Here is a 72,089-nt window from a genome sequence, read left to right as displayed (position 1 = left end):
TTCTAATTTTGTTGAGGTCTAATATATTAAATTTTCCTTTCACAGATCACAGTTTTGGTGTCAAGTATAAAAAGTTGAAGATTTTGTCCTATGTTATCTTTTTTCTCAAAGTTTTATGGTTTTACTTTTCACATTTCAATCTGTGATTTATTTGTATCTCTTTCTAAAGGTAAGTCATTCGAATTGATATTGAGTGAAGCCCAGCCCACCACTGGTCCTGCGAGTAGAACGTATTGGGTGTCATCCTACAATGTCTTCTTCCTCTTACCGCCTGGTTCTCTGACATATAGGACTGACGTGATGTCGGAAGACCTGTAGCTCCTAGGAACATTTTCAAGATGACTAAGCTCAGAAATAGTTCACCGTCTCCGAGAGTCAGGTGATTCTTTGATTCTTTTTAAATTGCAGTTTTAGCACACCAAAAGCAAACGCTGAGCTAAAGTGGGTAGCCCACCAGTGCATCCCATTTGGATGCAATACCTAAACCGCCCCCAGCCACTGCCTCACTCTAACTCAGGAGCTCTGCCTGAAAGCAGAGGAGCAGCTTCAGGCTGAGGACCAGATTCCTCAAATATGCCGTCCTCGCTACAATAACCACCTTTTAAAACTTGAGTTAATTGACAACCGGAGTCTTCTGCACGGAAGCTAAGGAAATGGAGCGCCAGCCTTTCCTCTCCTCTGAGCTCTGCTCCCCGTTGCATCCGAAATCGGAGGGAGCAGGAAGCAGAGTGTGGTGAGTCAGGGTTTGCGGGGAGGGGGAAGCAAAGTCTTCCTGGTCCTTTCCTAGGAGAGTCTTGTGCTCTCTGGTCCTGGCAGTTTTAAAACTTAGTCTTTGGGCTTCCCTGGTGGCGCAGTGGTTGAGAGTCCGCCTGCCGATGCAGGGGACACGGGTTCGAGCCCCGGTCCGGGAGGATCCCACATGCCGCGGAGCAACTGGGCCCGTGAGCCACAACTACTGAGCCCGCGCGTCCGGAGCCTGTGCTCCGCAACAAGAGAGGGCGCGACAGTGAGAGGCCCGCGCACCGCGATGAAGAGTGGCCCCCGCTCGCCGCAACTCGAGAAAGCCCTCGCACAGAGACGGAGACCCAACGCAGCCAAAAATAAATAAATAAAAATTACAAAAACAAAAAAAACTTAGTCTTTATTTTGTGAGGCATTTCTGTTGATTCTCTGGAGATTCTTATTACTGGGGACCCTTAATCTGTAGTTCTTTCAACCCAGGAGAATGCTTTCCTTTTGGTTTAATCTGTAGAACAGACTAGAGTTAATTTTTTGTTGGCCAGCATACCTTATCTAGAGAAACCTTTCGATTATCACAGTTAATCTTGTCTCCTTAAGGGAGATAGAGCAGTTGCCGATGTGATCACCTGTGGCAGATACGAACTTATTAGAAACAGTCTCCCTCCGGTGGAAAGGGTGACTGAGGAGAGGGAATCGCTATGAGAGAGCTGGGACGGGGCATCCCTGCTTTTTCTGGAGTGCTTGTAACAGTTATCTACTGCCAGGTGCTAAGCTACCCCAAACTCAGGCAATTGGGGCACAGCTCACTGGAGTCCCCTCTGGGTCGTTCCCAGTCTGGCTCTTCTTGGCAAGGCTCGCTCGCACGTCTGGGGCCTCAAGCTGGGAAGGCTGAGACAGCTGGGCCTCTCTCCCTGTGGTGTTTCATGGTCCAGCAAGCCAGCCTGGGCTTGTCCACGTGGTGGCAAGATTGCTCCTAGCGGCAGGAGAATCATCAGCAAGGCACCTTGACACTGGGCTTGGAGCACACACGAGGCATTTCCAGGGCGTTCTGTTCTGCAAAGCAAGTCACGAGCGTCCCAAATTTAAGAGGAGGAGAAACAGGCTCCGCCTCTTGGTGAGTGGAGTTACAAATAATATGTGGCTACATTTAGTAATTGACCACAGTGCTTTAAGACGTAAATGCCTTTTCCTCGATTTCCTAAGAGAACAAGCCACGTAACAGAAGACAGAGGGCCAGCCACAGCCAAACCAGTCGATATGAGAGGTCACCAACGTCACCTCTTTGACCACTTACAACCAAGAATGCCCAGATAATGACACTGCTGCTTTGGACGAGGAGGGTGAGAATAGAAAGATGGGCGATTAAATGCCACTTATATCTTTTCTTTTCGGTTCACTATATCAAATAATAAATAGGCCTTTTGTTTCCTTTCATAAGTACGGTATTCTAAAACTGTTTTCATCTGCGCTCCGGAGAAGTGAAATAAGCTTTCTGTAAACCCAAGCTGTTACCAAGGACATTTTTTTGTGATAAAGTTTAAGTCCAGGTTCAACTACACATAGTGAATGCCAGGTGCTGTAATGCTTCACAGCTGGGTGACACTCCAAGTGGGTAGAGGGGGCGTATGTAGCATGATCACCGTCTCCCGTCCCTGTTTTTTGAAATTTTTGAAATTCGTTGCCACGAAATCGTTGCGCTTGAGTTTAAGAATATATTCGAGTTTTCCTTGGCCTTGCATCCACAGCAAGTGACATTTTGAAAAATGTACTGAAATGGATTAATCTAACCTTCATGTGCACCATGAAGGTTCAATGCGAAACAATCAGTATGACAGACATTTCAGCCTATTAGCCTAAGTATTTAGGGCTGTTTATTTTGAAATGTTTTCAAGGTTTCAAGAACATAAACATATCAGCTGGAAAAGATACATTTCTACCCATTTCCATCCACCCACTCATATGGAAAAGCCAGTATATTTTTATAGCTCAAAAAATCAGTTATTTTCCCAGGCAAATACACGGGGGGAATTTTCAAGGCATTTTCCAATGTTACACCTGTGGACTGGAGAACAGAATCAGGCTCTTTGTGTCTCAGGAAGGGAAAAGCATCAAGTACTGAATACCTCTTGGCTTTGGCACAAAGACACTATTTAGTATGATATGTGCTTACATTATAGATGCGAACCAGCATTTAGGCATGTAGCCAATATGTAACCACTGACATTATGGCTGAAAGAGCCATATAATGTGGTATAATGTCATGATGGAAAGTTGACCCTTTCCGCCTAGATTTTGGCACCCTGCTGACTAACTATTGCCTATGCTAACTTCTCTGGGTAGATGACAGAATTGTGCAAATTGTTAAAAAAAAAATGCAGCAAGGGCAAGCTTTACTCTTTCGGCTACTACATAGTAACACTTGGTAGGGATTTTAGAAGAGAACTGTTCAAATAGCTACACTGTTATGTGCTGAGTTCATAAAGTGTTTGAACATACCTCGTGTCGACCACTGTTTCTCCGACCTCTTTTGGGCTGTCTCATACTCTCCAGGATGAACAGAATGCTTTCAACACTGCAGATGCTGAACTACCTTTATCCATTTTCCTTTAAGTAGCATGATATTCTTTAGGTGAGCAATTCTTATTTTCCCAGGAAGTTTTTTGTGAGTAGTGAATAGAAAGTCACTTACTCTTTTTTTTTCTTTTCTTTTTCCCCTTTTCCTTCTTTTTTTCTTTTCCTTCTTTCTTTGTTTTTTTTCTTTGTAAAGTATCAAGGTGCAAAGGGAAAAAACATGGGCTTTGCCGTCAGATGCAATAATCCACCATGGCCACTTTCTAGCTAGTTAGTTACAAACCTCCTTGAACCTCAGTTTCAAGGTCCGCATAATCAGGGCAATAGCCCCAGCTATGCAGGTGGTTAGTGATAATGCGCAACATGGTATGGAAATTTCTGAGCAGATTGTAGGTATGATATAAATAGTCAAAATTACCATTGTACTTTGCATAGGCAGGACATGTCTGTATTTATGTCTGTGGTTCATCCTTTAGTTATGCATGTTGAAATGTTCTTTGATTATGTAAAACATTTAGATTATACATCGACCTGGTTCCCATATTCTTTTAGGCACATTTTATTACTGTTCCTGATAAGAGCTTAACCAGCAGTGTTTACATCAGTTGGGCACAAAGTGGATTCTGGGGGGACTGAGCTCTGAGGCACAGCTGGTCTGCTCCCTGGGCTGTGTCATGGGGACAGCACTGCCTTCCAGGGAGGACACTTGTACTTTTGTTCTTAAAATGATAAACTCTAGTTGATAGTATTTACCTTGACCAGCCCACACAGTAGTATATGATAAACTATGACCACTTTTTAAAGTGTTATTCCTTAAAATGTGATCTTAAATTAGTTTTAAAATGCTGTTTTTAAGAATTTAAAAGTGATACTTTAAAATATTATTATTTTAAATACCTCATATAAGTGGAATCATGCAGTATTTGTCTTTTTGTAACTGGCTTATTTCATTTAGCATAATGTCCTCAAAGTTCACTTGTATTGTCACCTGTAGCAGGGTTCCCTTCTTTTTAAGGCTGATAGTATTCCACTGTATGTATAGTGCACATTTTCTTCACCTCCTCATCCATCAGGCAATATTTAGGTTGTATCCACACGTTGATTTTTATGACTAGTGCTGCAATGAACAGGGGAGTGCTAACAATCTCTTTGGGATCCTGATTTCCATATTTGGGGGAAAAATACCCAGAAATGGGATTGCTGGATTCTATGAAAATTTTCTTTTTAATTTTTTGAGAACCCCCCCATACTCTTTCCCATGGCAGCTGCAGCATTTTACACTCCCGCCAACAGTGCACAAGGTTCCAATTTCTCCACATCTTGCCCAATACTTAACATTCAGTTTCACCAGCTCGAGCTGTGATTCCCGCCTCTCCCCCAGCGCTGCTCCAGCTCACCTCATTCCCTGCCTTTCCAGAGCTCAGACCGAAAAACAGGGAGTCATCCTTGCCTTCTCCTTGTCTCACACCCCATATCCAACCCCTCAGGAAGTCCCACTGAGTCTACCTTACACATACACCTGGGAGGTACGCACTTCTCACCACCTACCAGCCCGGTTCAAGCCGCTCTCTCGTCTCACCTGGATGGTTGCAATAACCTCCCAGAGGGCTCTGCCTGCTTCCACTCTTGCTGCCTGGAAGTTCCAGTTGGCCTCTGCCTCATTCTACCCCAAACCTGCTGATGGCTCCCATCTCGCTCAGAGTAAAAGGAAAGCCTACAGTGATCTGCACAGGCCCTGCAGGACCTGTCCTGCTTCCCCACCCTGCCAGTTCACTTACCTCCCTCTCACCTCACCTCCTGCCAGGTCCCCCTGCTCCAGCCACATTCACTCGTTTTTGCTTTTGCTCCGATATTGCAAATACGATCCCACGTGGGGCCTTCCCCCTTTCTCCTCCCTCTTTCTGTGGCCCCCTTCCCTCCTCAAAACATTTGCAAATGTCCCTTCTCACTGAGACTTCCCTCGACCACATCGTTTCAATTGCAGCCCCCAACTTTATCCTCCTTCTCTTCTTTCTTCTCCAGAGACTTATCCCCTTCTTATCAATTCTGTACTCATCTGTTTTGTTCATGGCCTGTCTCATGCAGAGCAGGAGACTAGTAAATGTACATGATTTTCTCCCCACTGCTGTATCCTTAGTGCCTAGAACTAAGACCCTCCATGAATACGTGAATGCGTGGATCAGTGAATGGAAGCATGCATTTCCACTGACTAGAGTGACAGCTCTTCCTCATGCAGACGAGGGATAAGTATGTAACTGTGCTCTTGAAAACGTTTCCAATGTTAAAAAAATTGAAGTCAGAATCTCTACAATGATTATTGCTGTAAATATTACACTATAGCTTAAAATGTAAAGTAAATATTATTTTCATCAGAAAGAAAGCTGGTTATTTGTGTGAAGGCCTTGCTCACCTACGTACTGAAGGGTAATTAACAGGGCACATCCAGTGTGTCTGTGGAGCTTGAAAGGCAAGAAGTCGGATTTTTGAGTCTATGGCTCGATGGTATGGATTTGTCACCCTTTTCCACTGCTCTCACCAAATGAAAGGGCCCAGCCGCTCCGCGGCACGTGGGATCTTCCCCGACCGGGGCACGAACCCGCGTCCCCTGCATCGGCAGGCGGACCCTCAACCACTGCGCCATCAGGGAAGCCCTGAACTGAAACATTTTTTTTACAACAATTCCTTGCATTGAAGAAGTTTTAAAATGTAGAAAGAACTGTGTCTTCATTTTTCAAAGCTCTCCATAGTGGGGAATTCTTAATTTTTATGTTAACTTGAGCTCAGAATGGAATTTCAACGATGCGGTGAGGGTTGCAGGCAATGTGTTCTGGTGGAAAGGAATTTTTGTTTGTTTGCTTTGTTTTTTTCCCCTTCTGTCTTTGCCGGTAATTGACTCCGAAGTTTCAACGAACTCCCTCCCATCACGTTTCCGTTTTCAGGCTGCGAAACAGGAAGGAGAGATATTACTGCCCTTTTATAACAATGTGGTCATGTTTTATAAACAAATGTTGGGAAAGGTAAAAATACTTTAAAATGTGAGGAAGAAATTTACAAGTTCGTGTAAAGTGCTATTATGTATTCAACATGTGAGCAGAGAGGTAGGGTTTAGGACTAATTGTGTGAACCCGGTGATTAAAGATCTCCCCAGGGAATTGCTCCACCCGGTGCAATCCTTGACCACCATGAAGGCCAGATCCGCCTCTGTACTTGCACACTCTAAAAACTTTGTTATACAAATGCAAGGTACTATATTGTTACTAAATTAGGTATTCTTTTTACTTTAGAAGAACTCCCTGCTAGTCTGATGGACCTGAAAGTTTACAAAGCACTTTCTAATATGTTAATCTGTGCTTGAGAGGATCAAGGGTTTTAATGAATCTACTGGTCTGAATTATATGTCAGCATTTTTAACTATGAAATTTGCACGTGGGTTGGATGTTGTTCTAATGCAATTGAGGCAGGAGATAGATGGCTCCAGGCTGAGCAGCTGAAGTTCATCCCCTGTGGACAGACACTCCAAAATAGCAGAAGGGAGGAGAAGCTCAGGCCTGCCCAGATAAGACATAGAAGACCACACATTTCTCCTTCTCGAGGTCAAGGAGACCTTCCCGACTGCACTTGCGCAGCAAAGCGCCTCGGAATTCAAAAGGGAGAGGGCACCACGAACCAACCTACCCATAGGCCTCTTCGCTGGAATCCATCCTGGCAGAGTCATGCACGTACACACAGGGGGGCACCCTGAGATAAACCAAATACGGACTCAGAACCAGGCAAAGCAAGATGGCCGGCCAAAGGAAACCCGGAAGAAATGCCCCATATAAGTGATTCAAACTACCACGACCACACATTTCTCCTTCCCGAGGTCAAGGAGACCTTCCCGACTGCACATGCGCAGCAAAGCGCCTCGGAATTCAAAAGGGAGAGGGCACCACCTCATGGTAGGTGATGCCAACCTACCCATAGGCCTCTTCGCTGGAATCCATCCTGGCAGAGTCATGCACGTACACACAGGGGGGCACCCTGAGATAAACCAAATACGGACTCAGAACCAGGCAAAGCAAGATGGCCGGCCAAAGGAAACCCGGAAGAAATGCCCCATATAAGTGATTCAAACTACCACGAAGGCCTGGGACTCTCTCTCTGAGCACGACCCTGTGAGTCTATTCACACGTACTGTACTCTTTTTCCTCCTAATAAACACTTTACTTGTTTCACTACTTTCTGTCTTTGTGGGAATTCTCTTCTGCAAAGCCAAAGTGCCAGGGCCTTGTCACTGACCACGGGTCTAGTAGCTAGGATTCTGTGCTCTCACTGCCCCGGCCCGACCTCAGTCTCTGGCTGGAATCAAAATCCTGCTTCAAGCCGCGGTGGGCCGAGGCCACCCGAGACGACGGTGGTATTTCCATTTCCATATTTTACACAGGAATCTACAAGATTGGGATTTGCCCAGGGTCACATAGCTGGTAGTTGACAGAAAGGAGATTCTGATGCCAAGCAGGGCCCTTGGGGCTCCCGGGCATGGAGGCCTCTTTGTCCCTCATTTCTTGCGTTGGTGCACCGAGAGCCAAGATTCTGGCAACAATTCCAAATTAGATGTCTTGACTCCTTTCCATTCTGTTGTCCCTTTTCCACTGCTCTCACCAAATGAAAAATGAACTGAAACTTTTTTTGTTGTTTTTTTTTTTTGGTACGCGGGCCTCTCACTGTCGCGGCCTCTCCCGTTGCGGAGCACAGGCTCCGGACGCGCAGGCTCCGGACGCGCAGGCTCAGCGGCCACGGCTCACGGGCCCAGCCGCTCCGCGGCACGTGGGATCTTCCCCGACCGGGGCACGAACCCGCGTCCCCTGCATCGGCTTCTGGGAAGATCCCATATGCTGTGGAGCAACTAAGCCTGTGCGCCACAACTAATGAGCCTGCGCACCACAACTAATGAGCCTGTGCACCACAACTATCGAAGCCTGTGAGCCTAGAGACCATGCTCTGCAGTAAGAGAAGCCACCGCAATGAGAAGCCTGTGCACCGCAATGAAGAGCAGCCCCTGCTCGCCGCAACTAGAGAAAGCCTGTGCCCAGCAGCGAAGACCCAATGCAGCCAAAACTAAATAAATTAATTAATTTTAAAAATAAATAAATAAAAGTAATCTCTAAAATCTTATAACTTGAAATCTTAGAGTTCTGCTGAGTTAGGTTAAATAATGGGAACTCATTAAGTATCTAGATCATTTTAAAATAAGATAAAATACTGAAACATTAAGTACTGAACACAGGTTTATCCACTTTTGTCTTCCTTTTCAGAGGAACTAAAGATATTTGTGTCCTTTAGTAAACATGTTTTGTGACACACTAAAAAATTTACTATGAGAAAGCATATGTTTCTAGAAATTATAAAAGGTATTTATAAATTTGCCAAGCCACAGAATGCTAGTATTAAAGGCAGTTTACAATTGCTTACTTCTTAATTTTTAATAGAAATTAGATTTTTAAGGGTTTAGCATTCTAATATATGTAATTAAATCCACTAGAAATAATTAGGGAAACATCTTCATATGCAAGGAAAATAGAATGTGTGTTTGTGGTAAAAGAAGGTATTAAGGCAGGAGATAGATGGGCCCCAGGCTGAGCAGCTGCAGTCTGCCCCCTGTGAGGGGACAGGAGCGAGGAGGAGCTGAGCCCCGCCCACGTAACAGATGAAGAAACCACATATTTCTCATTCTCAAGGTCAAGGAGACCTTCCCAACTACACATGCACAGAAAGGCTCCGCAGCATCCAAAAAGGGAGGGGGGAACCACCTCACAGTGGGTGATGCCAACCTACCCATAGGCCTCTTCGCTGGAATCCATCCTGGCAGAGTCATGCACGTACACACAGGGGGGCACCCTGAGATAAACCAAATACGGACTCAGAACCAGGCAAAGCAAGATGGCCGGCCAAAGGAAACCCGGAAGAAATGCCCCATATAAGTGATTCAAACTACCACGAAGGCCTGGGACTCTCTCTCTGAGCACGACCCTGTGAGTCTATTCACACGTACTGTACTCTTTTTCCTCCTAATAAACACTTTACTTGTTTCACTACTTTCTGTCTTTGTGGGAATTCTCTTCTGCAAAGCCAAAGTGCCAGGGCCTTGTCACTGACCACGGGTCTAGTAGCTAGGATTCTGTGCTCTCACTGCCCCGGCCCGACCTCAGTCTCTGGCTGGAATCAAAATCCTGCTTCAAGCCGCGGTGGGCCGAGGCCACCCGAGACCACGGTGGTATTTCCATTTCCATATTTTACACAGGAATCTACAAGATTGGGATTTGCCCAGGGTCACATAGCTGGTAGTTGACAGAAAGGAGATTCTGATGCCAAGCAGGGCCCTTGGGGCTCCCGGGCATGGAGGCCTCTTTGTCCCTCATTTCTTGCGTTGGTGCACCGAGAGCCAAGATTCTGGCAACAATTCCAAATTAGATGTCTTGACTCCTTTCCATTCTGTTGTCATTACTCACTGCCAGGATGGTCCAGGTGGCTGGCCATGGGACATTTTTACAGTTCTAGCCACCCCGATTAATAGTATTCCATTGGGCTTTTTTTTTCTCAACAGCAATTAAATATTTCAAGAAAGGAAACCCAGTGGACTTAAGGTTCACTCATGGGTGTTCTTGAAAAACCACCTCTTCAAACCCTTCAAGAGAAATGAACCCAGATTTTATTTTACAAAGGTACGAATTCCAACTCAAATGTTTTAAAAGCACCTTGTGATTGTTAACAGAAAGCATGATTATACTGTCAAGGCTCTGATAACTGTGTATCTTCAAATCCCCCATTGCTGACAGATCACAGGCACTCAATCACTGTTTCTGAAGGTACAAATGCAGTATTTCTGTATTCGTTATTGGCACAGATGTATGTGTGCAGTGCGTTCGCCTGTCTTCACGTAGGTGTGTATCTCGCCTTCCTTCCTGGAGGGCAGGACCACTGTCCTGTTCTTGTTTCCTGTTCTATCCTGCAAGCAACGCCCACTTTCGGCATCCCCAAACCTTTAGTGGAGAATATTACGCACAGCGGTTTTGGAGAGTAAAGGAGGAGGGGGCTGCGTCTCTGAGGGAAGAGGTCCACAGGCTGTTGTGGAGCCACGAGATGTGCACAAGTGAGCAGGAGAAGTAGGGAATTACATCCTTCCTTGCTCCAGAATCCTAGCACTTAGGAGAGAGCCCCTGCTGTCTCACCATATATGAGAAGGGGGTGATAGTCGTTTTATTCACTTATTAAAGGACAGGGTGACCCTACTGGGCCAGCAGACTTGACTTCATTGAGGCTACATATTGGCCGCTGCTTATTTGGGGTTATAACCCTTTCATAGGTGGCGTGACTAGTTGCGGAAACCCTCCTGCCATCGCGTTGCCTTCTACCCCAGCACTTGTCACACACCTGCCGTATGACTTGGGCCAAGGGTCAGTGGTGGACATGGTGGCTAGTTTATCGTGGTCCCCTGGGTTCAACGGGTGTCTGGCTCCACCCTTAAGGGCTGTTTTTTTTTGTTTTTTGTTTTTTAAAGGGCCAGTTTTAAATGATGACTAAACAACATCAGAGCAAAACTTCTGGGTCTCAATATTCTGACATATTTTAGAAATGGGTAGGAAATTTAAATCCTCAGTAAAGGGAATGAACAAGAAGATTCTGAACCGTGGAGGCCTGTTTTACACTGACAGCAGCAGGCTGTTTTTACCTCCCCATTCTTTTTTTCTCTCTCTCTTTCTCTCCTTTTCTCCTTCTCATTTACCGAGTAATGAGAAAAACTGACGTCCATAAAAGCTTTCCTCTATCTCATCTGATTGATCAGTATGTGTTCTCTCCTGATCAGTGAGTCTTGTGGGGTTTTGGCTGCAAAAACCCTTTTCCCATCAGTGTGTTCTAAAATGCTGCATTCTCCTGCGCTTAGGCCAGGATAGGGGTATTATTCCAGTTTACATAGGCGAAGAAGTAGCGCTGATCTCATTTCGACAGTAAACAATTGATAACTTCAGAAGTACCTCTTTAAATCAAGACTTCTCCTAATAAAACACCCTTAAAAAATTCTTTTCAATTGCAGAACGGGGAATTAGCCAGCCTCTGTACCGCTCAGGCCTATCCTGGGCTCAGCTCTGAAACATCACCTTTCTCCCCGCCAAATGCACAGAACTGGGGACGCAGGTGCACGGATGTGGCCACGGCGTTTGCTCAAAGGTGAGAAGCCATGGACCCTGCCTTCAACGCAGTGCAGAACCAGGTGACCTGGGAAGGACCTCGGATTTCCTCTCTGCTCCCGTTTCCTGCATGGAGCTCACCAGAGCAAATAGCTTTGAAACTGAGGTGCTTATGGAAGTTCCAAGTGTGATACCCCACGTGGAGTATATTTCCTTTTTTTAGAAAAGAAAGCCCAACTGCCTACCATTGGCCAGAGTGAAGAGCCCCAGCCTTTCTGATATGGCTGCACCAAATATTTCCATTTCCTGGTGGTTTAACGGTGGCGTTTTCTTTCCCTGTTTCTAGGGCTGACGAATTCCGCCGCCATCGTTGCTGCCTGCAGGATGGGGACCACAGCAGATTTCTCACAGGGGACCTTCCTCCCATTACCGTGAGTGTGGGACTGTGTTCCGTTTAAGACTTAGAGTCTGACTGTGGTCAGAAGAGAAAAGCACATTTGATTCTTGTTGGAGGGATTGTTATTAGCTTAATACTAGTTAATAGTGAAGTGTGAGCTCTTCCTAGGCTATTAATCTATAAAACCTTAAACTTGTGCTCCTTGAACTCTTTTTTTTTGGACGTATAGTCACCCTGCCACCCAGAGAATCGGAGAAATTGTCATTGTTGTTAAGGTAAAGAAGGCTTTCTTGGGTATATGCGGTATTTTTTTTTTGGCTGTGTTGGGTCTTCATTGCTGCGCGCAGGCCTTCTCTAGTTGCGGCGAGCGGGGGCTACTCTTCGTTGCGGTGTGCGGGCTTCTCATCGCAGTGGCTTCTCTCGTTGCGGAGCACGGGCTCTAGGCGCGCGGGCTCAGTAGTTGCAGCACGCGGGCTCAGTAGTTGTGGCTCACGGGGCTTAGTTGCTCCGCGGCACGTGGGATCTTCCCGGACCAGGGCTCGAACCCGTGTCCCCTGCATTGGCAGGCGGATTCTTAACCACTGCGCCACCAGGGAAGCCCTATGCAGTATTTTTTTGTTGTGGGTGTGTGTGTAAATGTAATCCTTCCTCATCTAGTGTAAAATATTTTCCACGGCATCTGTGTAAGGCCCACAGCCCTTAATTTTAAAATATTGTGGCACATTTTAGTGAAGTCTAACAATGAGATCAATTTCTTGCTGAAAATCAGAAAGGAAACCCTCCCTTTATTCCATCACCCACTGGAACGCATGGTGCACGTGGCAACGGCCAGGTCTGTTTGGTGACCCAGAATCGTGCTGGCTTTCTGAATAAGTGAACATAGACCCCAGCTTAAAATGCCTAAGCTTTTCTCAATTCAGGGGTAAAATTCTGGTCCTCTGACCAATGTCTGGCTGCCTGGGTTCAGACGCCACCCATAGACCACACGTGTGATGGGAAGTAAAATTTTTCATGACTCCAAGAGGTTGCTCTGGAGATTGAACAAGGAAAAGAACTTAAAAAAACAAAACCCATTTCCCCTTTATTTACAGAAACTAGTGTTAGAGGAACCCTGGCTGAGGGCAAACGCTCAGTTGAGGGGTCTTCCAAGTGGTGTTAAAGGGGAGAGGCCAGAAGAGTGGGCTGATAATTGCGCAGACCACCCTAATAAAATTTGGGATGCGGAAAAGCAGGTCTGGGGCTTAGTTTAGGGTCCACGTGAGAGCAAAGCTCATCTGAGGCAGAGAATCAGTTAGGATGACTTTAGTGTCAGCAACCAGCAGCCAGTGAGGAGAGAGAAAGTGCCTGAGAGAGAAGGTGGATTGAAAAGGTACCAACAAGTTGGGCCCAAAGGGATGAACTTGGCCTTCTCCATGTCAGGAGATGACACACCTTTGAGGACAGCTTTGTCAGTGGGTGTTATGGCCCCACTAATTCATCCAGTGGACACTAATTCAGCACCTACTGCATGCCAGGCTCTACGTTAGGCCCCAAGACAAGAACCTTACCTTCCTAGGACTTACCTTGTAGTGGGGAGCAGGACATTGACTAAATACGTGCACTTGGGTTGTGAGTTTTGATTAGGATCAGGGAGGAAGTGAACACGGGGAGCTTCTCTGAATTGGGGAAAAGGGTAGAACAAAGGAATCTTTCCTGAGGAAGGGATGTCTGAGCTCAGGCATGAAGAATGAATAAGAGCAACTTGCGCAAGTCACGGAAGGAGGAACTCTTCAGAGAGATGGGTGTGGGGTAGAGCGTCAGGTGCGCGGCTGGAGCACAGCAAGTGGGCAAGGAGGATGCCAGATAGGGTCCTCAGGTTGGATGGGGATGAGGTCACATGGGGCTTGTAAGTTCTGCTAAAATTCTATGATTTCAGTCTACGTGAAATGGAAACTTCCAGAAGCTTTTTAAGAAGGGAGGGGCATGATCCAGCTTGAGTTTCTAAAAGCTTCCTCTGCTCTCTAAGGAGAATGCTTGGAAGGGACAAGAATAGGATGGGGTGACAGGCGGAGATGATGCTATAAGGACGGGGGTGGGGCTGAGAAGAGAGGGTGCCGGCTTAGGCTTAGGGCTACACACGTGTTCCTGCACGTCTGCCCTCACCTTGATTTAACTTCCTGCAGCACCTCTGCTCTGGGATTGCAATAGGGAAGAACCTTTTTTATTCTGTTATGAGTTAATCACTAAAGGGATGTTGCCCATAAGCTTAAATTCCACACAATGGCCCATCTCGGACCCTTGCCTCGGAGAGATTAAGGTAAATGAGCATTCAGCTAAAATACCTGTGTTTAGCTCCCGGGAAACCTCCTGAGCAGGCCCACCTGTGAATAACTGCAGGAGGGAGAAGTTAACACCTCCCCTCCTGAGGCTGACGGGAAACAGGAAGTGCTTGGCTTTAGTCCCGCCCCTTTTAGTATAAAAGGAGCCTGAATTCTGACTCAGCAAGACAGTTCTTTGGGCCTCTAGCCCGCCATCTTGCTCTGCTGGCTTCCCGGTTAAAGTCACTCTTCTTTGGCCCAGCAACTCGCCTCTCAACTTATTAGCCTGTGGTGTGGCGAGCAGTACAAGCTTGGACTTGGTAACAAATTCTGATGAAGCCACCCAGGAGCCTTGGTGCTCGTGGCCTGCCAGCCCTGGCTGGGGAATTCTGGGGTGCGAGCCTAGCAGCTGCCGGGACCCGTCGTCCTGAGGATCTGCCCTTCAGAGTTCTCTGGAGCAGCCCCGGCCGCCCCAGCACTTGGCAGTGGAAGGAAGGAATCGACATTTGGGACCCGACGGGCTCCGGACGGTAAGGTAAGTGGCTCCGGTGTGTTCAGCCGGGAATTTTATTCCTCTCCGTCTGGGGCTTTTTCTCTGGAATAAGCCAGTTTGTTTCGTATTGGAGTGGGGTGTACCCTGTTGGAGAGAGGAAAGAGTTGTTGGACTTCTACTTTTGGATTTGTGAACTGGTTCGTTTGCTTCTCTGAAGGCTAGCACTTGTATGTGCTGTTTGTGTGTTATCTTGAATTTCTGTCTCCAAAAATGGGGAATGTTTACTACCAGCTAAAGGTTCTAAAGAATATTCCTCGCCCCCGTTCAGTAGGAAATAGCCAGGGCGGTCTTTGTCCCTTTTCCACAAGATTGTGGAATGGACGTTGACAGTGTGGGTAATTGCAATCGGGAAGAACCTCTGTATCCTGTTACCAGTTAATCACTAAAGCGATGCTGCCTGTAAGCTTAAATTCTCCATAACGGCCCATCTCTGGGACCCCTGCCTCCCAGGTAATGAGCATTCAGCTAAAATACCTGTGTTTAGCTCCCGGGAAACCTCCTGAGCAGGCCCACCTGTGAATGATTGCAGGGGGGAGAAATTAACAGCTCCCCTCCGGAGGCTGACGGGAAACAGGAAGTGCTTGGCTTTAGTCCCGCCCCTTTTAGTATAAAAGGAGCCTGAATTCTGACTCAGCAAGACAGTTCTTTGGGCCTCTAGCCCGCCATCTTGCTCTGCTGGCTTCCCGGTTAAAGTCACTCTTCTTTGGCCCAGCAACTCGCCTCTCAACTTATTAGCCTGTGGTGTGGCGAGCAGTACAAGCTTGGACTTGGTAACAAATTCTGATGAAGCCACCCAGGAGCCTTGGTGCTCGTGGCCTGCCAGCCCTGGCTGGGGAATTCTGGGGTGAGAGCCTAGCAGCTGCCGGGACCCCTCGTCCTGAGGATCTGCCCTTCAGAGTTCTCTGAAGCAGCCCCGGCCGCCCCAGCACTTGGCAGTGGAAGGAAGGAATCGACATTTGGGACCCGACGGGCTCCGGACGGTAGGGTAAGTGGCTCCGGTGTGTGCAGCCGGGAACTTTATTCCTCTCCGTCTGGGGCTTTTTCTCTGGAATAAGCCAGTTTGTTTCGCATTGGAGTGGGGTGTACCCTGTTGGCGAGAGGAAAGAGTTGTTGGACTTTTACTTTTGGATTTGTGAACTGGTTCGTTTGCTTCTCTGAAGGCTAGCACTTGTATGTGCTGTTTGTGTGTTATCTTGAATTTCTGTCTCCAAAAATGGGGAATGTTTACTACCAGCTAAAGGTTCTAAAGAATATTCCTCGCCCCCGTTCAGTAGGAAATAGCCAGGGCGGTCTTTGTCCCTTTTCCACAAGACTGTGGAATGGACGTTGACAGCGTGGGTAATTGCAATCGGGAAGAACCTCTGTAACCTGTAAGCTTAAATTCTCCATAACGGCCCATCTCTGGGACCCCTGCGTCCCAGGTGATGACCATTCAGCTAAAATACCTGTGTTTAGCTCCGAAGAAACCTCCTGAGCAGGCCCACCTGTGAATGATTGCGGGGGGAGAAATTAACAGCTCCCCTCCGGAGGCTGAAGGGAACCAGGAAGTGCTTGGTTTTAGTCCCGCCCCTTTTAGTATAAAAGGAGCCTGAATTCTGACTCAGCAAGACGGTTCTTTGGGCCTCTAGCCCGCCATCTTGCTCTGTTGGCTTCCCAGGTAAAGTCACTACTCCTTTAACAGGATCTGGAGGATGCAATATGCCAACCACCCACCTGCTGAGTAGAGGAGAGACAACAGGCCCTGGTCCATCATCTGGGTGGCCAGTGAGTAAAGAGTTTCCTTCCTTGTGCTGAGCCATTGCCCATGGGGATCACTGCCCTCTCGCCCACATTCCTTTTAGAACAGACGCACGCAGAGAATGCCTTTGGATGGTGGATCCCTTCCACTGGGCACTGCTTGAGCTGCTTCTTGGCTTATTACACCTTTTTACCCAACACCTTTCCAGGAACCACCCCCCTTTCACACCATTTTGCAGGCTAGCAGGTGTGTGTGTGGTTTCCCAGTGACCGCAGTTTGGCCCCCTCCTTCCACCAGTGTTCCCATACAGTATTGACCCAGAGAAGCCCCCCAAATTCCACAGTAAGAACTTGGAGTTCAAGGCAGGGAGAAGACAGAGCAGGACTGTGAAAATACCCTCTAATTGTAGGAGAAATGTAAATGAAAAACACCAGGAGATGCCTTTTATAGCATCTACATTATTACACTAACAGAAGTAAATTGTATTTTCATTGTGGCCGGTTGAAAACCACATCCTACACGTAGGAGGTATATAATCAGCCTAATCAGTTGCTGATCCCAGGACAATTTCATCCCAGTGTACTGGGAGAGTGCAAATAACATAGGGTTTATTCCATTCTTCTTAGTAATTTAAATGTCACTTTGTTAAATGAACTTGAAGACAGATTTGCATTACTTGAATGCAGGGTTTCCAATAATAACGTAACACTTTTTTTCTTCCGGTAGGAAGGGAATGGCTTCATATAAAAAGTAAGTGGTTACATTCAAAATATTTTCCCAAAGGAGTGTCTTTTAGTGCTATGATTTTTAAATTTTGGGAGGGTTTCTGGTGTCAACTTTAAAGTCTCTGTATATGTGCCAATGACTAAGCTATTGTCTCTCAACCTACTTGTATGTGTGTCGTTTTATGATCCCAGGGCTGGGTCTCTGCAAAGCAGACTTGAGCTTTGCCGGCTGCTTCCCTGATAGACGCTGCCAGCAGGGCGTGCTTTGGAGGCAGAAGGGCTCCCCTCCCCAGCCTGGCCTGTCTCTTCATTCAGGTAGCTAGGGTTCATCCAGGTAGTGGCAGTTGAATGTGGTTTGCCCAGCGCTCACAGAACCTGCTTTATCTCACCCAGTCAGAGATGCAGCTGGGTTCCAGCTCAGTGGAGTCTCTTCTTTAAGCTCCCACATTTACATCGTCTCAACCTCCAGTCCTGCAGTTGTTCCCTTCATGATATCTTAGTGTCCCTTTCTGCCTTTTCAGTTGCTCAATATCTAGGTAATGGTCAAATTATCTCCGTTACATAGCTGATGTGGTTTCGGTGTCCTGGCGGTGCGGCCACTGCGAGGGATTGATCTCTGCAGGGCTTCCAGATCTCAGCCTCTTTCTGAGTTCAAGGCTGCGCTGATCAGGCTCGGGGTAGCTGGGATGTAAGCACCACAGTCCCACGAGTTGGAGGTGCACTTGCCCGCGAGGGCCTCTGGTCCTGTCCAACTCCGCTTTACGCTGAACAGGCTGACAAAGTCCATGCAATAGAAGCATTGGGGGCATGATAGAAATAGAAGCCATACAAGTAGCATTTGCCAATTTTTCCAGCTGGACGCTACTGAGAATTCTTACATAGAATAAAGAGATTTATTTTCCTAAAGGGAGCTGCTAACAAAAGAAATTTAAGCTCTGGGTCTGAGGGACTGTGGCTCAAACCCCTAAGATGACTTTTAGAAGCTGTTGTGCTTCTTGTAGCCAGAGTTGCACCTTGGGACTCGGGGGGGACTACGCTCGGCTGTAAAGTCTTCTCCTTCTTCATCTGTAAACACTCTGACAGCAGAGTGCGAAGAGGCGCTTATAAAAAACTACCTGAGGAAAAGAGTCTGAGAAAGAATGGATAGGTGTATACGTATAACTGAATCACTTTGCTGCGTACCTGAAACTAACACGACATTGTAAATCCACTAGACTTCAGTATAAAATAAAAAATTTAAAAATATAATCAGTGACAACTTCTTAAATAAGCGATTAGTCTAAATAAAGAGATGTGGGTTAAAACAACAACAACAGCAACAAAAAACACCTGACCCGCAGCACGGAGGTGGGGTCAGAAAGCCATGGTTTCTGTTTCTGGCTCTACTATTTATAAGCTGGGTGATCATGGGCCAGGCGTGTCCCAGCTTCCTCATCTCAAGGCACACAAAGGTGACTCCTGCCCCGGATGGCGGTTTTGAGTATTATACGAGATCACATTTGTAAAGAGGTGGGCCAGGGCTTGCACCCCGTAAGTGGCAGTCTCCAGCCAGCATCCGCTCCCCTCCCCTAAGCCCTCAGTGGGCTGACCCCTCCTCGAGACAAAGCCACCGGGCTTTGAGGAGGGGTGCCGCCTCGCCGTGTGCGAGGGTTCCCGGTGGTCCTTGGCTTGCAGGGTGTAGCTTCGCCCCCTTCCCCAGTCATACGTCCACACGGTCCTGTCACGGACAGAACCCAGACCTCCGTGTCACATCTTACAGGGCGAGTTTCACGTCCCACCTGGCTTGTGACACTTATGCATTTCTTTGCTTCCCCTGAGACGTGAGGAAGCTACAGGGCAGCGCCGCAGAGAATTTAATCAGCCCGAGCTTCCCCCTCCAGGCAGCCCTGACCGCCCTCTTCATGTGGGCTGAGACTTTGTGCTTTGGGACCATGGCACCGTCTCTGGGCATTTCAGAGATCTCCACGCCTCCCATGCATCCTCGGTGTCACCTGGAAACAGGTCGTTCCCTCCTGATCTGGTCCACAGAGTCCCTGAACCAGTGATTTAAAGAAAACTCAGGTCAGCTCTCTCCTGCTTAAAGCCTCCAATGACTCCCACAGTCTGTAAGATAGTAGTTAAGCTTCCGTCTAATCTTCAGAGGTGTCCCCACCATCAGTTGCATCTCTGGCAGCCATGCCCTTGTGTCGTTGGCCCTGAGCTGACAGCAAGCCTTTCAAGCCTCAGACATGAGAATCTTTGCAGCTTTGGTCTTGTTTTCTTGGAGCACCCACTCTGGCGGAAGACAGCTGCCACGTGAAAAGTCCAGCCACCCGACGCCACCGTCCTGTGGGGATGGCAGAGGTAGCCGCATGGCGGGGCCCTGAGACCACCTGGAGAGGAAGAGAGACCACCCAATGACCCCGCCAGGCCTTCAGGGGATCCAGGCCCTGCTGCCTACTGACTGCCGTGCTTGAGGGACCCAGGGAGAAGAGCAGAAACCCCTGAAGCTGGAGCAGCAGGGCTGGGCAGCATCTCTCTCTCTCTGTGATGTCTGAGGGCTGCATCACGTGCTCTCCAGGTGGGCTGCCTTGGGCCTCCTCCAAACATGGAGTCAGCATCCGAGAGCAAGCCACCTAAGAGATCAGAAGTGAAGCTGCCCGTTCCTGAAGGCTTGGAAGTGGGCACAGGGTCACTTCTGCCGTATTCTATTGGTCAAGCTGTCCCAGAGCCCAGGCTCCAGGGTTGGGGACACAGATCTCCTCTCTCGATAGGGGACATCTCCAAGGATTCAGGGGCCACGTCTATAAACTGCTGTAGTCTGAAGGCTGGCCACAGATTATTTCTGTTTCTCTCAGGTGCAAAATATACTCACTGCTCCCCTCTTGCACACGCTCCTACCACTGCAGGCATCACACCCTTTTAATTAGTTGTTTACGTGTGTGCCTGCCCTCTGAACTTCCTTCAGCAGAGACAGGGTGTCTCATTCTTCTCTGGATCCCTCATGGCTGATAGGCTTATGACGCAGCGTATAACATATCCAGTAAAGGCTGAACCACCGTAAATTACACTGTAGACATGTACAGTAAATGGATTGTAACCAACATAAATTTAGAAAGGAGAATATCAGCTAATGGTTGGATTAAATACTGTATTTACTTACATATTTCCCAGATAGATCTCTCCCTCTTTTCAATTCATTATGATCATCTTGAAAATTAAAAATAAGTCTGAAAAAATTTGGAAGTAGAAATGGAACTAGCAGGAGGGCTTAAGTCTTGCTAGGTGAGCAAATAATTATATTAATATTCATTATCTTATCCCACCTGCTCATGTTTCGTCTTTACTTTTGCCTCCCTTTTCTACTGAGTTGGGCCAGGGTGGCAGCAAGAGTCAGAAAGGACCACCCCCTGGTATGACCTTACCACCAGCTTCTACATCACTCTTCATCCCTCATCAGAAGTACGGATTTGGGAGAAACACACGACTCTATATAAAATAGATAACCAACAAGGACCTACTCTAGAGCACAGGGAGCTCTACTCAATATTTTGTAATAACCTATAGTGGAAAAGAATCTGAAAAAGAATATATAGGAATTCCCTGGCAGTCCAGCGGTTAAGACTCCACGCTTCCCCTGCAGGGGGTGAGGGTTCGATCCCTGGTCAGGGAAGCTCCGCATGCCGCACGGTGAGGCCAAAAGAAAATTACTAAAAATAAAATTAAAAAAAAATATATACACACACACACACACACACACACACACACACACACACACACACACACACACACACATAAATTAGGAGTTTGGGATTAACATATACACACTACTATATATAAAACAGATAACCAACAAGGACCTGCTGTAGAGCACAGGAAACTCTACTGAATATTTTGCAATAACCTACAAGGGAAAAGAATCTGAAAATATATATATACATATATCTATATAACTGAATCACTTTGCTGTACACCTGACACACAACATTGTAAATCAACTATACTTCAGTAAAAAATAAAAAATTCAGGCAGGAAAAAAGGAGTACTTTGACCTCACGTGTAGGAGTTGCAAAGCAAGGCAGAAGGTCAGTCCTGGCCCTCAGCCATCACGGACAAGGGGGAGGGAAGGAATATGCGGAATAGAAGGAGGGGGAAACTTTGATTTAGATTAAACAAAGCAAAACACAACCCGGGAGACATCCCATTGGCACTGGGTCTTTCCTAAACTGGCAGCAAAGGGGACTCAGCAGGGAATTTTGAAGCCTGGATGTTGTGATGCCAGCCTCATATTTATAACCTGGAGGGGGGGCATCCCGCCTCAATCCGTCCAGGCGGGACCTGGTGCAGGGTGGTGTTCCAGGAGATAGCTCCTGCAGGGAGGCAAGGGTCCAGCGATGAGGACCCAGGGAGAGCCAAGGGAGAAAACCGTTCATTCACTCATTCTCTTATGAACAGGTACTTACGTGCAGCCCACTGTGTGCCAGGCACAGGAATCGGACGGAGCAAAGGCAGCCAGGCTTCCCATGCCTGGAGAACTTGCCTGGCAGTGAGGGGCACTTGATGAGCGTTTTAGTTAAAACCCACACACTGCTTGTGTTGTGGTGAGTTCTGCAGAGGAAACCCACCAGAGTTCTCAGGGAGCTAAGTGGATGGGGCGGTGTTTTAGGCAAGGTGGTCGAGGAAAACCCTCCTGAGGAGGGACCACGTGAGTTGGGGGAGGAGACGCAGCCTGCAGGCCTGCAAGCTGCAGGAACCCCATGGTTTCCAGGGGCGGACAGAGGTGGGCGGGGCCACACCCTGCAGCCCTTGTGAGCCAGGTTGGAGAATGTGGGGTTTCATTTTAAGTGCCATGGGAAATCACTAAAGGTTTTTATTTTTTTTAAATTTTATTGGACTAGAGTTGACTTACAATGTTGTGTTAGTTTCAGGTGTACAGCACAGTGATTCAGTTATACATATACATATATTCATTCTTTTTCAGATTCTTTTCGCATAGCGGTTATCACAGAATATTTCCTGTGCTATATAATAGGTCCTTGTTGGTTATCTATCTTATACATAGTAGTGTGTGTATGTTCATCCCAAGCTCCTGACTTATCCCTCCCCCAACATTTCCCCTTTGGTGACCATAAGTTTGTTTTTGATATCTGTAAGTCTGTTTCTGTTTTGCTAATAAGCTCATTTGTGTCATTTTTTAAAAATTAGATTCCACATATGAGTGATATCATATGGTATTTGTCCTTCTCTGTCTGACTTACTTCACTTAGTGTGATCATCTCTGGGTCCATCCATGTTGCTGCAAATGGCGTTGTTTCATTCTTTTTTATGGCTGAGTAATATTCCACTGTGCATATTACACTGTGCATATGTATATATATATATATATATATATACATACACATATATATACCGCATCTTCTTTATCCATTCCTCTGCCGATGGACATTTAGGTTGCTTCCATGTCTTGGCTATTGTAAATAGTGCTGCTGTGAACATTGGGGTGCATGTATCTTTTCGAAGTAGAGTTTTCTCCAGATATATGCCCAGGAGTGGGATTGCTGGATCACATGGTAAGTCTATTTTTAGTATTTTAAGGAACTTTCTTACTGTTCTCCATAGTGGTTGTACACTAAAGGGGTTTAAACTGGGGAGTAAAATAATTATGCTTTAGGAACATCTGCCTGGATGCCACGTGGAGTATAGAACCATCAGACTACTGCAGGGTCTTGAGAGGATAGATAGGAAGGCAGCTTAGACACAAAGGTGGCGATAGGGACGGGCTGGAGTGGATGTCTGGGAGGTGCATTCTGGCAGCAGGACCAACAGGGCCGACTGAGAGATGGGTGGCGTGAGGGAGGGCGAGAGAGGGCTGAGGAAGACGTTCAGATTTCTTCAGAACTGGGCGGAGGGGTCCTTCACAAGAGCCAGTTCAGGTGGGATCATCTTAAAATGCCTACAGACCTCCCAACGGACATGTCAAGTCCGCAGTTGGATACGTGAGCCTGGAGTACAGAGGACGGTTCTGGAGATGCTAGCACAGAGACGCAACCACGTGAGAGCAGGTGCTCACAGATGAGAGCACGTGGCCGAGGATGGGAGAGACCTCGGGACCAAGGGTGAGGCCTCCGGTATTGGAGACTGTACAGGGGAGAAGACAATGACAGTGGTAAGTTTAGTCCACGTATCAGTCAGAATCCTGTCTGATGGCAGATTTAGGGCTGGGAAAGTGAGCAGAGCTTCATAAAGTGATTCTTTACAAAGATGTAGGCGAGGTTTAGGAAAAGCAGTGAGGGATGGTGGAGCACCTGTGGCTACAGCAGCTGCAGCTTTTCACACCTGCACATGAAGGGGGAGCCGCTGCTCTGTGTGTGTGTGTGTGTGTGTCTGTGCGTGTGTGTGTGTGATGAGGCGGGTGGGCTCGTGGAAAGTATGCGTGTGAGTGGCTGAATGGAGTGAACTATCTGACGGGAGTTGTGGTCATTTGTGGGAGACACTGGCTTAGCCAGGAAGATGTTCCTTCACCCTCTGCCCTCCAGCCATGGTCCTCTACTGGCTGAGCCCACAGGAGCCAGAGGACGACGGAGCGAGGTCAGTCTCCCTGACCACCGGACAGGTTGAAGGCTGAGGATCTGGAGGGACGAATGGAAGTTTCCCAGTCCAGACCACGCCGGATGCTGTCACATCTGCAGGATTTTCACAGGCCGATCCCATGTGTGTTCTTTACCATAAAGACTCGGGGTCAAAAACACTACCTGCTCTTCTTGAGGCCCAGGACCTCGTGACAAAAAGGCACCCGTAGGGTTGAGGTCTGTGCCTGCAAAGGCAGTCCTCTGGGAAGCGGGCAAGGGAAAGAAAGAGGGGGGGACTCATAGATTCAAAGACACTAAAGAGACATATCAGCTAGTTGCAAATTGGACCTGTTTCCATCCTGATCGAAACAAAGTAAGTTTGAATAAAAATTGTGAGACCATGTGGAAAATTTTAATGATGCTTGGGAATTTGATAGTATTAAGGAATTTTTGTTAACTTTGCCGTATGTATTTATTGTTATCATCTTTTAGGGACATGTTTTGAAATACTTATGGACAAAATTATGTAATGTCCAGCATTTGCTTTCAAATACTCTGGTGCGGGTTGAGGGCTGATGAGTGAGTGGGGTACAGATTTTTGGCCTTGTGTAGATAATCAGACGGGTACAGGGGGGCTCATCACATTTCTTTTTCTACTTTTGTATATATTTGACTATTTCCCTGGTAAAAACTTAGGAAAAAGAAATATTCTCCTAAAATATTCTTTCATCCACTGTCAGCAGGGCAGATGCATTGCAAGTGTGTTTTTTTTCTTAATAGCATTTGTAGTTCTGAATTTATGAATTGGCTGGCCTGAAAAAGGTACAGTCCATCTAATAGTACTTTCTTTGTAAGAATTACTTGATTGTGGTGTAGATTTCATCATTTTCGCACTCCCTTTTTTCATAGATTCATTCATTTGTTAAATAAATAGCTACTGAGCCTCTCCTATGTTCCATTTAAGTACTTACCCCTGGGAATACAGGAGTGAGGCAACAGGCAAGGGCTGAGCCCTCTTAGAATCTGTAGCCCTCGAGTGAGGAGGGCACCGCAGGGTCCAGGGTGGTGCTGGGAAGTTCAGGCTCCATCACTCTCCTGAAGTAGGTCCATGATGCCTCTTCCTATCCAGAACTCAATCTTGACTCAATTGCCAGGTAAAAATGGACCATCAGATCTGAGCTTGCCCAAGTCACATCTCCAATGATGATCAGACGGGGGGAGAATATAAAAACGTCCTTTTGGGCTTCCCTGGTGGCGCAGTGGTTGAGGGTCCGCCTGCCGATGCAGGGGACGCGGGTTCGTGCCCCGGTCCGGGAAGATCCCACATGCCGCGGAGCGGCTGGGCCCGTGAGCCATGGCCGCTGAGCCTGTGCGTCCGGAGCCTGTGCTCCGCAACGGAAGAGGCCGCAGCAGCGAGAGGCCCGCGTACCGCAAACAACAAAAACAAAAACAAAACAAAACCCAAAAAAAGTCCTTTTACAGTTCATCCTGAAACAGATGTTTTCCCGCTCATTTCCCCTCACCAGACGCAGAAGGTTAACTCCTATCACATAAGAAAAGCTGTATCTTTTGCTAAAAGTTGTATCACATGCTAATGTACAGGTAGTTTTAACAATCTGATCACAGCGAGACCTGAAAATTCGGCTTGTATCCTGTGGAAAGAGAACAGAACGGGTATAGAGAACTTTCTGTTGAGAAACAAAATACAGGCAAAATCAAAATGGCTTCTATATTTAAAATGGAGAACCAACAAGGACCTACTGTATAGCACAGGGAACTCTCTCAATATTCTGGAACAACCTAAATGGGAAAAGAATTTGAAAAAGAATAGATACTTGTATGTGTATAACTGAATCACTTTGCCATTCACCTGAAACTAACACAACATTGTTAACAACTATACTCCAATATAATAAAGTTTTTTAAAATGCCAGACTCTACAACCTTTATGCTTACGACAATGGATATTTTCATTAAGTTTCTGTGTCCAGTGTCACACACATATTCAAGCTTTTACTGCCAGATTAAGCACCTTTTCTTCCCTCTAGACTAGAGACTACAGTTTTTTTTCTTGAGTATGTAAGTTTCTCTCTGCTCTCTTTTTCTCCCCACCCAGCCGTCTCTCCCCATGCGGAGCCATCTGTCAGGAAGTTTTGGTAGGAAACCCTGTGAATTTGGGAGACAAGCATCTTCAGATACAGAAACCACAGGAGAGGAGGGGTTGGGGTGATGAAATTGAAGGGAGCTCATCAACAGCAAGAGAGCAAACATCCAACCTGTTCCTTTTTCCTTCCACTCTCCGCCCGTCCCAGACCTCAAATGTCCAAAGCCTGGAGTGTCCGTTCATGGGCTTATCTGCACCCTGAGGTTTGAGGTATATGTGTGTCCCAGGCCTTCATGTTGTTCAGTGGATTCAGTAGAGAAAATACTCTTCTGTCTAAACAGTTCATTAGCCCTCGGGTGGGTGTCTAGGGAGCGTGCCTGGGGGGATAACCTGGACGGCACAGGCGTGCAAATGGCAACAGATCGTCACCTGCCTGGCCACCTCCCACTCCAGGGAGGTTCTCACCACTGAGCAGGTTTAAATCACTTTTATTTGTAGTTCCATACGGTGTAGAGAAAACTTGTGTTTGGCCCTTTGACTAGAAAGAGGAACATCGGGGACATTGATATTTGCAAAATAATCATTAATAAGAAGCGCAGAATGGCAGTGAGTCTGCAAATTGCTCTCAGTAGTATCTGCCCTGATCTGCAGATGCCTCCTGTTGCACCTGATTGTGTTACTAGTGCTTCCACAGTTAATGTTCAAAACATAAAATATATGAAATTTGGCTTTTACTTCACCAGGAATTAAACACATAAAACTATTTCTACAGTCAAAGTGTTATTTGCAGAGTTTTTACAAATCTTAGTGTGAAATGTTCTCCCTTATTTGTCATTGAGGAAAAAAAAAAAGCAAAGATTATAAAAACAAGTCAGTTAATTTCTTAAGAGCAATATGCAAGATTTCGAAATATCAGGCCGTGAAATGAATTTTTAATATAAATGACACAGTAATGTGTGGTTAAATTTCAACCTGCATTTTAATATCCATTCAGTCTCCAAGGATGAGAAAATATACCATTTTAAAATTAATTCACCAGTCAATTCTAAAATTGTTAATTTAAAGTGAATGAAATATCCTATGTCATCTATATCTGGATAAGATGAAGATGTGATGTTTTATAGGTAATAATTAAAGATTGTAAAATATGAACCATAAGATACGGTTTTAAAAACAGTGATATAAAATAATTTTTACTTAAAAATCACGAAGCAGTGAAATTATTTGGCGAAACGACTGAGAGCACACAGGGGTTATTTGTGACGATCACAGGAGTTTGCAATAAAAAAGAAAAAGGCCTCTGCTTGGTACGATCCCCGCTGAGTGCCCCTCCTCCAGGTCTTTCCTGGGGGTCTGAAGATCTCAGGGCATCGGGCGCGCCACAGAATTGATTGATCACCAGGGGTGGCTTAGCCGCTGCTGCTTGGGGCTGGCTTTCTGGCCCTCTCGGTGCTCCAGGCATGGCTGAGCAGAAAACCGGTCCTGAGAGATTCTGGGAAGGATGTAGGGTACACGTGGGACTCGGAGGCTCTTGGCTTTGTGGGGAGTGGGCTTTGCACCTCGATGAGCCCAGAGGTCAAGCAGGGCCATCAGGCTGCAAAATGGAATCAAGAATGACTTTCTCTGTTGATGAAAAATAACTCACAAAATGAGTAGGGGAGACATATCTCTTTCAAAATGAATAAAGTGACCTTAGTGAAAAAACCGGAGAGAGCTGCATTTTAGTCAACAGGACTGGACTGGTTTTACTTCCTTAGTTTTGACAAAGGTGCCACAGTGCTGTGAGTCAGCAGCTTTAGGGGCAGGCAGGTGAAGGGTAGGTGAGGGTTCTCTGGATGACCTTTCTGTAGGTTTAAAATTAGTTTAGGGACTTCCTGGTGGCGCAGTGGTTAAGAATCCGCCTGCCCGTGCAGGGGACACGGGTTCGATCTCTGGTCCGGGAAGATCCCACATGTCGCGGAGCAACTAAGCCCGTGCGCCGCAACTACTGACCCTGTGCGCTACAGCCCGCGAGCCACGACTACTGAGCCCTCGTGCCACAACTACCGAAGCCCGCGCGCCTAGAGCCCGTGCTCCGCAACAAGAGAAGCCACCGCAATGAGAAGCCCGCGCACCACAAAGAAGAGTAGCCCCCGCTCGCCGCAACTAGAGGAAGCCCGTGCGCAGCAACGAAGACCCAATGCAGCCAAAAATAAATAAATAGATAAATTTAAAAAAATATTTTAAAATAAAAGCTTATAAAATAAAGTGCTGAAAACATCCCTTTTACAAGGAGTGGTAGAGATTTTGATGCCGCATGGAGAGTGTCTGCCCAGCTGAAATCCAGTGCCTTGCCTGAAACATTTAGTGTCGAAGCACCTTGAAAACCACACTCGGATGCGGGGCGCACACAGCTTGCTCTTCGGGGGGGTGGGGGAACGTTCTCGCCCGGGATCAGGGTGTCCTCATGTAGCCCGTTTGCACCTGGAGTTGCCAGGGCAGTGCCTGCCCCATCTCTTTTATGTCCTAATAATGCCGCCTTTCCGGCCACCCATTGAATCGGGTTCCTACTGCATTTCACACTTGGATTAACTCAATCATGCAAATGATGTCAAGCCTAAAAGAAATCGGGCTGTGGGCAAATAAGAAATGCTAATAAACACTGAAAATACGGCTCAGAGCTGGATGCTCCTTTGTGACACTGCAGCCCGCGGTCTTTAGATTCCTGTGCTCAGGCCGAGCAGGGCTTGGGAGCTGTAAACAGGTTTGAGTTCTAACGTAAATAAAAACCACAGGGCTAATTAGACTCCCAAATCTTGATTTCACCTTTTTTGATGGAATGAACTGCTTCCAACAAGATTAGCAGGATAAAGTTTCCCATGTAAAGCATTCCTTGGAATATTTTTGTTTGTCCTTAGCACACGGAGATTTCCAGGGGATGCTTTGTAGGTTTCCTCGGGTTCCTTCCTATATAAACACCATGATGTCTTGGCCCCAGGGCCCCGGTCTCTCTATTTGGAGGGCCCTCTATCAATCACACTTGTCCAGACCCTAATGGCCTTTGAAGGCCCAGTTAAAACAAAATCTCTTAATTCAGAAAGCTTTCCTGATGGCTTTCAAGAGAAGGGCTTCCTCCCTGCCCTGAGCTCTGCCCTGTTCGGCTGGGTTACCAACATTTACTGTCTTGCATCTTACGCTTTTGTGCACCCGAAGCTCCTTTCTGCCTGAAATGCAGCTTCCCTGATGGAGCAGCTGTGCCATCAAGGTATCTCCTGCAGATCTACCATCACAGCTGATCCTCACCACTGTGGGTGGTCCGCACCTATTAGAAGATTTACTGGGAGTTTAGGTGGTGGATGAAGAAAGGACCACAGTAGTGGAGGCCGATAGAGTCCCTCATCCTATTCTGTTCACATGATTTGGTTTCAATTCTCCCCAGGCAGAGAACATTAGGCAAAGAAAGGGACCCACTGTGTACGCTTCTAAACAAAAACCAGAGAATTCCCTGGCGGTCCAGTGGTTAGGGCTCCAGGCTCTCACTGCAGGGGCCGGGGTTTGATCCCTCGTCGGGGAACTAGGATCCCACAAGCCGCGTAGTGCAGCCAAAAAAAAAAAAAAAAAAAAAAACCACCCTAAATGTTTTCTTTAGTGATTTATTTATTTTATTTATTTATGTTTGGCTGCGTTGGGTCTTCGTTCCTGCGCGTGGGCTTTTCTCTAGTTGCGGCGAGCAGGGGCTACTCTTCGTTGCGGTGCGTGGGCTTCTCATTGCGGTGGCTTCTCTTGTTGCGGAGCACGGGCTCTAGGCATGCAGGCTTCAGTAGTTGTGTCTCGCGGGCTCTAGGCTCGTGGGCTTCAGTAGTTGTGGCACACGGGCTTAGTTGCTCCGCGGCATGTGGCATCTTCCCGGACCAGGGCTTGAACCCGTGTCCCCTGCACTGGCAGGCGGATTCTTAACCACGGTGCCACCAGGGAAGTCCACACACCAAATTTAAAAAGAACCAGATGTGCCCAAGGAGGCGCTGGGCCCCCCTGGAGACCCTCAGAGGCCTGATTCCTGCTAACTCCGGTCTCCGGGGGGTGAACCCCACACGCAGCAGGTGCAGCGTGTGACCCCTGCTCCCTCCTGAATCCTCACCCCGCTCAGCACCGGCCCCGCTCCAGGGCTCACCTACTTTGCTTTAAAGCTGTTGACCTAAGGCTGCCTTCACAGAAAACTTCCTGTGTCCAGGAACATGAAGTAGGTTTAAGCTTATTGAATGCAGACAGAGCTCCAGAATGGAGCTCAAAATGATTAGTTGAAGAATTGCCCCAGCCAGTGGAATAAGTTGACCTATCTGGACCTCTCTCCATCTTTTCTCCCTTACTTCACCTCACATGCCCATGACCTGTCGCTGGAGAACGCAGCGTGGAGAGAGCACAGCTTAGAGTGAACAGTGCTGTCCGTAAAGATGACGATGAGGTCACTAGTAACAATTTTTAAAAATTGAAATCTAATTGATTTACAATGTTGTGTTAGTTTCAGGTGTATAGCAAAGTGATTCTGTTATACATATGCATACATATTTATTCTTCCTCAGATTCTTTTCCACTATAGGTTATGATAAGATATTGAATAGAGTTCCGTGTGCTCTACAGTAGGTCCTTGTTGGTTATCTATTTATGTACATAGTAGTGTGTATATGTTAATCCCAAACTCCTAATTTATCCCCTCCCCTTCCCCTTTGGTTCCCCTTCGGTGACCATACATTTATTTTCTATGTCTGTGAGTCTATTTCAGTTTTGTGAATAAGTTCATTTTTGTCGTATTTTAGATTCCACATGTAAGTGATACCATATGATATTTACTTTTCTCTGTCTGACTTGCTTCACTTAGTATGATCATCTCTAGGTCCATGCATGTTGCTGCAAATGGCATCATTTCATTGGTTTTTATGGCTGAGTAGTATTCCATTGTGTATATATGTACCACATCTTTGTCCATTCATCTGTCGATGGACACTTAGGCTGCTTCCATGTGTTAGCTATTGTGAATAATGCTGTCATGGACATAAGGGTGCATGTGTCTTTTCGAATTAGAGTTGACTAGCAACGATTTTGAGAATGACTTTTACTGAGGGCTTCCTATGGGCCAGGTGCTGTGCTCAAGTGATTGACATGCATTATCTCATTTAATCCTTCTGACATCCTGTGAGGCAGGAGCTGAATTATTGTCTTTATGCCTCGTACACACAAGGAATCTGGGAGAGTTGGAAGTGTGACTTCAGACCCCCAGCCCCAAATCAGCAGGAAAAACAGTGTTTCTCCTGGTCACGTGGTCCTTCTCACCAGTAGGGCTGCACTGGGCACAGAGGCAAGGCTTTGAACATACATGTTCTTAAACGTGATCATTGTTTTCGGCAGGAAGCCTGGAATGCCACCGGTCCCTTCCCCCGGCTTGATGCGAACAGCCTCACCTCCATCTCTGGGGAGGAGACTGATGCCTGGGGATTTCTTCCTGGAGGGCTGCGTTTCTGTGACCACATGCAGATGTCGGGGGTCTGCAGAGTTCATCCAAAGCGCTGTCTCCAAGAGCCGTGATTCTCATAAAAGAGCCATAATGGTAGACTTTATGCCACATTCATTTTTACCTTTCTTCCCCTCTGTGAGAAATACTGTCAGTAAAACTCTCCACCATAATCCTTTTCATCTTAAACCCACTCACTTATACTTAATGTCCACCAAAGTAGGGGGGTTAAAAATAGCCTCTTGTTCTCTCCCCTTCAAGGTGATTGGCACCCCTTTCCTTTCCAAATGAGAGAGAAAATCAGAGCTCAGCTGTGAACCCCTTCCAGAGGCTTGTTGGAGCCGCGCACACACCCCTTACAGATACAACAGGGATCAATGAGCCGTGACCAGAAGTTTGATTTTTCTGTCAAGTGCTCCCATCCGTTTTTAATAAACAGAAGAACAACATAAACTCGGTTGCCTGCGCTGCTCGGCTCCCGCCGCGCGGGCTGCTCCTGGCACCATGAGCGCTGAGCTGAGCTGTGATCCCAAACAGTGACAAACGCTTTTACGAGCCCCTGTGGTCGGCTACTCTGGCGAGCGGCTCTGCTCCCCCAGACCCGCTTCTTTGCCTCTGTTCAATATGGGCCTCTCGGTGCTTTGCCAGGGGAAACCGTCAAGTGTAATACCACATTTACAACTAAATGGCTTCAGTTTATTGTCACCGGTGTAAAAATGCCAAAATGCCCACTGTTTTCCCTTTAAGCCACGCTGTGTGCTCTTTTGCAGAAGGCTGCCTCCTGCAAGTTCTGGATTTGGAGCCAAGGCACAGAGAACTTAAGTAGCAGATGGTGGGAACCAGGTACAGTGGCGGGGCGACACCTGACATCATGGCACTCATCCTCTGTTTGGATGAAGCTGTATTTTGTGTCCGTGTGATATCTATTCTTACCAGAAATACTGCTTACCAGAACTTGCTTTTGTCCACGTTCACCAAAACATTGCGTTGCTCAAAAAAGGAGACGTCCGTGTTGTAAAAATGATTATGAGTTCAGCATGTAGTTCTTTCTTTCTCTTTTTGGTTTTGCAAAACACACTAGGATTTATGTGGGGCATTTGCTTCTTTATCCCCCAAGATAGTTGCTGAGAAAGACTGGCTGCCTTAAACCCAAGTGACCACAGGATGTCACCAGTGTTCCATGAAAATTCCACCAAAAGGGCATTTACCTGGTAATGCAAAACTTGTTTCTTAAAGAAGAAAGGTCAGAGCACACACGTCTGGTCACACGTACAGTTTCAAATAAAATCTGGGTTCGCAGAGGCAGCCTTGGCTTCGTCACGTGAGATCAAAGCCAATCTGGACCTCGACTGTCCTTGAAGAAGACGTGCCACCTACTAGTAAACCAGTAAACTTAACAGCCCAGAGCTGCTATTTAATTGTCCCTGAAGGGAAGTCACCCTGAGGTGGAGTTAATAACCAATACCAGCTCTTTTTCCCCCCCTCACTTTAATTTTCTTTGAAAGCTTCCTGCTCAAGCAATGTGGTGGCCAATAGCTAATGGAATTATGTGCTGCTCAGATACCTTCCTTGGACTGGGATATTTAGCAAATCCCCAAAGAAGAGTCGAAAAGAGCCCGGAAGAGAAAAAATTCAAAAGGAACGTGAATAGAGTCTAAACTTACCAAGGGAAGAAATTTCAAAATGGAAATTAGTTAAATAATGAGCCTGATCCTCTCTTGCACTGAGGCAGGAGGGACACAGCTGTGGTGCCAGGGGCAGTTACGGACAAGGTGTTAGCTGAGAGGTGAACACAGTGGAAACCCAGGGCCCATCGGTCACTGAAAACGAGGAAGCAAAGTGAGGGACTCTACGGAAGACGTACAGGTGATGGGATGAGGGGAGTCAAGCCAGCAGGAGACCAAGGCAGCTCCTGAGCGTCCTTCCTGGTGGAAGGAGCCTGCTTCAAGAAGATTCTTGTTGCTTTATGTTATCAGAGCCTCACTGAGTCGCGTCAACAAGTGTATCACCCTCACTGGTTCCACGGGCGTCACCGCAGTCCTCACGACTGTCACCGCCTGCAGTCTGAGGGGGTCTGTTCTTTTCGGAGAAGCGGTCAGAAAACCCACACCGCTTCAACCTGGGGATGGTCCATCAGGAGTCTGGATGGAGCGTGTCTCCCAGGCTTTCATTTGTGTACCCGTGTGTACAGATCTGAACTGCTGTGATCTGGGAAAACTTAATGCAGGCAATGCTTTTATTGGTACAGAGGCTGCTATGGGCGGAGTGTGTCTCCCTGCCTGCCCTGTTCCCAAACGCATATGTTCAGTTTCTAACCGCCAGGGCCGCAGACTGTGACTGTGTTTTGGCGACGGGGTCTTTCGGGAGGTAATTAAGTTAAGATGAGGTCACTAGGCGGGCCCTAGTCCAGTAGGGCTGGTGTGCTTATACGGAGAGGTGAGGACACAGGCGCAGGCAGAAGACAGGAGGAACAGCTCTGCCCACACCTGGTCCCGGACCCCCAGCCTCAGATCTGTGAGGACATACATTTCTGTGGTTTAATCCACCCTAGTCTGTGGTCATGGGTCATGGCAGCCGTGGCAAACCAATAGAGGGGCTAAAATATCTCAGCTTGGCAACATTCGTTGTGTAATTCTGATCACAGTCTCCGGGTTAAATGCAGCTGCTGCTGTAATCACAATGGCCCACACCAGCTGAGAACCCAGTGAGTGCTGGGTAGCTTACCAAGGGGGTTACACACGTCAGTCGTGTACTCACCGCGGCAGCCGTCGGAGGCTGTCATCCCCACTTTTCAGGTGAGCGCGCTGAGGGGAGGAGTGCTGCCCCGCGGGGCTCCGGGGCCCACACCCCACCTCTACGGAAGGTGCTCCGTCTTGCAAACCATGCCGGGGAAGGATCCCAGAAAGGGGGCTTGGGAGTAGGGAGGTTGCGGTGTTTTCTTCATAGCCCTGTCTTTGATCCACGAATTTCCAACAGACTATTTTAACCTTGTGTGGGGAGTTCTGAATTAGATACACCTGCCCCAGGAAGTGCGTGGGTTACCCAGAGTCAAGCTGGACGCCCATTCTTTTAATCGCAGAGTCACCTCCCTCCCCTTTTAGGGCTCGCTCACATCCACGGGTGGTACCTTCCAAATTACCTAACCCCACCAGTTCCCGTGAATTGCGCTGAAAGGCCAGGCTGACAGGAGTGACAGGGCACAGGTGACGTTTAGTGGGTGGGGTCGGACCCTGGGGCGCAGACTCAGATGCTGGCGAATCCAGGATTCACGTGGAATCAGCGTCGTGGAGCCCGATGGGCCCCGTGAGCCCTCGGGTCCATTTAATTGAATTCATGGCTCTGTTACGGCGTGGAGTGTGGGCGCTGTTAAGGCCTCCACCTCCCCAGACACAAGCTTGCCCACTGGGCCCCTGGGCTCCGTCTACACGGCAGATTCTTAGCGCCCCCGGAAGGGCCGTGAGCCCCTCCTTCAGCTGCCGTGGAAGCTGGGCCTGTAACTTACCTGGGTTTGCACAGTGAGTGGCTGGACCAGCCCAGAGGCTGGCTTGTCTGTGGTCAGTGCCTCATGCAAATATCCGGATTTATTTTTTAAAAGAAAAGGAAAAAAGATAAGCTGATAAGTAATTGCTCTCACCACGGAGGAGTTTGCTGCCTAAGAAGGGATTCACCGTGGAGGCTCCTTTAAATAGGAAGCCCCCTTGGTCCCGGAAATACGATTGGCTTTACAGAAATTCAGTTTACAAGCCTTTAAAACGCACCTATTTTGTAAAGCGACAGGGGCACCCAGGGCCTCAGCACGCACCAAGTGGGTTCAATAATCAGCCCTGGGAGGGTAGCTGAGGGAGGGGTCACGGGCACCTGGGGAAGGGCTGTGCTCCACGGCTCCTGAATTTGAGGGGAGCTGTGCTGCGCGCCTACGTGCATCATGCCGCGAATCTTATCACAGCCTGGTGAGCTGAGAACAAAGAGTGTCCCCATTTCACAGGTTGGGAAACTGAGGCACTGAAAGAACAGGTAACTGGCGTGGGGTCGGGTCCCTCACGGACCCAAAGCACTATGAGCTTCAGAAGAAAACAGGGACATTAGCTTAACTCTGAACTTGGAAGTAAGAAAATAAAAAACCGGCAGCTAGACATTCACTGACTCAAAAATAGAGAACACGTTGACCTTCTGCTTTTGAAATTGTTTAGTAACGGGAAGCTGGTTTCAAACTTGACTTGGCAGAGTTTGGAGGAAGACAGGCTTATTTTTAAAAGGCACTTGAGGTGTTTTCAAGGCAACGCCATCAGTCTGACGTGGGAGGGAAGAGATGTGAAGGAGGTGTCTTTAAACATAACTAATTTGTGTAGAAAGTAAAATATCAAGAAAATCCACATCGTTTTGATAATTGTAGAGTATTACCCCCTTTTTAAGGATTAGGAAAAATATTCAGGCCATTATTTGTTCAACTCAACCATTTAATTACGTGAATGTCTTTTTCAAAATATCCTGCTAGGGTCTCAGCGGATACTTGTGAGTGTTCTGTGCCACGACTTCTGTATAATAATAATAAGTGAAAAGTAAACACAATTTGGTGCTTAAATAGCTTTCCTCTTTTCCTCGGCCATCCGGGCCTTCACTTCATTTAATTACTCTGTTCGGTGCTGGGGCATCGCCCCTCTCTGTGATGCTTTGGGGTGCTGGAAATGTCCCGTGTGCAAAGGTGCATTCCGTGTGACACTGGACGCCGGATGCTGAGGTTGAGGTGCAGTCTTTCTGGAAACATACTTCCTCATACCTGGGTGTGATAAGAGATTTGGTGGGTTGTTAGTGGCTTCTGCCTCTTTTAAGCATCCCTGGGGTATTTCTCTCTGTGCTGGATTCACCCGCTTAGAGAAAGCAAACGATTTATAAAAATCACAAAGCACAGCGCAAGGTACTGGTACGCGGCTGGATGTGTTCTGCAGTTTGCCGCTGTGTTGGGTGTTAATTTCTGCAACTGAATGTTTAAGCCTAGTAACTTGCTTGGGCTTCCGTGTTGTTCTTAATGCGCGGAGCAGCTACACTCAACTGGGTCCTTCCTCTCTCCCTTCAGCTGTGCGTGTGGTGTGTGTGTTTCCTCCCTGACCATCCCCTGGTAGAGAATCGTGGGGCCGGGGGCCGGGTGGAGGCCAAGGGGGCACAGGGCTACCTTTGATGCCCTTTCCAGCGTGGTGCCCTGAGTAATGAACAGAGACTGGGTCTCCCCTTCTCCAGAGATGGAGCCCGTCGGTCCCTGGCTCCCCACTAGCCCATGGGCACCCAGCCTGTGTCCCGAGTGGCTGACTGCTGGTTCACTGTGCCCTCGCGGTGCTGGTGCCAGTGGCCGTGAATAACCTTGCTTTTGTGTGTATTTATTTTATTTTGAATTTCTCCACCCTGCTTCTTTCCACCACAGACACCCTCCGCCCACCCCTGCTCACCGGCCCCATGCGGTGATCTCTTGAAATGTTAGATTCTTTCTTCCTCTGTCCCCTCCTTCCAGTTCTGGAAGCATTTTGTTTCTGTACTGCTTTGTGAAGCTGGTGCTGAGTCCAGATCCTTGGGGCTTTAAAGTTGAATTAATTATTAAACAGGAAGGGAGCAGTGCTTTCAGCAGACGCCAAGTAACTCTACTGCAACCTGGCACAGCTTTTCCCCGCCCTTATGCTGTGGTTTGCTGAGGGCGACTGGCGATTTTGAGTCTAGTTTTAATCAAACAGTTCTGTAAGTTTTCAGGCACTGAAGATCTGGCAGCCAAGGGCTGGGGCTGGGGAGGGGTCGGTCCTCATCGCCTTCTGAGCATTTTGGCCAAAACAATCTTCTTTCTTTTTAAACCAGAAGCACTTTCCCAGTTTGGAAATCAATCTGAAATCGCCCACTCCCTACTGTTCACCTTTCCTGAGAACAGGGTGGGCTTTTTCTCAAGATACGTGTGTGTGTAGATACACGTTTTGCTATACATACATCTACATATATGTGTTTTATATTAGTTCCTATTTGTAGACAATGTGCTTTTCAAATAAAACCATCAAAACACTGACTTCATTGCCATGTAATTGTTATAATCATTGCTTTAATTTAGGGGTGAGTTGATGGTATCACACCCTGTATTTAAAAATAATAATAAAGACACCTGCAGAATTTCTCAATTTCCTGAGTCTAGGCATTGATACTTTTCAGAAACTCACAACTCGTCTGGGTGGCTGGCTTGCTTGGCCCCGGGGCCGGGCATGGGCGTCCTCTCGGAGCTACAGGAATGAGATGGTGCCAGTGTTTCCCAGAGAAACCCAAGCTCATATCAAAGGATCAATGTAATCGCCTGAAAGGGCCAGCTGCCCTCATGCCGGGCTCCCCATTTCTTTCCACGGGGCCTTTCCCAGTCTCAGCCGACTGGCTTTCCGCAGGAAGCCTCATAGGAAGTATGCTCAGCTCCACTGAGCTTGGCTCCGTGGCCGGGCGGACAGCAGTGCAGGCTGCAGGGTCAGGGGCGCAGGTCTGTCTCTAGGTCCAGCTGGGTGCGTAGGCAGAAGCAGGAGGCATCCTTGGGAGGAAACGGAGCAAAGATTTGCTTAAAAACGTCAATGTTCATGCATATAAATTTGGAACAGCGTTAAAAACAGTAAGCCCGGCACACACTCCTGCAGCCCTCCCGGGAACCTTGGGTCAGGGCTGCCTGGGAGAATGCCAGGACGTGAACCCTGCACGGCCAAACTCCCTCACGACGTGTCCGGGAAACTTGCGCTGTGCGTATCCTTTATAGCGTCAGAACTTTGTAAAAATGAAAGATGTCCTCTGAGCCTTGCTAGCCAATTATTATTTTGAAATGTTTCGTTTCCCTTTAGGGATTAAACAAAAAAGGATTCTTGCCGACATTTCTTAATTTTTTTAAATATATAAAATGTTTTCCTCAAGTGCATTGTCTACATCTTGACTGTATAATTTCCATCAGTCAATACATTTAACTACAATAAACCAATACATTTAATTACAATTAAATGCAAAAAAGTGTGATCCGTTGGTTCCTTTGGAAAGGTTACTTAGAAGAAGCCAGATAAATGTACACTTCCACAAATTTAACTAAACTCAAAATTTCAACAACCTCTCCTATATTTTCCCTGAATCGCCACCTTTTCCGATGACTGGCCCGCTCTCACCGTAACGCCCTCTGACTTATGACCTCTGTGCTGTGGTGGATTCGGGGGCTCCCACCCCCAGGGTGTCCTGTTCGGTCGTATTACGATTGTGTAAGGGCCACATCGTAGTCACTATGCTTCTAACCACAGTAGATAATTTAAAACCCAGATTAAAGATGCCATATTCCTCATCAACCAATATTTGGAAAATATATGTATTAAATGAAGAACTTGTGTCCCGTTTCGATCCTTGTGTCCCATTTTCTCTCTGGAAAATATATTATGAGCTGGGTTTCAAAGTAAGTGATAATATTTCTGGTCTTTGACTTAAGCAAAGATCCTCGTCCTTTTTGTTTAAAAATGGGTGGACACGTGAAACACCCACGGAGACTGTGCAATACAAAAATTCCAAAAACAGTTTATTTAAAATAACCTCCCAGAATCTAAAAACGAGTGGATCTATGTACATGTATAACTGATTCACTTTGCTGTACGCCTGCAACTAACACAACATTGTAAATCAACTGTACTCCAATAAAAATTTTTAAAAATCAATCAATAAAATAAGAAAAAAAAAGCCCTCCCAGGAGCTAGCCTAAGTCTTCTGGTTTAGATACTACAGCACACTTGAAAAGCACTTGTGCTTCGTTGGACCGTCAAAGTAGCCAATCAACACTGTCAACAAACAAAAACACAAATAAAGAAAGAATGCAGAGAATATTAAAGACGTGCATGGCTTTTCCAACACCTTTTATTCCCCCAGCTTTAAGGAGAACTCCAAGAATACCGTGTGTCCCAACCTACAGTTTCCTGAAGTCTCTCTCCCTTGACCTCCAGAAAGAAAGTTAGGAAATGTGTGTTTCTGTCAGATCTGTGTCAAATATGTTCCAAAAGAAAAATGAGGCATTCCCATCATTATGAGGACCATTTACTGGACAAGCTGTCACCCTGCCTTCCTTGCTATTCTGAGCTGGTGGCATGGCCGCTGTGCTGCGTGAAAGGCCCGATTCCGGGCAGAGTCCAGCCTCCTGCCCTGACGCCGGTGGTCTCTGCAGGTGTATGGGCCACAGCCCTAGGCAAGGCTGTCCCCGCCTTCCCCAAAGGTCTCGGAGCCCTTCTGCAGCCCAGATGGTTCCAATTTGAGGCCTCCACTCAGTGCTGGAACTGGATTGAGTTTCTTCCCTGAAACCAACAAGACCTGCTTCAGCATTTTGCTTGGATTAAAATATTTGTCCCTTTTTTCACAGGGCAGAAGGAGAACTCCTGAAGCCTCCGAAGGAAGGAAATCATTACAGGGCCCTACAGAAGTAGGTCATGTGCTACAGCTGCTCATAGTTTAAGAGGAAGAAACATCGGACCTCAAACCTGGAGCACGACTCTTTCCAAATGCTTGTGAAGCAGCCCAAGAAAAACATCCTTCCGAGGCTTATCTAATAACCAGCATCTGTAATCGGCTCAATGTGCGCTCAGGGGTCCTTGGAGTTTGCACCTACTTCCCAGGGCCGCGGAGATGCTGAAACGGAAAACAGCAACATTTAACGAAGGGGATTTAATAGTTTGTGTTAAAGCTGATATGGCCCATTAGGGGCTGTCATTTTTGTAAACAACGAAGACACGTTACCCTCTTCCTGGGTGTAAAGTTGCTCCGCGCCGGACCAGCAAACATTCGGTAACGATCTGTAGAACATGCAGGAAAGACAATTAAGGCGCCACTTGAAAAAGTCTGTTTTCCTCACATATTTGGTTTCTTGCTAAAGTAAACTCATAAAGATCATACATGTGGAAGCATATGCTTACATTATAAAAAATAACATGAGTGTGCATTTCATTAACAAAAATCAAAGAACAGACATCCTATAAGTGTTTGGGGTTCCTATAAGCTTGGGAAATATCAGAAGTGATTAGTTAAATAAAGAGCACAGTTCCTGTTCTTCAGTTCATACTACAATAATAGAACGGCCACTACTTTACGGTGCTTTAGGGCACATAAAATTAACAGCTTACAATGCCATTGAAGTCAGGGTGACAACCTTTGAAAGCTGTAAATAAAAAAGTTTCCATAAAATCTATTTACTGCAGTAATAGAATATTCTGCTTGCCGGGATTCAGATTTTGTTTTTCGGAGTTTATTTTTGCATTGCAGTAGGCACCAGGCAGGGACAAGATCTTAGGAGCTGTACCCTTTCCGAGACTAACCGGATGCACTTGAGAAATGAAATCTACTGGACTCTCTGACTTTGTAAGCGGAATTTGCTAGCTTTCTGTCCCTTTTCTTTTAAAGACAAATGACTCTTTTGGATAGGTTTTAGGTTTAGCTGCACCTGACTAACATTTCCTTCTGCGCACAGAGGGAAGGGTTTGGGGGTGGGGGGGGGGTTCAGATTCAAATTATTCTCGTTGTTCACAGAGCCTCGAAAGCCCCCCAGTGATGCATTTTGAGAAGTAGCCTCGGGCAGAACTTGCTATCAATGAAGGCCAGGAACAAAAAAACATTTAAAAGCAGATTACAAATCCCTCCTCACAAAGCAAAGTCAAATCACTGATCAATAAGTGCTGCTGGGTTTAAATTGTTTCCTTAAAAAGGCTTTAAAAACTTTTTTGAATGAGAGGCTGGAGGCTGAACCTTTTATGCTTTGGTGCAAGCTCCTTCTGGAAAAGTCTTTCCCAGCTCTTTCCAGCAAGGCCTCTCTTGGGACGAGCTGGAGCTGCTCTCTTTCTGCTTCACTTGGGCCCTGTGGCTGGAAAGGCTGGCAACGGGGTATCCAAGAGAGGAAAGATGCTCTTTGATGTATGTCAGGCGCTCCAAGATATTTTAGCTGCTCGTCACAACAGCATAGCTGGAGTCCCCGTGGTCACCTAGGAACACTTTGTGAAATGTCCAAACTCGGTGGCTAGGATTGCTATAAACTCAACTTGGAACCTGAAGAAAAATTTCAACGAAAAAAGGCCCCAGGGGGTTTCCCTGGTGGCGCAGTGGTTAAGAATCCGCCTGCCAGTTCAGGGGACCCGGGTTCGAGCCCTGGCCCGGGAAGATCCCACATGCCGCGGAGCAACTAAGCCCGTGCGCTGCAACTACTGAGCCTGCTCTCTAGAGCCCGCGAGCCACAACTACTGAAGCCCGCCCACCTAGAGCCCGTGCTCCTCAACGAGAGAAGCCACGAGAATGGGAAGCCTGTGCACTGCAACAAAGACCCAACAGGCCCCCAAAAATAAAAACAAACAAATAAATAAATTTATTTAAAAAAAAGGCCCCAGACTCTTAGGTCACTTCAGCTACAAAAAAGCACTGGCTAGATTGTGGCTCGTTATCTAGATCAAGGTCATGTGGAGGATGCAGAGGGGTACCTCGCAGTGTCATACGTGACTCAGATGCCTGCTCTTTTAGGGACTAGATTCAAACGGCTTTTAAAAACAAGGGGAGAGAGAAAAGCGAGAAAACCAATGAACAAGTGGGGTTCAGTTTAGTCACACATGTTCCAAATGGCACAGAAATAAGCAAAAAAGAGTTCTGGTACATTTTTTTAAATGATTTCATTATCGCCAGACAAGAAAGATTGTCCAGATGCTATTGGAAAGATAGAAACATGAGATTAAATTTTAAAAATAATAATACCACAAATGTTTTCTTGCCCCTGTAAACAGCCGACGTATGTGATCTTTGAAGTTAGGCCGATTTGTAAATCAGTTTATAAAAATGGAAGGTTGCGATTAGGTAGAAACGTTTGCTCTTGGCCTGGCCCTCTGGTTTTCTCTGTGGACATCACTCGGCCCGGGAGGATGGTCGTTTTAGCAGAATAAGTGGGGTAACCAGATGGTGGGAGGCTCCGCTCATACACCCCTCACCAGGCTGAGTGGTGGTGGAGGAGGGTGCTGCCTGGCGGGGCCCCTCAGACGGCCCGTGTCACACACACAAGTGTGAGTCACCGGTGGGGACGTCCCATCCCAAGAACCAGCGCTTGGGCTGCAGACGAGCTCCTTCCCAGCGTCCTACTTGACTCAAAGGACGCCCTCCTTTCTCCCCGGCTCCTCTCCCCATAATATTCACCTTGAAGCAATGCACCTGCACTATTGCAAAGCCCTGCCCTGCCTCGTGTGAAGAAAGCTCTTCCTTCTCTGAGGTTCCTGTATTGCTTGTGTGGAAATGATTTACTGCCTAGAAAACGGAGGCGTTATCTCTTTACCGCTGTGGGTGCGTCATCTTTCTAAGAAGATGTTAAGCTTCCTGAAGGTGAGGATTACAAAGTCTCTGGAAGCCTGCTCAGGGCTGCGATGGCCCAGTTGCTCAGTAAAAATCGGTCTATTACTGGATGGTCGGTAGCGAAGGTGAAAATAGATGCAAAATGAACCTGCCTCGGTAGGTGCGCAATGAGGTTGAACTCTCATCCGCGGACTCAAAGCCTGCTCAGTGAGGGGACTTTCGCAAGCACCCCTCGAAGCCCCCTCTCTCTACGGAGTGATGGCAGCGAAGTCAGCGTCCGTTTCACAGAAATCCCCCGGGAGTGTGAATTTCAGTCCGTCCCGGGATTCCAGTAGAGGCTTCCGGCCGCGCAGCCATTTCACTCTGTTGAGCTAAGACCTTCCATTATCTGGTAAAAGGAGTCACACTCTCGTTTTCCTGAAAGTACTTGAGTTGTTACACAGAACGGACCATTCTCATCTCCTGGCGGCATGACAGTTAGTTCCAGGGCCTCAGCCTTTATTCCTTCCGCAGGACAAATGCTGAAGGTCACGCTGTTTCGGGGCCAGTTATCTGACCTACTCGCAACCCCAGGAAAATTTCTCCAGCAACAGTCTTGTTTCCTAACGTCGTAAATAATCTCTCTACACAAAAATGTACATGAACACAATAAAAATCAATACAGATACCTGGGCTTCACAGTAGAAAATCTTCAGTGGATACTTGCAAATTAGGGTCTCAAAATTCTAACAGCATCCATTGGTCTTTTCACTTATAGGTCTTTAAATTTTACCAAAGGGACCTATTTCTTATTTCCGGAAATGGAAACAGACACCCTACGTAGAGATGTGTTTATTCTATGAAGCGTTGGTCACGGGGCTGCCCGTGCACCCCAAAACTTTTGCCTTTGCTCTTGGGGTGGCTTGCAGGGCGAGGCTCTCATCCATTAACTATGTCAGCTAATTGATGTGCCACTCAAGTCTTCTGTGTGTCGTACAAATCACATTGTAAAGAGGCAAATTAATCTTTTGTTCAAAAACAATTCACGAAATAACCTAATACGCGCAAATACAACTGGCGGAAAAGCTACCCGTAAAGCACATCAGTCTGAATGCGATCCTGATCAGCATTCCTTTGTGTCGATAACTGGCCCCGTTGACACAGCTGGACCACTGTGTCCCTCAGGGGTTCGTTACCTGTTTAAAGGCAGGGTCGTCCCCGGATTACCACAGTCTCAGGCAATGCACACGTATCCACTGATGGGGGAGTGGAAATGTAAAATGTAAATGAGCGCTTGGGTCTTCTCTCTGTCAGATGCCGGTTGATTTTCTGCTAAATGGTTGTGCTTTGGAGATCTTACAAGTAGAGGCTGAACACACCTCCTTGTAGTGGGTCTCACTTTGACTAATCTTTGGTTTGGGCAACTGCCTCTAAGCGGCTTCAGGGAGAACATATACAAAGCGAGCGTATGACGTGAAAATGCCCTGTGGCTGCTGGAGCGCTTCTACCTGATTTGAAAGTCGCTCCTTCCACCATCATTTATCCTCCTGGAATGACCTGCCTTGCTCTCCACGAGTTCTACCCAGACAGACACCACGTTCTCACCAACCCCAGCTCCCTTTCATTGCTGACCAGCTCGTTCTGGCCTGGAAACTTTTTCCTGTGTCTTTCAGTCTCCCCAGCCTGTACCCTTTTACCCTTTCCCAAAATGACTGTTTCAAGTTTTCATGTAAGTAAAAAGTCTGGTAAGCGACTGGTAAGCACTGCTTAAATAACCGTTGTGAAATAAAAATTATTTCATCAAACTTGGCATGACTTTTCTGATGACGAGCTATGTTATTCAATTTACTACATTTCTAGGAGCTCTCCGAATTAGCTCCAACGTACATCTGGTCCCTCCACTTTCCGAGGTCCTCTCGGTTCTTAAATACTCAGGTGTCCAGCTTGTACCACATTCATCTTCTGATCTGGAACACAAGCTGCGTGCGTGCCTGCGTGCTCGGCGGTGAATGTTAAATTTGTGGACCCCATGAATTCCTGCAGGAGGACAAGAATATGTCCTTTATCGTCATCTTTTTCTCCTTCTTTTTTCATCATGAGTCCCAGTTATCACCGAACATCTACAGTCACAGAAGTCCTTCAGTAAATGTCAAATTACTGGCAACTTTTTTAGGCAAAATTCTCGTGACTTCAATAACAACATTGCCTGGGAAGAAAGCTAGGATACAGCAGCCTAGTTCTGGACTAATTCAGTCTACAGCATGCACGTGTAATAAGAAAGCCTGATTTAAAAAAAAAAAGAATTAATCAAGAAAATGAGTAGTTTTAACTGTAAATTTTCTTCCATATACAATTTCTAATTCTAAATAGGTTTTGAAATGGATAACAGCATGGTTTGTTATCAGGTAATGTCTCAAGTTTAGTTGAAGAATTTTTTGTGTGTGTTCTAGGAGGGTCATTCAATGTTTACCAAAGATATCACTTGATTATTTTATTTTTTCTTATAAGTATGGATAGGTTTTTAATTCCATTTTTTCTCTTAAAACTCTCTTGTCTAGGAATTGGACTATTACACACACAAAAATGTTAGAACAGAAACAAAGGGTATCACTATTTTTCTTACATTTAAGACAACTTATTTCACTCGGAAATAAAGAATTTCTGCATGCATAAAAGATCAGAAAAGAGAAGAGTGGAGTCATCCACGAGGGCGAGGTGGAGGGAATGAGTTTCCATCAGATATCCTGGGAAGGCTTTTGAATTTGAGTTTTGAAATTCATGCAGATGTATTGACACAAAGGCCCATTAGAGAGTTACCAGCGTGCTGTGGCTTAACCATTCGGGCGACAGCTTCTGTGTCTAGCAAGGGAGGGAAGACACAAACTCTGAATGAAGGAGGGCGCGGGCTACGATTCATGCACGGAGAGATTTCTGTAGGGGGATCTCTGCAAGCTTCGGTCCATTATCGCAAGTTCTACGGGGACACCTAGTAAAATCTCCATGAACTGGTAACAAACCCATCTCCTGGTACATCTGATGCCATGGTATTTACCTAGTAGTCACAGCAAAAGGAAAAACAACGTACTCTTCTTTTCCCAAGTATAAGCAAGTGAATGAAAATCGAAATCATCCAAATTGTGCCTCAAAAAGGCATACTCTGATAGAAACAGTGGAAACTGCCTAGTCTGTTGTCTGAATTAAATACAAATTTATACACCCAAGTGACTAAAATAATGAAAGTGATAGATTAGTGTATTGCTGCTTGATCACTGTCTACAATGCAGAACTTATGAGCAGCCTGATTTTGAGAACAATTACTTGTAATTAAAGCTGTGCGGGTTACCAAAAAAAAAAAAAAAAAATAGAGAAGTCCTTTGTGTATAACACCAATTAATTACTTTTTTTTTCAGTGAGAATAGCTCAAGTATCTCTGCTGCTATTTATATCTGACCACATCAGGAGTGGTGGGGATAGGAAATACGCCTTGCTTAGCAGCATTCTTGGGATGTGATTTGCAACTCACGCTTCTCAGCCAGATTTCCCTGAACACATAAAAAAAAAAAAATAACATCCATAAGACTCTAACATCAGAAGGCTATTAAGATTCCTGTTTTCTTCATAATTAATAAAAACAAATACCCAGACCTGGCTAGACAGCTTGTAAGTCATTTTCTCTTGCTCTCTCCCCGACTGCAGAGGGATTACAAACAGAGAGACGCCCCGGCAGCACTGCCCCTTTCCTCGTAAGGACCCACATGTGAGTGTGTTTGGTTCAGCCTCACGACAGTCCTGAACTTCTGTGTCCATCCAAACTGAAAGGCGTGGTTGGCCCTCCTTGCTCTTGGTGATATGTGGGGTCAGCGGGCTGGCAGAGGATGGGGAGAGGCTCTGTTGCTGGTGTCCAGCTGCTGCCACCGCCCTTGACTTGGAGCCCCTTACCCTGCGGGAAGACCGCGCAGTCACATCACTTATTTCCTCCTCTCCCTCGGTTATGGAGCAAGTTCCGGACTTTCAGGACACTCCTTGCAGACCAGTTCATGACTGGTTGTACGACCCACAGCAACTAAATTCCTTTCCCATGGTAGAACTTTCTGCATGTGAATGCACGCACAAAACAGGCAACTAGTCAGGAGTGGGGTTCTGTGTCTTGATTTTGAGTTTAGGAAAGACAGTCGCTGTAGGAAATGTCAAAATAAATGAGGCTATGGATTTTACTGAGGCAGGTGACCACTGAGGGGCGTTTGTCTTTGTTTTCTCTGTTTTTCCAAGGGGACTGTGACATTTCTGGAATGAATGGTGATCTACTGTGCTTAACGACGCAAGATGGGAGGGGTGTCCCACTGTCTAGGGGCAATTCCTGGCTCCATCCCTCATGCTGTAAGACTTTGAGGGACTGACCTTCTCCAAGGTTCTCACAGGTCCAGTGTGTGAAATTACAATAATATCTACTTCATAACTCTCTTGTGAAATTAAGTAATATATATAAAGCAATCTTTACTGTGCCAGAGCCGAAAGAATTGCTGGCAAGCCTTAGCTATTGTCATCAACTAATTGGATTTTAAAAAATAATAAAAACAAAAATAAATTATGGCTTCGTGATATTGTACCTCCAATTCTCATAATCTTGATCACTCCTTTGGGTTAAGACTTTATGGCAGGGCTTCCCTGGTGGCACAGTGGTTAAAAACCCGCCTGCCAATGCAGGGGACACGGGTTCGGGCCCTGGTCCGGGAAGATCCCACACGCCACCGAGCCACTAAGCCTGTGCGCCGCAGCTACTGAGCCTGCGCTCTAGAGCCCACGAGCCACAACTACTGAGCCCGCGTGCCACAACTACTGAAGCCCGCGCGCCTAGAGCCTCTGCTCTGCAACAGGAGAAGCCACTGCAATGAGAAGCCTGCGCACCACAACAAAGAGTAGCCCCCACTCTCAGCCACTAGAGAAAGCCCGCGTGCAGCAGCGAAGACCCAATGCAGCCAAAAATTAAATAAATGAATAAATAAATTTATATATTGAAAAAAGATGGCAGAAGATCCAAATTAAACATAGGCTTGGTTATATGCTTAGGACATTTTTCTGGAAGGACACACACAAAACTGTTCATAGTGATTTCTCCTGTGGAAAGGGGTAGGCTGGGGGAAAGAAGGGAAACTTTTCTTTGTCTTTTACAAGTTTCTGTAGAATTTGAATTTTTACTGTGCACCAATATGTGTTTTACTTCACAGGAATAGATGCATACTTGGAGGTGCCCTTTTCAGATTGACTGTCAGAGCCCAGTATTCTGAGACAAGATTGGTGTAAATGATGGTAGAGCCCCTGGACCCCCTAAGGGCACCGTGGGGACATGTAGGGGACACACCATGCCACTGGAGCAGTTCTGGGCCCCAGACCCCATCGCTGACCTCGGCACACCCTCATCCAGGGAACACGGCACATGTGACTGGGGCTCAGTCAGACCTGATGTCCAGACACTGAGAGCTGTGTGCCCTTGGGGAAGATACTGGGCCTCTCTGTGCAGCATTTTCTTCACTGGATTCTTTTTTTTTAAGGAGGATCATTTGAAAAGGATCTCTCTTTTAAAAAAATAGCCAGCAAGGATACTTTTTCACTCCTGCACGTGTCCACTTCCGCGTGTGCTGAGAATATTCCATTAACTCTGCCGTCCGGTGAGGTGGGCTTCCTCCTCTCCTCCCCTGACTCCCCTTCCAGTCTACTCATGAATTTTTTTTTTTTTAATTTAAAAACATGCTATATTTGCCAGAGTTCAGTCCCTTTCTTTCTCCCCTCCTCCTCTTTTTCTTTCTCTTTCCCTTCCGTCTCTTCTCCGTGTTTGCATCTTAAAGCTACCGAAAGGAAGCATTCCCAACCTGGTCCACAGTGGTTTTATAAACAAACAAAAGAACTCCCCAGCCGGAAACTCTACCTCAGCCTTGGAACCCTTTGTGTCTGGGTTAATTTTCTCCGATTCTGTTAGAGTGGAGGTTCAGAACTGCTGTCAGGAGGTACTCTTTGCTCTAAATGAGGAAAATTAATAGACTTTTCTCTTTAACCCATATTCTAGGCTAAGTCATCACTTACCAATCAGCTTTCCTTTGTGGCCTTACTTTTTGCAGTTTTAACGTTATTTGGGGGCTTGAGGATTTTTCTCTTTCGCCTTCTCTGGGTTCTGCAGGGTGCACGGTTTAGCCTCCAACTCCACACATTCTCGGGAGAGTCTGGTTGGTATGGAGGGGTCGTCTCTGCCTTCTTTTGCTTCTATTTTGAGGACTAGAGTAAGGGGTGAAGCCTGGGGAGCCAGAGGAAACCTTGGGCCTTTATCATCCACCCCTCTCCAGTCTTATTTCCAACCTCCCGGCACATCCTTCCAACACCCCCAGGATGTGTCTATTCTCATGGAAGACTCTTCTCAATTTATTACCATTCAGTGATCTGATAGGCGAGTCACCAAAAGCATTTGTGGATAAACACATAAAGGCTTCCCTGTCCCAGCACGAGGGGTACCCCAAACCCCCCAACGAGATGAAGTCTGGATTGGCTGGGGCAGAAGTTGGTGTTCCTGGTTCTTTGTCATTTGTAGGCACGAGTACAAAACCCAAAGCAGGAAACCCCACATTGCTCCCGAGTGGATGGGGGAGTGAAGATTCGCTTTTCCAGGAATGACCTTCCAAGGGCTCTGTGGTGACACTTGGATAGAAATTCCCTCCGCGTGCTTAGCTGCTGGACTGCAGTGTGTCTGCAGTGCAAAAGTGGCCTCATCCGTCATGTCCCGTACTTTATAAAAAGCGTGCTGCCCTTGACAGATACACAGGGCTATGTTCACGACACCCTAGATTTAGGAGGAAGACGTGTAGAACTAATCACTTTTTACACACCGGCAAAATTTGGATGTGGTTTCTGGAACCACTGAGTGGTGTGAGTGTCAGGGCCTCCGTTTCATAATCCCACAAGGAGAATGACGTGCGGCTCAGAACTGAGACCAAGAGATGCAGGATTTCAGGAGAGTGGCAAATCAGTTCAAAAAAAGAGGAGGATGGGTCGGAAGATGGAAACGTGAGGTTACCAGGACCGGAAGTGGGAAGTGACTGGAAAACGGTTTTGGGTAAAGATCGCAGCGGAGGAGGCTCAGTAATTACTTCATTGTATTGAAAACCCTGTTAACGGAAGAACAGACAAAACTGTGTGATGTGACATTTCTTGGAGATGAATCTGACTCTTAACCCAGAGCAATGAGAACTAAATCATTAGCAGGAGTTGGAAGGAGGCCATGCGGAGGAAGGGAGAATTTCTACACCCCATAAGTAACTGACTCTGCTGGAGACAGAAGATAAGGGTTTGAATTTACCACCCCTCCATCAATTTCCTACATAGCAACCAGTACACTTCACCAAAAACTCAGTTATGATCATGGCCCTATCCTAGTTTGAATTGTTCCATAACTGCTCATCCTTCTAAAAATCCTGTATCCGTAACATGATCTAGTCATAGGAGACCTACGTCCAGGCTCACCTGGGACCGTCTGGTTGGCGCCTCTTGTCCTGGTGTGACTTTTGACAGCATCACCTTCACGTCCACTAGATCCAGCCTACACACGACCCATCAAGCCTGTGCCATCAGCCTCCCGCACGGCCTCCCCGTCCACCACGGCCGTCCAGCTGCCTGTAAGGCAGAGTCTGCTGCCTGCCCCTCTTCCTTCTCTGAGTAACAGAACCTCCCCCGCTGCAGTTGTTAGCTGGACCCATGATCTCATGGAGGAAGGTGACTTCTCCTCCACAGCAACAAGGTGTGGCCGTGGGATTGAGTGCCAGGCAATCAGATGTGTGCCGACGTGATGGAGGCAAGTTCCAGAGAAAGTCCTTAAAAGGAGAAAGTGTGTCTGTCCTCTTCCCTCTTCCTTATCCTGCTGCCCGGAACAGGGATGTGGACGTGAGCCTTCTTGGCTACAGAGCTAAGAGGTGACAAGGCAACTGTGAGTAGCCAGACGGCGCAGAACCACACCTGGCCCGTGTCACCTACCTTTGGATTTTACCCGAGAATGAATGCCTGTCTAATTTAACCCGATTGTATTCTGGATCTCTCTTACTGACATGCATCATGTCCAAATAAAACAGAATTTGGTACCAAAAATGTTTAAAATAAGCACATTGTCTTTGTGGTGGATGCCAGTTTCAAGAACTCAGAGACTGCAGGCCTGCGGGCCGGTGACCCTTCCCACCGACGGCAAATACTGGACAAAATCATCTCCTGCAGACACCTGGCAGGCAGATCACAGAGCATCACGTCATAGCTCGAGGGGAAAGTGGGCAGGGAAGTTGAGAATTCTGGTGGATATTGGCTGCTTCTTGCTGCTTTTAGCAGAGGCCTGAGAGAGAGAGGAACTCAAGGGGGAGGTAGTCAGCTGGCCGGGGGACATGGATGGGGATTTTGTTCTGCAGAGGGCAGGACTCAGCGTCTGCAGCATAAAATCTGGGTTGAGTGAGAGACCGAGGTAAAAAGCCAGGTGTTTCGGTGGCCCTAAATGAAGCCCTTGTAAGGCTTTCTCAGGAAACTCTGGTGATTTTTTTGTTTTGTTTTTTGCCAGACAATGAGAGGGAGAGAGAGAGAAAGGAGGAGGGGGACGAGGAGGAGAAAGGGGAGGGGAGAGAGCAGTGCCAGTCCAGGGTCAGACGCTGGACGGGGGGTGCACAGCCTCCCTTTCAAGCCTGTTGTCTCAGAGGGGCTCAGATCGCTGGTGCTAAGTTGAGCGGAGAAGTGGCTAGAACACAGGGCTGGTTATGAAAAACCAAAGGCTGGGGGCTTAGGAACTATTGGCGGTTAGGGTTATTTGCACATGGCCTGACCAGAAGCAAATAAACCAAAAAACGACGGGTTTTTGAGGTCACTGTATTGCCAAAACCTGCGACCACTCAGCCCCTGAAGCCACTCCTGGGCCGCCAAAGGGAGCTGGTGTGAAGTGGGTTGTGGGAGCCCACGGACATCTCAGACCTGCTGTGGAGGAGAAAGGTGACTTGCAGAGGGCAAAGGCCAGGAGCCCAGGGACAGAGCACGGGGCTCCCGCAGACATGGGCCGGGCTGCAGGTGGATCCACAGTACACACACACACACACACACACACACACACACACACACACACACACACACACGCTTTACTCCATGCAGGGTGGGTCACTCTAGAATATGTTATGAATGAATGACCACTGTAAATTTCCCATCTTTCTCTTTCCAAATCCAAAGGGGTGTTTGGGTTACTCTGTGTGTTGTCAGTTTGATAGGGCACCCTAAAAATATCACCGCAGATGTTTACTGTGTCCCGTTTCTGGAGGCCAGGAGTCCGAGGCCAGGAGGTCAGCAGGACTGGGTCCCTCTGAGAGCTCCGAGGGAGGGATGTGTTCCAGGCTCCTCTCCGGACTTCTGGAGGTTTGCTGGCCATCTCTGGCTTCATGTTCACATGGCCCAAAGCCTAGATGAACGCCTGCACAGAGGAGGCTGTGGATAAACACTAGCTGAATGAATGATGTATGAATGAATGAGTTGTCTAACCAGGAGCTCACGTGAAGCACCGAACCTCTCAATATCTTGAGCTCTTCATGGTGAAAATGAGTTATTTATCTTAAAATGAGGATTAAATAAAGTCTTCTGCATGCAAGTGCCTTATAAACTATAAGACATGGCACAAATACTGGATTTACTTAATTATTTGTGTTTTCTACATGTTCTGGAAGTGACCTGGGGCCTGGGTGGTTTTGTTTCATGGGAAGGGCAGCCCTGCGGTCAGCACACCCTCTACCATGTTGCCTAAGTGGTCATTTACTTTAAATAGTTCCCTATCAGCCATGGGATGTGTAGTCTATGGGCACGTTTGCTTTCAATGAAAACCCTGGGAGGGGCTCTTTAGCATTTAAAAGACCCTAATCAGAAATGGACACCCGAGGGTGATTAGTTCTAAGGTGAGGACTTTGATCAGGAACCCACACTTCAGAGGCAGAGTCTTCAAATATTGCCTAAATCTGCTCTCCAAGATTTGCCGATGAGCACAATAGATGTTAGAAACAAGTTCTCATTGGCTGTTTCTACTGAGTAGCATCTAGGTGTGTGGCTGGCATGAAGGATTGGGGGCTCTGCATCACCCCCATATCAAGGAGGCTCTGGAGAGGTTTGGGCCCTGGTCGCCCCACCCCGAGGAGGACTCTGTCCGCTGAGCTGACTCAGAGGCCAGTGGTGCTGCCGTTGAAGCCGATTCCGGCCTCTGGACCCTGACACAATTAATTTTCAGAGACAGAGTTTTGGGTGGAGTAGAAAAGAATAGCTTTATTGCTTTGCCAGGCAAAGGGGGCCACGGCGGGCTAATGCCCTCGAGACTGTGTGAACCACCCTGGAGGGGGTCGTGAGGAGTTTCATAGTCATGGTTCAAAGAGGGCGTGGTCAGCTCGTGGACACTCTTCTGATTGGCTGGTGGTGAGGTCATCGGGAGTCGGCATCATCAACCTTCTGGTTCCAACCAGTCTGGGGTCTCCGTGCTTGTGAGCAGCAGACAGTTAACATCAACCACCTGGAGGGGGGTTCAGTGTCTGCAAAACAGCTCAAAGATATTGTTGTGTGTATCCCTCGAGGGGGAACCAGGACCCTGCCCCAAGGCTGCACTATTGTTTTTCTTGACTGTTTTTTTTTTTTCCTTTTTTTTTTTTGGCGGTACGCGGGCCTCTCACTGCTGTGGCCTCTCCCGTTGCGGAGCACAGGCTCCGGACGCGCAGGCCCAGCGGCCACGGCTCACGGGCCCAGCCGCTCCGCGGCACGTGGGATCCTCCCGGACCGGGGCACGAACCCGCCTCCCCTGCATCGGCAGGCGGACTCTCCACCACTGCGCCGCCAGGGAAGCCCTCTCTTGACTGTTTGTCTCTCCCTGGTCTTGCATCCCCTCCCTTCCCTGATTAGCAACTGTTTGAACCTGCTCCTTGGAACTCGGGGAAGGTCCTGGAGGCTGAATGAAGCCCATTTCCTATAGTCAAGAAGTGGGGGACACAGAAAGGCTTTCATGCCCAGGAGCCCACAGGGTCTAGCTCGTTATCACCACGAACACCACATGCCAGCCACAGATCGAAGCTCTCACCCAGAGTTGAGGACAGAGGACAGGGACTTCCCTAAGCTCATCAGGATGGGCCTCTATGATGCTTGTTTTCATCCAGAGTTTTAATCAGTATTTTGCCTGAGTCTTGCTCTCTGTGTAGCAAAGGATTGTGGGGCTGGAGACAAGCAGCCTTTCTCTACCTTTGATCACTGGCCGCCCCTCAGAGTCCCCATAAGGCCCTGACCTTGCCTTGACCACTACGCCGTCTCCGGTTAGTTCACAGAGCTCAGCCTGGGCACCGACTGCCTGAGCGGCAGGCTCACCTGGACCACAGTCCGCTCCCGCAGACAGGGTGCTCTGTCGACACTGCTAAAGACGAAGGCAGTTTGCAAAACGAATTAATTATTATTATTTAATTAGCTCAATTTGCCCTCAGTTTCCTCAGATGGTGCATCTGGTAGGCATTTATTTGCTAGAAATAAGTCAGATTTCCATCTCACCTCCGCCTTTATGCAAGACCTCAGCTTGCGGCACATTGGCCCCGAGGCCCGCTGACCTCCTGGGTTACCCTGGCGCTCAGCCACGCCCATGGCCCACCGCGCAGCCACGCCCATGGCCCGGCGCTCAGCCACGCCCATGGCCCACCGCGCAGCCACGCCCATGGCCCGGCGCTCAGCCACGCCCATGGCCCACCGCGCAGCCTCCGGCCGGGCAGTGTCAGCTGCCCCCCCATGGCCTCTGGTTGTGTGGGTGCCTCCCTGTGCCCCAGGGGCTAAGGGCTCCACAGAGAGGCTGGCAGGATGTCCCTTCCCCAAAGTCAGTGTCACCTGTGTCACTGGCGCCCATGTCCCTCGCCCACTGTAGCTGGAGCTGATGGCAACACTGTCAGGGATTAGAATTCATCCTTGGTGGGAGAAGAGGCAGGAGATGGACTTGTCTTTTCCCTCCCTTTTCCAGCCCTTCTCCGGGGGACTTCGGGCCACGGCGCCCTCCCCCTCTGTCAGCCACAGCCAAGTCCCTGTGCAGCTCGGCTCTGCTCTGGCTGTCTTGCTTCAGATCACCAGACATGCCCAGATACAACCGTCACCATGGACACAGCCCAGGCAAATGCTGAAGTCACTGCTCCTTAGTTAGTGTGATTTGATAGACAATATTCCAAACACATCAAATCCAGAAGTTAGGCAGAGATAGGGAATTTTCATGCTAGTTTTTCCTCCTAAAAAGGAAGTTTTACGCCTGGATTCCGTCTCCCCTCAACTGCCGTGGTATGAGCTTCTGAAGCTTGAGAAGCAGTGATCAGTTACCATCACGAATCAACCCAGCAGAGGAGCTAGGACATGGAGTAGAGAAGGATGCCTCAAAAATGTGAATAACACCGAAAAGTGGCGCTAAGGTTTAGCATCAATAATTGGCCCTCTATCAAGTCAACAAGTGGATTAACACCATTTACAAGTATGAACCCAAGAATGTGTTGGGAAACAGATTCTCCGGAATGTATTGGGACAGAGCCGTGATAATAGATTAACAAATTCTGGCCAAGAGACCCAATATTCTGTTGTTTGACAAACTTAATAAAACAGAGGTGCTCAGTGAAACTGCTTTTCTACTAAACAGAACTATCCCAAGAACATATGCAAGGAGGATAAATAAGTATGTGCCTTTGACAGAAGAGCTAGAATGAAAGCAGAACGTGAGGGACAGTAGAAAATCTAGCTGTCATTTCTGCACCCTATGTAGGTCTCAAAAACTGGACGTTCATTGTAAATGAGCCTCTATTCAGAGAAAGAGGTTCTGTATATATGGGCACTATTTTTTTTCCCATTTTTATGATGGATGATCAAACTGTGCTTAGCTTCTGTTAGTATTTGAAGTATATAAAGATCTATTAATCCAAATAAGAAGAATAAAATAATTTTGTGAAAATTTATCAGGCTCTACACCTAGGACACATACTTATGTGTTTTCTTTATGTATATTACACCTCTGTTCACAGTTTTAAAAGATACCAATGCTGACAATCTCAGCTCTCATTGAGACCCTGGTAAATCGACCTCATTGATACATATTTTTGTAAAATGCTCCTTTCGGTACTACACCCTGCAGCGGAGCTCTGATTGTTTAATCCCTGGACTAGGTGATCAGTTCAGAGCTGGTGACCTAAATGTTCTCATAGGATGTGCTTTCCAAGCTCTAAGAGGAGGGGAGAAAAGTGACAGTGGCATTAACGGCAGCTGGGGACTGTATCCCTTAAAAAACCCACCAAGCCCACCCTGCTTGTCAGGGTGAAAAGCTCTACCTCTGGCCTGTGGGCCGGACGGCAAAGGGGAATCAAAGCCTTATTTGAATATTGTGTAGCATCTGAGACATTGGAAGTCCTTTGGAAGGTCACTCATTAAGCCCCACTACTTCTTCTCCTCTTCAATTTAGGTAAATGAAATAAAACCATGAATGTTGGGAGTCATAATTCAAGTATTAAAATTTATTGGGTAAAAAAAAAAAAAACCTGAAGATGAGTAATACTTGAACACATTCCAGAATCTTCCGTCTAGGGCAAATCCAGACCAGCCTGCAAGGGGATGATGGCCTTGACTTGGTGAATGTCATACAGCTCAGAAGCAAAAGGATGCTGACATCATTACATCCTCAATTGAACTGTGAGTGGTATGTACCATCCTGGCAGGTAAGGGGCGTCCTCGGCAAACGGGAAGGCCTCACATTCACGCTCCGTCCTGCGATACTGCAGGTATGACCCAGGCCACACACAGTTCATTGTTCATTGGTGTAAAGGGCTGGAGCACCTTTACACCAAGTTAAACTAGGTAAGATGAGATACAATAATAAAATAAAGTACACATCTTGAGTCCTGTTTTCAAATCCTAAAGAATGGGCAGAAAAGTGACCCTTTGGAATTGTGAAAGAAAGAGAGGAAGAATGGTCAGTGTGCCGTGTACTTGATTCCACCAGAGGCCGCTGTCCACCTCCTAGCGACCCCTGTGGGGGTCACCCACACCCTACGGTTTAAAAAATTGTTCTTTCTTTCTTTCTTTCTTTATTTTTGGCTGTGTTGGGTGTTCGTTGCTGCGCGCGGGCTTTCTCTAGGTGCGGCGAGCGGGGGCTCCTCTTCGTTGCGGTGCGCGGGCTTCTCGTTGTGGTGGCTTCTCTCGTTGCGGAGCACGGGCTCTAGGCACGTGGGCTTCAGTAGCTGTGGCAGGTGGGCTCAGTAGTTGTGGCTCGCGGGTTCTAGAGCGCAGGCTCAGTAGCTGTGGCGCACGGGCTTAGTTGCTCCGTGGCATGTGGGATCTTCCCGGACCAGGGCTCGAACCCGTGACCCCTGCATCGGCAGGCGGGTTCTTAACCACTGCGCCACCAGGGACGTCCCTAAAATTGTTGTTTTAGACGGCACTGAACAGCACTGGGGTGGGGACCCAAAGACTGATTAAGGGTGGGTGCAGGGACAGCCTTGCACGTGGACGGGTGGCCAGTGACATAAGGGGAGAGATCTGAGCTCTGGCCTAGCCCCTCCTTTATTCAAACATCAGGTGCGAGCTAGTGGCTCCAATGAGCTCCGTCCTGTGCTCGGCACCTCCCCTCCCCCTCCCCACCCCTCCACTGCTCCGTGCAGAGACGACCAGACCCAGCACCCAGCACCCCCAGAGAGACGGCTTCTGTGGCTGAGCTCGCCCTGACGTTGGGCTCGGGGAAGTGAGGCCAAGGTCAGGAGGCCTTTGGAACCCCTGTGAGCCTGCGGGCAGCGTGAACACGCACCCAAAGGATGGAAAACGGGCCTTTGTCAGTCACACGCACAGCTTCATTGATGGGTTTGTGGGTAGCGTGAAGACTTTCTGAGAGCTGTGACTCCGAATTCTCCATATAATGTGATGATATAACAGCTTGTACTTGTACATTAATTTAAACAGAGTCCTACCGGTGCTTTTCTGATTCTGTGGATTGCAGCCTTGCCCCCCTACCTTCCTCTACCAAAAGTAGAAGAGAGAATACGCCCCACATCCAGTGACTGAGAGCTCTGCTCGCCCGGGGCTCTGATGAGCTTGGGTTCCCAGACTCTGCTTTTCAGGCACCCGGCTTGGCGGCTCCTTCTCTCTGTTCCCCCTCCGCCTCTCTTCCACTTTTCACCCTGCACTCTCCTCCCAACCTTCCTGTCTAACCTGACTTGGAGCACCTGGGGGTAGGTCGGGGTTTCCGAGTCATCAGACTGGGAAGCCTTCCCGCCGGCCACTTCCAGGCCCGCGCCCGCCTCCCAAGGCGCGCTGCCACCCGACTATCACCCTGCGGAGTCGTGGCAGAGACTTCCTTCCCTGCGCCCCTTGCCATTTATTGCGGCTGTGAGAGACTGTTCACTGCGTGTTAGACATACACAGTTGACTCTTTGTTGGAGTCAGCTGGGTGTCCATTTGAAAAAAAACACGAAAACTATTTGCTAAACTCTGAATGAATTCAAGACCGTCCTTCCATTTGAAGAGCTTTATCCTCTCCTTCAGGTGCACGGGCAACCGTGGCCGGTGTTTTGGGGGAGCTGACCGTGTCTTTGGCCGGCTACTAAGCACTCCCTGTCGCAGTAGCTGAGAAATAATCTCTCCTCTAACTCTCACCGCTGTCCTGTGGGGCAGGTACTATAATTTTGAAGCTGAGTGTAATGAGACCCAGAAAGCTGAAGCGACTTGGCCACCTGGCGCCGCTGTAAGGGGAAGGCAGAGGTTGACCCCTGGGCCGCGGAGTGGGTACGGGAAGGGGCTCTGAGGGTGCTTTTTCTTTCCTTCCCACCTAATTCACACAGTAGACAAGAGACCACGTGCAGATATGTAGTTCCTCTGGGTCTCAGGGAAGCCAGAAAGAGCTAGAACAGTCACCAGTGCCCAGGCTTGACCTTGACGTAACCTCCAAAGAAAGCAGAGCAGCCCAAGGAAGACAAGAGCTTCAACTCTCTAAAGGACCTCCAAGTCTCTCCATTAGAGCACATTTTTTAAAAAAATTTATTTATTTATTTTTGGCTGTGTTGGGTCTTCGTCTCTGCGCGAGGGCTTTCTCCAGTTGCGGCGAGCGGGGGCCACCCTTCATCGCGGCGCGCGGGCCTCTCACTGTCACGGCCTCTCTTGTTGCGGAGCACGGGCTCCAGACGCGCAGGCTCAGTAGTTGCGGCGCACGGGCCCAGTTGCTCCGCGGCATGTGGGATCCTCCCGGACCGGGGCTCGAACCCGTGTCCCCTGCATCGGCAGGTGGACTCTCAACCACTGCGCCACCAGGGAAGCCCTACAGCACATTTTTTACCTTTAATTCTTTCATAAGGACTATCATGTTTTCCTCAGATATTTTATTGTTACCAATATGAAGTTTTCTCGTCGCAAATGATGTCATTTTTAGACCATCTATATGATAACAAAAATGGATGGTGAAAAACTCAGCCAAGCACTTCGCTGGACTTTTTTTTCTGGTTTACATAAGATCAGATAAAGTCAAATTTAATTTTTATAGAACGAGCTGGGCCTAAGTTCTTCTATAAAAATAGATTTTTCAGGGAAAATGGGAAATTGACAATTTCCCCAAGAATTTCGTATGAAGAAGTACTCTCTCTTAGTTGAATAATGACTTGAGATTAAGCAGTCCTGTATTCTTTTTTCTTCCCTTTATTAATGAATTAGAATATACAATTGATTTAAAATTAAATAAAATTCTCATAAGCATCATTCACATCTTCATGACCAGTCACTTGCGCTTTGTAAAACTGGATTTCCATTTAAATGGTTTCATGTCAAAATGGGCTGCTGGGGCCCCAGCTGGGAAGCAGCCTGACCTGGCCCAGCCAGCACCCTCCAGCCAGCAGTGCAGGTGGAGGCCACGGGGAAACCGGCTCAGGCAGCTGCAATCAGTTGTGACCAGGGATGGCAAGGGCTGCAGGGCAAGCGCAGATTCAAGGGCCATGGCCAGCTGGACCAGAGGGAGGGTGACTCCAGATGGAGGGCTCCTGACACCAGATTCTTGGAGTGGCTCACACGGCCCTCAGCTGGTCTTCGGTGTGTGTCCCAGGCTGACATGGGTGCATCATCTCCCTTGTGTCTCCTGGGCTCCTGTCCAGGTTCTCAGGGGATCCTCTGGGCAGTTGGGACCACGGACAATGTCCCCCCTAAGAAGGAAGCTTAGGAATTCTTTCTCAGGTTGGAGGCAAGGGCCTGGGCTAACCATCGAAAGAGATTTTTGCCTTGTAATTCACTAGTTGTATTGAAAATGTGAGAACACAGTATTTACAATTAATTCTTTCTTTTCTAAAAGTGACAAGTTTCAGAATAACTAAATGATTTCTAGTGTCACGTTTTTCTCCCAATATTAGTATCACGTGTGAAAGCTGGTATTTTGAGACTTTCCATTGCCCATCTGGTTCTCTAAGAATCTTTATAAAGGGCAAGTACTAAAAAAAGAAAGAGAAAGAAAGGAAGAAGAAAAGAATGTTTTAAAGGATATACTGATGTCCATTTTGCCAAACAAAATATTTTCTAGTATTTTTATCAGGCCGTAATGAACTAAGCCTCATTATCTAGACTTACCTCATGAAATGAGTTAAATACTTTAGCATAATTGCTGTCTCCATGCATTGCTTACATTAGGGGGTTTGATTCCCATCTCTTTTGCTGGAGACCATTGGAAAATCTTTAGTGAAACCACATTTAAATAGGATTTTCGTAAGCCTGAGTGATTACACTGCTGGGAGAGAGGGAAATCCTTCTCACTTTTGCCTGATTGGAGTTCATCTCAGCTTCTGCTCTGCTTGCGAACCACCATTAGCTCGTGGGGAGTGGAGCCAGGTCGTCCCTGGGGACACGTGTGCCAGTGGGAGACTCCTTGGCTGCTCCATTCTCCTTAGACAGGGTAGTCACGTGCTCTCGAAAGGTCATTCCAGTCTCCCTTCTACAATTCTGTACTTTGACTGTTGAAGAATGATTGTACCCTCCCTGGATCTTCTGATCCAGAGCCGTGTTCTGAATGAACGCACGAGTTCTGTGGGGCGTTTTATCAACTGTGGTTGAGCTTTAGGATATTTCTACAAAATCATTAATTTTTTTTGGCCATATTATAAACCTGTGTGATGGTAAGAGTTCTGAATCGTCTCTTCTTTTTCCTTCTCTCCCTCAACTTCCCTTCTAGAGGTGTTCTTATTCCAAAGTGTGTTCACCAATGACAGCTCTAGACCGGGAACCCGACACAAGTAACTGCGTACGTGGCTGGGCGCTCATGTGTATCGCTGCAAGATCCTGAATAAAATATTAGCAAAGAGAGATGGCAGTGTATTAAAAAAAAGATGGAATGGAGTTCACTCCAGAATGTAGTAACAGTTCAATAATAAGAAATCAGTAGGGAGGGTGGGAGGGAGATGCAAGAGGGAGGGGATGTGGGGATATATGTATACATAGAGCTGATTCACTTTGTTATAAAGCAGAAACTAACACAACCTTGTAAAGCAATTAAACTCCAATAAAGAGGTTAAAAAAAAGAAAAAAAACAAGTAAATATAATTCACCACTCTATTAATCACCAATCATTTGTTGATCTGAATAAATGCTAAAACATGTCTGAAAGATGATATCCAATCCTGAGTTTTAAAAAACCTTCGTATAATGGGTCTAGATCCATACTTTCCTAACATGATCAAACCACACACACACACACACACACACTCAAACACACTCAAACACACTCACACACACACACACATTCATTCTGGTGTCAGTATTATAGTGTCATGTTTTGTGGTGAAACCCTAAAAAAGAACTATTTCTATTAAAGTCAACACTAGGTCAAGGGTCCCTCTTATCACCAATATTATTTAAAATTGTTCCAGAAGTACTTCTCAAAGGAATTAACAAAATAAGAGGTGTAAGTAGTAGAAAGAAGGAGGCGACATTTTTCTTATTTGCAGATGATCTGATACGATCGTACACCTGGGAAACACCACGAGAGTTAAAAAAAATCATATTTAAATGCAAAAGAAATAGGCGGCTACCCAGTAAAGAAAAAATTAATAGCTTTTTCCATACAAACATAAGAGACAGGGAAAAAACGGGGAGACAAGACTGTATTCATTTGTTCAACACGTTTTTCTGGAGAGCCGTTTGTGTCGTGCCCCGGGGGACACAGCTGTAGGAGGTCAGAGTCTTGTTCTCTAGCAAGTTGCCCTGCAATTAGAGGAGACAGAACATAAACAAGCAAACACATAAATGAACAAATAAGACTTTCAGATGGTGGTAAGTGAGGGGAAGGAATTCAGGAGAAGAACGTGATGGAATGGTGGAATTAGAGAGGCAGGTGTCACACAGAGGGGTCTGGGACGGCTTCTGCAAAGAGGCGGATCAGAGCTGAGACAGGAGGCATGAGACGTAGCCTGTCAGCAGAGACCCAGGGGAAGGAAACTGCAGGAAGCGGGAGAGGGGGAGGACGGGGCCTAAGCAGCATCGGCAGGCAGCCCTCAGGAGGCTGGAGCTTGTATTCGGTGCTTTCAGGGGAGGAGTGTTGATATGATTAAATGTACCATTGAAACATTTAACTCTGGCGGATTCGGAGAGGCTGGACTGTGGGACGTGTTGAGTGGAAACAGGATCATCTTTATTTATTTACTTGGCCGTGTTGGGTCTTAGTTGTGGCGCGCGGGCTCAGTGGTTGCGGCACTCGGGCTTAGTTGCCCCCGGAGCATGTGGGATCTTAGTTCCCCGACCAGGGATCGAACCCGTGCCCCCGCAGTGGAAGCGTGGAGTCTTAACCGCTGGACCGCCAGGGTGTCCCGTTCTGTGGGTTTCAGTCCTGTTTTCTCATGACTTTCGAAGGCTATCTCCAGCCAAGTATTTCCACATTGCTGTGGGTTGCATTGGTCCTTCCAAATTTCTGCTCGAGTCCTAACCTCTGAAACCTGTGAATGTGACCATGAGTAGAAATAGGGTCCTTGCAGGTGTAATCAGGTTCAGATAAAGTCATACTGGATCAGGATGGGCCCTAAATTCGATAACCGGTGTCCTTATAAGAAGAAGAAAATTTAGACACAGACACACACAGAAGGAAGAGAGCCATGTGAGGACAGAGGTAGAAACTGGAGTGATGAAACTGCAAGCTAAGCCGTGCCAAGGAGTGCTGGAAGCCTCCAGAAGCAGGAGAAGGACACGGAACAAATTCTCCCCTGTGGCCCTGCTGACACCTCCATTAGGAACTTCTGGCTTCCAGAACTGGGAAAGAATCAGTTTCTGCTGTCTGAAGCCCCCTAGTTTGTAATTCGTTACTGCAGCTCTAGGAAACTAATACACACCTTAATGTCTAATATTAGGGCCTATGGAACTTAACTTTGTTAAAACAAAACTCTTCTTCCGTTACCTATTAACATATATATATATAATTTAAAATAACATACATCAAACGGTAACAGTAGTCAAGCGTGGACAGTAAGAATGAAGGGGCTTTGGCTCTATACCTATTTGTATGGTCTGAATATTTTACAAGCTGCATGCCTTGCTTTTATAATAGAATGAAATTTTCAAAGAAAGAAAATGTACAGTGAAAGCCGGCCAGATTGCCATGAATGGAATCCAAAAACTTCAGTTGTGTAAAATGAAAGGTCATGTTTTGGGGGGATTAACAGACCACGCTGACTGTGGGCGGCTGGCCAGCTCTGAGCTCCAGGTGTCCAGCTCCTCATTTCTAAACCCATCGTGGTCCCAGCCGGGCCCCGTGGCCGTGATCGTGGTTGTCTGTGCTGGTTAAATATCCATGAGGTTGATTGCCGGGCTCGGGACTGGCTAGGATTCCTGGGATAATGGCTCCATCCCTGGAATCTCCCAATTTGTTGGCACCTGTTTCATGGGTCCAGCTGGGGAGACTGGGCCTGAGGAATTCAGCCAACACAGAGATCCAGCCTCACGCTCTGTCCTCCCCAGACTGCACTGTTGCCCAACTGCTTGGCTTCCCAGTCCCTCTCTGGAACCATGGAACCAGTCTTGAGAACTTCAGCCTATCCCCTTTGGGAACTTGGAATCATGCAAGTCAGGGACCAAGAGCCAATCTCAGTACACAATCCGAGTTTGAATTTCTACAGGGCGTGCCAGGAACTGTGTGTACTGTATAATATGTTGTACCAGGACTTGTATAAGGAATAAGAGGAAAGAGAAATAAATTATTCTCTCTCTGGTCTCACTGAGGCAGGAGATAGATGGGCTCCAGGCTAGACATTTACAACCGGCCTCCTGTTCACACTTCCTGGGATGAGAAGAAGATGGGCTCCAGGCCGGACATTCATTACCAGCCCCCTCTTTACATTTCCTGAGGCAAGAAACAAACGGGCTCCAGGATTACGTGTTTAGGACTGGACTCCTGTCTACATTTTGAGATCTGCACCTCGATATAAAAATCAGCCACAGAAATAGGGTAGACAACCGGCTGTTGGACATTTTATGGCAGGGACAGAGAGGGGCTAAACCCTGTTAAAAGATCAGGAGGTCGTACATTTCCCATCCTTGGGGGCAAGGGAGACATTGCACATGCGCAGAAAGGCTCCTTGGGGGTCAAAAAGGAGGGGGCACCACCCCATAATAGGTGACGGCTAAGGCCGTCCCATAGGCCTCTGGGCTGTAACCCGTCTTGGAAAAAAGTTGCACACGCATGTTGGGGAGGGTGCTAGGGCAGGGCAGGTGCGGAGAATGAAACCAGATAATCGGCCAGAGGTAAACAGCGACCCGGAAGAGCTGCCCTGTGTGAATGACGTGACCGCCCCTTTGCTGCGCTCCTCTTCCTTGGGGGACGCCCACACCTTCCTCTCCGGGTGTGCATCTCTGCCTTGCTTCTGTCTTAACTAAACAGACTGCTTCTCTGGGTGCTCTCCCACTTGTTGTGCTATGTCTCTAATAATAAACTTTGTACCTGTTTTTAGAGTTTTGCCTCTGTGGGAAATGCATTTTTCACGGTGGGCAAGAGCCAGGGGGTGCGGTGGTCAGGATTCCCGGTTTCCATCCGGGCTCCCCAGGTTCAATTCCTGGGCGGGGAATCAAGATCTCCCTTCACGCCACCGCTCCCTGCTGCCTCTCCGAGATCATCACTATTCTAATGTTCTAGACTCACTTTTCACAAATTATTGATTACCAACTGGTTCATTCCACTGAATTGCTATTTGCCTTATATGCTCACTAATACTTTCCTTTTCTTTTTTTTTTTTCGTATATAAATACGAAATCATGTTCCAGGACCTTTTGCTTTATCCATTTCAACTCTGTTTGCTGCGCCTCTTACATTGGACCTGTCAGCGGCATCGGATAGGCTGTACTCTAGTGAGCTCCGATAATCATTCAACCTACGGTAATTAAAATGAGCCCCAAGTAACTGGCCCTGTGACAGCCCCTCAGCAGCAGCTGGTGCCCGGCATTCCTGTGACGTGCCCCTTTGAGCTCCCTAAACTTGAAGAATCCCAATTGCCGACACTCACTCCTCTTCTGATGGAAACGCGAGTTTTGCATAGCTCTGTAAATGCGGTCCTGCAGTTTCTCACCCACCCTGTTTCATACTCCAGGCCCTCTGGAATCTTCCCCATCCCAGAACGCTGCGGCATTCATGATGCCTAATTTGACTGGGCTAAGGGATGCCCAGATTGCTGGTAAAACATCATTTAACCTTATGTGTCCATAAGGTGTCCTTGGACGAGATGAACCTTTGAATTGGCGTCCTGAGTGAAGTAGCTGGCCCTCCCTGACGTGGGTGGACATCGTCCGATCCACTGGGGTCATGAGGAGAGCCCAAAGGTGGAGGAAGGGAGAATCGACGCTGTCTCTCTGCCTGACGGCTTGAGCTGGGACATCAGTCTCCTCCGGCCCTCAGACTGGGACTCATACCGCTGACGCCCCTGGTTCTCAGGCCTTGGGGCTTGGACAGGAGTTACCCCGCTGGTTCTCCTGGGTCTCCAGCCTGCAGATGGCCGATCAGGGGACTTCTCTGCCTCCATAATTACATGACTACATAATTACAGTCCCTTCCTTATAATAAATGTGTGTGTGTGTGTGTGTGTGTGTGTGTGTGTGTGTGTCCCACTGGTTCTGTTTCTCTGGAGAACCCTGAGTAACACGCCATAGACACGAGGGCGAATTCTCCCTAAGATTTCCAATCATTCCACCCCCCTGCAGCCTTTCTACAAATCCTTGAGCAAGAGGGACCGAGAAGTATTCTGCCACCCACTGGGCTGACTGGAGGATGAGAGCCAAATCAGAACCACCAAACCAGCTTCATGTAGCTGACACAAGGCAAAGAATGGGAGTCCTCCTGCCCCCAGAACCTCAGAGCCCCCCGCAGACAACTGGTCTTCCAGGAGAGAGGTTACGGAAAGGAGAGACAGAATTTACTAACCGTCTCCTTGGCCTCCCGTTCCTGACTTCCTTCGGGCTCACCAGACGTCGCTAGGCGCCAGACACATATGCACGCTGCCATTTGCGTGTCTGTGTTAAAGTTGACTTAATTAGGAGAGTTTACCTACAATAAATGCTTAGATGAATTCTCTTAGTGGTGCAACATTTTTGTCTACTGTCTATAGCTGTGCCTTGTGGCTGGAAAAGGACAGGACACATGAAGTGTGCAGCCGCTCTGAAATCATGTTTACACGCATTGATGTGCAGTCAGCAAAGAGAATGGGACTGGGGTCGAGTGAACTCCTGTAGGATAAATAGAGATAAATAATTCAGATTCTCATTAGAATAGAGGCACGGGGCTGCGGTGCATGGGAGCGCCCTGCCTTTGTGTGAATTGGTATGCAGTCAGAAGCCATAGCATGTAATCGAGCATTAATATTAACATAAATCAGAGGCAGGAATTAGCAATATTTCTCAAGTCTTATAGGGTAACTGAATTCGCACTATATTGTTTCGTCCTCCTGGGCATTTTAGTAATCGTGTAATAGAAATGTTGAGGTAGTTGAGATATTCTTTCTATGACTCTGTGAAAGGATTTTGAACACGATGTCTTTGGTAGACAGTTCTGATAGAATGCGTGGAACAAAAAGAAATATGCCTATTTTGGTAATATGGGTATGTTTCATTAGCTCAGGCCTGCAGCGATATGACATTACATTCTAAAAGGAATACAATTAATAACAATGAGAGACTTTTTAGCTCTCAGAGCGTAGCTGGAGGAACAAAGCCCGGTGTCAGGGCAGTTAAGCGAAGGCACTGCATTACCTTTGTCTGTGTACCCTGGAACGTCACCCGGCCTCAGTGTGTTGAATTGTCATTTCTTTAGTGTAGAATTTGTCGTTTATGTTGATGTTTCCCGTAATTCAGACCACCATCAGAAAAGAAATTATTTTCCCTCTCTTTTTTACGCAGGTAAGAAAAAAAATCTTTTAAAATAACAAGCTCGTAGAAATAAACATTTCTCTGGATGGGCATCGCTTCCATGTTTCTAGAAGGGAATGAATGACCGCAGGTGAGATGCACCCAGTAACCGTTGGGGACAAAACCGAATGGAACCATCCCGTTGGTGCAGCAGAAACGTATCTTAAAAACCTCGGAAGCATGTCTAGTCCCTGCTGTAGAGAACAGCAACCCAGGAAAAGAAGTTGCACTTGGAGACCATTAAGATAATCAGCCAGGATAGTATTTTATTCAGCGTTAACCTTTATGTTTTATGTTAAATGACAGTGAAGGTTCTGGAACACGATGAATCCCCAGACTCCCGGTAGCCGAGATTTCTTTTATCTCTAAAGAGGTTTCATTTCACTCTGCAACGTGGAAACTGCTTCTGGCTACCTGCACTGGTCCTTTTTAATAAGGCATAGCAAAAGATAAAATGGTTTGAAACATGAAAACGCTGGTTTTAAAACAGAAGGTATGAAGAGGCTGCTTGAAAGCCCCATTTGGGTGTGTCCTGTCTGCGTCCAGCTTTCTGAGCCTGGATCTGTCTGGGCCAGGGGGAGGTCGCAGGGGTGGAGAAGGTGGGGAGAGAGCGCGAGAGAGGGCGTGTGCCGGAGACCCGCAGCCACTGGTCCTGCCGCCCCCAGTTGATCCTGATGGACTTTTCCTGGCGACCGTGCACAGCCCGCCGGCAGGCGTCTGGCTGCAGAGCCTCAGCCTGGGAGGGACTCATGCCTGACTCTATTTCCACTCATGAGTAATGTATTAACATTTTGTAGCTAATAAATTCTTCATCTGAGAGGCTCCGGGTTACTTCTGACTTACACGGCGACCTGGTTAATGTCACACCAGCCTGTGCTGGGTTCCCAAGGCTTCTGCACGCAGCCAGCCGGACTGCCAACCCCCTCTTCCTGTGACCACCGGTTAGTTCCTGCATAAATGCAGAAGCACACACCTCTTCAGACAATTAAATCACACCAAACTGCCCGGGGACTTAGACCTGCGAGGGTTATGTGAGCGGTCCCCCTCCCCGGCTAAGCATTATTGACAAATCCATCAAGGGCAGTGATGCATTGGTTTCCACCCTACCTAGAAGGACACTGGGGCAGCGGTGACATGCTGTCACCGTGGTAACTGCGGCTGAAGTGAGCAGCCTGTTAGGACGGGTGACCTCTGTTGGCAGTGAGCCTAGAGATGTTGCACTTGCCTGGCTGCCATGTCATGGGGAGTCCAAGGAGCAGCCCGGTGCCCTCCGATTGATTCATCAGGCCCTAAACGTATCGATCGCTCCACTTTGCAGGAATTTATTATATTGATATTGGACTGATTAACATTTTGTGCCAGACTGGTTCGGTATGCACTTGTAACAGCTTTTAATGATTAATTGACTTTTATGATTCCATCTCAGGGCTGTCAGTGAGCTGTGAACTTGGGCAGGCTCGCTGCTGGGCTGTCTCTCAAGTGGCACGGGGCAGTGATTGAATACCTAGGAAATTAGTGTCCTTGCTGTCTCATTTTATGAAAGGTAAATGCTATGACATTTCACGCAGACCTTAATTTAGAACAGAACTAAGCAGATCATTTTGCAATTTGATCCTAAACAGGTGAATAGCACAACTTGTTTAGCATTGGACAAGTTAAGCGCACAGAAAACAGAGGCAGTCAATGGGAAGCCCGCGGAAGGTAAAACGAAATAACATGGGCTGGACCGCGCAGCGTTTTAATAATCACGTAATATGTGAGAGCCAACATCGGAGCCCATTTTTCAGGCCAGAACATACTGCTCTCAGTCATTCGGCGCTGAGCCCAGGCCGCACCGCTTGGCAGAAGCCGAAAAGTTAGCATTTACCTTCCCGGCTGCGGGCAGCCCTGCAGTGTCGCCTGGTGAGTCGAGGAAAACACATTGACTGATTTGCCACAGAAGTAAATAGCAGAGGAAGGGACGGGCTCTCGTTTAATATGTGCCCCTGCCATGGAATAAAGGGAATATCACACTCAGCACGGTTTATGTGGTGCCTAAAACAACTGTAAACATTATGAAAAGACAGCGGGAGAGGACGAGAATTTATTGTGTTCTCGAAAGACGTCGAGAGAGGGGCATGCAGGCTGGTGCCGCCAGCCCGCACCTTCCCGCATTCATATTTAAAGCATATTTCCTTTCTTTCATTTTAATTAAAAGCCTTAAGTTAGGGAGAAACTGTCTAAACATCATGTCAAATTTTTCATGTTTGTACATATAAGGAACAAAATGAAATGGTTCTCCCGTGCACGGCTCTTTCTTCTTTACCCGTTCCGGATTTTTCTATCACGTGACGTACAGAGTGAGGACACCTTTTTTTGATGTGCAGCTGTCAGTTGCTAAGGGGGAACCCAACGTGTGCGTATACATATTGTACGGTTCCGGTCTCAGGTACACGCAAACCACAGCATCTTTATTTTCTCCAGCCCCGCGCTGGTGCCAGGCACGGGGGTCACGGAGTCAGGTGCCCCAAAGACACCAGAAACTCCGTCTTGTTGCCTCGCTCATTTCTGACAAAGGCTTCTTCCTCGGCTTGTAGACAAGCGACCCTAATATCGTTTCCACTGGTGGATAGAACTGCGGCTTTGTTTTCGTGATGCCTTTAGCCGGTGGAAAGCAGAGCTCGCTCGGCATCCTGATCTGTGCGTATTTACATATGCAGACACACAGGCAGTCTCTGAATATACGTGGGTCACACCTGCGTGGTCCGCAGCGCCTTCGCCTGACTCCCAAATTCTAAGGCTTGCTCGGCATTGGTTGCCCCCCTCAGCGCACAAAGTACAGGGGAGGTGAGAGCACTGGAAACCCTCAGCGTGCCTCTGTCCTGTTTGGAAATTGAGAAAGCAGAAACATAGCTGCTTTTGTTGGGTCACAATCCTGAATAGCGAAAGACGCTTGAAACATCTGCCCTTCCTTTGATTGGCTTTACATCTTCTCTCTCTTCGGCTCCTGCTCATTATTCTTCATTTTATTCATTACCGAGAAATACTTTGCAAGCCAATATTTCCACGTGCTGAAGGCTGACTTGGATTCAGGGTATTCAATCTGATCCCGCCCCACACAAACCCGTAATAGGCTATGACACGCCACACATAGGTAAACTCTATAGAGACAACTGGGTTTCATGCCCAAGGACCCGACTCTCTCCACTGTGCCCGAAATACCAGATCCCCAGGCGCGGAGGAGGGAAATGGGTCCCTCTCCAGCTTCTTCCTTTTACTGGAAAGGGGACAGGGAAGAGCCCGGCCCCATCCGGAAGTCCGTCCTGGGTTCACGCTGCCAGGCTGCAGCGGGGTCTCCTCTGCGTCTGTAAATACACGCGCTCCCAGGCGCGCGCACCGGTACCTCAGCCCCATCAACTGTGTGTCAGTTCTCTGCCATCAGGGGGTGGGCGGAGTCCGTGCCTTCGGTGTCTCCTCAGCATCATACGCTCTCAAATTAGAATTCAGATTCCTTAACTTGTTCAGAACCACTGGTTTCCTCTCACCTGCTTTTGTTCAGCAAAAGGAGAATTTTCAGGAGTCACGGAATTCTCTCTCGCCTCTTTCCTTCCGGTCACTAATCGAATAGCTTTCGGTATCTATTTTACCTTCCGGTTCTGCTGTCAGATACCTGTCACACTATTAGCAGGAATTCCACGAAAAATTTAACAGGAAAAAAAATGTTGATTCCTCCGAGTGGACGACTGGAATACATTCTCTCCTTATCCCATGGTTATTACCCTTCAAAGTGCTTGCCTTTTAGTGAGCATTTCGACTCAGGCAGAGAAAGGAACAGAAAGTGTGGGAAATGATCTTATCCTAACACCTCAGGAAAATGTTCAGAAGTTCAAGGAGAAAAAAAAATCAATATTTTGGGGACTTCCCTGGTGGTCCAGTGGTTAAGACTCTGCGTTTCCAATGCAGGGGGCGTGGGTTAGGCTCCCGGCTGGGGAATTAAGATCCCACATGCTGAGCGGCGGGGCCAAAAAAAAATGTTTTTTTATCTGTACGTTTTATTAGTAAGATCTACCTAAAGAACCACTGTGGCATACTTAATTTTATAGTCATAAATATGACAACAATCTGTATTAGATTACTTACATGTAATAGAAATGCTAGTATCAACTATTTTCTATTTTTGATACTAGACTTTCTACTATAGATTGAATTTTTTTTTTTTTTTGGCTGCACTGGGTCTTTGTTGCCGCGCGCGGGCTTCCTCTAGTTGCGGCGAGCGGGGGCTGCTCTTCGTTGCTGTGCGCGGGCTTCTCATCGCAGTGACTTCTCTTGTTGCGGGGCGCGGGCTCTAGAGGCAAGGGCTTCGGTAGTTGCGGCGCGTGGGCTCAGTAGCTGTGGCTCGCGGACTCTAGAGCGCAGGCTCAGTAGTTGTGGCGCGTGGGCTTCGTTGCTCCGTGGCATGTGGGATCTCCCCAGACCAGGGATGGAGCCTGTGTCCCCCGCGTTGGCAGGCAGATTCTTAACCACTGTGCCACCAGGGAAGTCCCTATAGATTGAAATTTTACTTAACAATTACTGCCTTTAAAGTTGAAGGTGTAATCCATCACAATGGTATGATTTATTATTTTATAAGCATATTTGTATGTCTCTGACCTAAACAACATCTCCAGTAACAGGTGCGTGTATAAATATATTTTCATTCAGTGTCTCAGTCTGGCTGCTCTAACAGAATGTCATAAACTGGGCGGTGGGGGGGCAGTGCTTATAAACAACAGAAATTCATTTCTCACAGGAGGCGGGAGGTTGGCAGTCAAGGTGACAGCATGGTTGGGGTCCGGTGAGGACCCTCTACTGGGTTGCAGCCGGAAAACCTCCTGCTGTGCTCATACTTGGTGGAAAGAATGGAGGCTAACTCTCTGTCCTCTTCCTAGGAGGGCACTAATCCCCTTTCTGAGGGCTCCACCCTCACCACCTAATCGCCTCCCAAAGGCTCCACCTCCAGATACCGTCACATTGGGGAATAAATTTTCAGCGTATGAACAGGAGGGTTGGGATACAACCA

At 47.5% G+C, this 72,089-nt stretch overlaps 1 long non-coding RNA gene across 1 annotated transcript; it reads left to right on the top strand.

Moving 5' to 3' along the window:
- Window positions 1–15,395: 15,395 nt before the first annotated feature.
- Window positions 15,396–46,164, top strand: LOC129392623 (uncharacterized). Its single transcript, XR_008618820.1, has 4 exons — window positions 15,396–15,709; window positions 31,222–31,420; window positions 32,095–32,167; window positions 39,705–46,164. It is a non-coding gene; the product is annotated as an uncharacterized lncRNA (long non-coding RNA).
- The last annotated feature ends 25,925 nt before the right edge of the window (window positions 46,165–72,089 follow it).

This window comes from Physeter macrocephalus, chromosome 12, assembly GCF_002837175.3.
Source record: "Physeter macrocephalus isolate SW-GA chromosome 12, ASM283717v5, whole genome shotgun sequence".
Classification (NCBI taxonomy): Eukaryota; Metazoa; Chordata; class Mammalia; order Artiodactyla; family Physeteridae; genus Physeter; species Physeter macrocephalus.
The sequence above is the reverse complement of the archived record's forward strand: the minus strand, read 5'-3'. Positions and strand labels throughout refer to the sequence as shown.